We start from the raw sequence: 70,644 nt of genomic DNA on the forward strand, positions 1-70,644 counted from the left end.
TTTCAGGAAAGAAATCATCAGCTGGAGCAGGATTGCGCCCGACTGACAGAAGCGCTTCGGGTTCATGAAGTCGGAGCGAAGTCCTTTGCCGTGGAACGCGCGGATCACGCCGTTCTGCAGGAGAAACTGGAGAGTCGCTACAAGTCCTTGAACAAGAAGTATCAAGGTAAGCATTGCGACTTCGTTGGGTGTGTCCAACTGTAGTTGGTTGTGGCCTGAGTTCTTTTGCTTTGTAGAGCTCAAGAAGCAGGAGGCGTCTGCAAGGAACCAAGTTACTGATCGGAGGAACGCCCATGACCGAGTGGAAGATGAAGCCGAGCATCTTCGGGCCGCGCTCTTTGAAGCACAAGCTGCGTGCGAGCATCAGCGGGACCGAAAGATGCAGAATGGCGTGATGCTCGCCATGGCCATGGTGGCATGTAGAGATCATGCCCAGACCTTGGGAAGACTTTGGGGCGAACTCCGAGAGGTGTCTGGAGCGGCCGAAGACTTGGTGAATGCCATAGCCCCCGTGGAGGAAAGCGCAGGACCGCAATCGCTAGTAGAGTGACTAAGAGCTGCCCCGAGTAAAGTAGCGGGAGTTTGCAAGACTGTTTGCAAACAGGTGCTTGCGGTTGTGAAGTCCTACTACCCGAGGGCAGACTTGGCGGCAGCTGGTGATGGCGTGGCTCGCAACTGCACAGAGGAGGCCTATGCGCAGTACCTTGAGGAGGCAGAGCCCATTGCAGCCAAGATGTCGGAGTTCGTCTCCTTAGAAGAACTTTGAATTGTTTGTGTACTCTTATATTTGAATACATTGATATTTTGAAATGTCGAGCCTTTTGGATTTGTTGTCGTTGTCTTGCAAAGAGTAGTTGTTGTTTACTCCATTTTGTCTAAACTTGATGTATTGCAACTCTGCTGTGCCCGACCCCCTGGGGAGGGGATTTATCTCACTTGACCTTGAGGTTTGGGGTCGGCTGCGCCCGACCTTGAATTCTGGGGTCGGCTGAGCCTGACCCTCTGGAAGGGCAGTTCCACCTCGCCCGACCTCGAGTGAAGCTCCGCCTCACCCGACCCCGAGGCCTGGGGTCGGCGGAGCCCGACCCTATGGAAGGGTAGCTCTGCCTCGCCCGACCCCGAGGGAGGCTCCGCTTCGCCCGATCCTGAGTCCTGGGGTTGGAGTAGTCGAAACCCCCGATATGTAGGCTAAGCTTGGCTTGTAGTAGTCCCGAGTGTCGAGTAGTCGTAATGCTGTTTGAGTACTCGTCTTCAGAGGGACACGGGTGTACTGTACTCGGCTGTCCTTTGATGTACGAGTGTATTGTGCTCTGTTGTCCTTTGCGGAGGCACGAGTGTACTGTGCTCCTTTGTCTGTTGCAGCATGAGTGCAGTCACATGGGCAGAGTCAGGAGTTGTCAGACTCATTGATCACAGGTGCACAGTAACTCTTGGGCTGGTGGTAGTTGTGGCTTTCGGCTATAAATAGGGCCATCTACTGGTCGAACCAACTCAAGCTCCTGAGTAGCTATGGATTGCCTGCGGTTGCTTCTGTTTGAGTGTAGAGAGCCAGCAAAGAGCGCACCGGTGCTAGAAGATTCCTCGTAGATTAAGGCCACCTTGCCTCCACAGACTCTTGCGCTCGTAGGGATAGCCGCGATGCTAGAATAATCCTCGTAGGAGGGTTCATCAATTACCTCATCTTGCAGCTACTGATCCAGCGGAGTACGCGCTGGAGCTCGCAGCGAGTGATGGGTGATGAGTGCCGCAGTCTTCATCTCGCTCTAAAAGATGGTGGAGGTGCGGCCGTAGAGTAGATAGGCTTCGCAAGGCTAGCAAAAGAGCAGCCTTGGTTCCCTCTAGGCGCGTCTTGCTGGATTTGACGTTGCCGCTGTCCTGGTGATGGCGGTAATGGAGTACCTGGACGTGCCTTGGGTAGGATACCTGGGTGTGGCTGCGTTTTGCGCAGCTTCCTTGCATGTAGGCCCTTCCTGCGGTTGGCAGACCTGAGTGGCGTTGTGATATAGTAAAAGCCTAAGGCTTAAATGCAGCCCGCCAGTAGGCAGTTGCTTGTAGTCTTTGTTGAGCCGAGTCCTTGTACTCGTATGTAACTTGATGTACTCTTGTTTCAGTAAAGATTGATATGAAGAGTTTGTATCAGGGCAAGTTTCCTTGTTGTATTGATAGCGCGTTGAGGCGAACACCCCTTGAAGTCGGTAGTCGAGTAGTTGTCCCGAGTAGTTGCCTTGAAGTGAGTACTCGAGTGTTGTTATGGGTAATAGCGACAAAGGTGTTCTATATTCCAGGATTTTGGCACCTGTTCTCCTGAAAGCTCTTGGAGTCTGTAAGATCCGGGTCCTGTAACCTTTGATATGATGTAAGGACCTTCCCATGGTGAATTGAATTTATGTAATCCAGATGTGTCTTAAATACGCTTAAGGACCATATCGCCTGAGTTGAAAGATCTTTCCTTGATGTTGCGGTCGTGATAACGCCTTAAACCGTCAAGGTATCTGGTAGATTGCACGAGTGCTGCGCATCTTGTTTCTTCCAAATTGTCGATATCCGTTCGCCGCGTTTCTATTGCAAGCTCTTCGTCGTATTGTTCAACGGATGGTGATTGCCACATGATGTCGGCGGGTAGTATGGCTTCTGAGCCATATACCAGAAAATAAGGTGATAGTCCCGTAGTCTTGCACGGTTGGGTACGCAGGCCCCACAAGGCATTAGGTAACTCTTTGAGCCATCGGCCGCCTTTGGTATTGCCGACGTCATGTAGTCGTTTCTTCAAAGCATCGAGTATCATGCCATTAGCACGCTCGACTTGACCGTTGGCTCGCGGATGAGCAACCGAGACATAGCGGACGTCGATGTCGCTGTTCTCGCAATATTCCCAGAAGTCGTGATTGTTGAAGTTTGACCCGAGATCTGTGATAATCCTGTTGGGAAAACCATAGCGATGTACGATTTCATCCAAGAAGTCGAGGACTCGGTCCGCTTTTAGGCAAGTGACTGGTTTGACCTCGATCCAGTTGGTGAACTTGTCAATTGCTACGAGTACTCTGTTGAATCCTCCTGCCACAGTTGGTAATGGGCCAATCATGTCGAGCCCCCAGCAGGCAAATGGCCATGTTGGAGGTATTGTGACTAGCTTGTAAGCCGACACATGTTGCTGTTTTGTGAAGAATTGACAACCTTTGCATTTCTGGACTAGTTGCTTGGCGTCGGCCAGAGCCATTGGCCAGTAGAACCCTGCTCTAAAAGCCTTGCCAACTAGAGTCCTCAAAGAGGCGTGGTTGCCGCAGATTCCTCTGTGAATCTCTTCTAGGATTTCTTGGCCATCTTCTCTGGTGACGCACTTCATGAGTACTCCAGATGATGCACCTTTCTTGTAGAGCTTGTCTCCGACTAGAACATAATTCTGTACTAGTCGGGAGATTTGCTCAGCTTGATTCTTGTCGGATGGTAGCTGGTGATCTTCGATGTAGTCGATGAAGGGTGTCCTCCAGTCGACTTCCATCATCATGATCTCTCGAGAGGCATCAGTAGTCGGGACTACTGGTGGTGTGACCTGTTCAGGTATGGATGGCTTGCGTAGTTCGTGTACGAAAATTCAGTTGGAACTTCTGCACGAGTTGAGCCCATTTTGGATAAGATGTCGGTGGCAACGTTGTTGTCGCAGACGATGTGATGGAACTCCAAGCTGGAGAATTTGTTTTCGAGTTTACAGACTTCTTTGCAGTAAGCGTCCATGTTGTCCTTGTTTCGGTCCCACTCGTCATTGACTTGGTTTATGACAACTAGGGAGTCGCCGTACACCAGTAGTCGTTTGATGCCGAGGGAGATCGCAAGGTGAAGGCCGTGTAGTAGTGCTTCGTACTCGGCTTCGTTATTGGATGCTTCCCAGAATATCTGCAGCACGTACTTGAGCTGGTCTCCCTTGGGGGAGATGAGTAAGATGCCTGCGCCGACCCCTTCAAGTTTGAGGGATCCGTCGAAGTACATTACCCAATGCTCGGGTCGTTCGACTGGAGTAGGAACTTGATTTTCCGTCCACTCGGCTATGAAGTCGACCAAAGCCTGAGACTTGATGGCTGTCCTTGACATGAAGCTCAAAGTAAGAGCTCTGAGTTCGACTGCCCATTTGGAGATTCTACCCGTGGCATCTCTGTTATGGAGAATTTCGCCAAGCGGGAAGTCGGAGATGACTGTGATGTTGTGCTCTTGGAAGTAATGGCGCAGCTTCCGGGAGGTGAGCAGAATAGCATATAATAGCTTTTGTATCAGTGAATACCGAGTTTTGGAGTCTGAGAGTACTTCACTGACGAAGTAGACAAGTTGTTGGACCTTGTAAGCGTGGCCCAGTTCAGACCGTTTGACTACTATTGCCGTGCTGACGACATGAGTAGTAGTGGAGATGTATAGGAGCAAGTTCTCGTTCGGCGAGGGAGCGGTGAGTACAGGAGGCTTTGATAGAAAGTCTTTGAGTTGTGTGAAAGCCTTATCTGCCTCTTCCGTCCATTTAAACTTGTCCTGGCGTTTGAGAAGCTTGAAGAAGGGTAGACCCCGTTCTCCAAGTCTCGAGATGAACCGGTTGAGAGCGGCCATGCAGCCGGTGAGTTTCTGCACATCCTTAATGCTGGCTGGTGCCTGCATGTTTGTGATGGCAGATATCTTCTCCGGGTTGGCCTCAATGCCGCGATGGCTAATGATGAACCCGAGTAATTTGCCGGAGGGTACTCCGAAGATGCACTTAGTGGGATTGAGTTTCCATCGGAAAGTGCGGAGACTGGAGAAAGTTTCATCCAAGTCGGCAATGAGTTCCTCCCGGTGTCTTGTTTTGACGACGACGTCGTCAACATAAGCTTCGACATTGCGATGAAGTTATTTTTCAAAGCACATTTGTATGGCCCTTTGGTAAGTTGCTCCTGCGTTCTTGAGTCCGAAGGACATTGTTTTGTAGCAGAAAGCTCCAAAGGGCATGATGAACGTTGTTTTGGCTTGATCTTCCTCTTTGAGGCTTATCTGATGATAGCCGGAGTAGCAATCGAGGAAGCATAGCAAGGCGCACCCAGCGGTGGAGTCGACCACTTGATCGATCCTGGGTAGCCCAAAAGGATCTTTCGGGCAGTGTTTGTTGAGGTCGGTGTAGTCGACGCACATTCTCCATTCGTTGTTTTTCTTATGAACGAGCACAGGATTGGCGAGCCAGTCAGGATGGAAGACTTCCTTGATGAATCCTGCCGCGAGTAGCTTGGCTAACTCTTTTTTGATGGCTTCGCGTCTGTCCTGAGCCAACCAGCATAGTCGTTGCCGTTTTGGAGTAGCTTTGGGATCAACGTTGAGGGAATGCTCGATCAGTTCCTTGGGCACACCTGGCATGTCGGCCGGCTTCCAAGCGAAGATATCGTGGTTAGCCCGAAGGAAACTGACGAGCACGAGTTCCTATTTAGGATCCAGCCCCATTCCGATCAGGGCTGTCTTGGAAGGATCACCGGTCTGGAGGTCGATCGATTTGAAGTCTTGCTCACTGGCGGGTTTCACCTTTGTGGATCCCGACTTGTTTTCCAGGATCTCGAGTTCAGTTGGATGGAGTTTCTTTGAAGCTTTGAAGACTTGCTGCATGGGACTGGGAGATTGAGTAGTCGCAGCAATTTACACGGCTTCGGTGTCGCACTCGTAGGATCTCCGGAGATCTCCTCGTAGCGTGAGCTCTCCTTTGGGACCTGGCATCTTGAGTACCAGGTAGACATAATGTGGTCTGGCCATAAACTTGGCTAGTGCTGGCCGTCCGAGTATGGCGTGATAAGAAGTCTCAAAATCAGCGACCTCGAATCTGATGTACTCGGTGCGGTAATGTTCCTTAGTTCCGAAGGTGACGGGAAGGACCACTTGCCCCAATGGTATGGCCGCGTTTCCGGGCACAATGCCGTAGAAAGGTGAATCTATTAGAGTAAGCATGTCCGTGACGTCGAGGCACATTTTCCTTAATGTTTTGGCGAAGATAACGTTGAGGCCGCTCCCGCCATTGATGAGTACTTTGGTTAACTTTGATCCTGCCACGACTGGATCCAAGACTAGTGGAAAACGGCCGGGTTCTGAAAATTTCGTCCATTGATCTTTTCTGCTGAAAGAAATTGGAACTTCTGACCACTTTAGTGGTGTGGGGTCCGTCGGCTCGATGGCCATGATCTTCCTGAGTACGAGTTTGTTGGCTCGCTTGGATGCCGTGCTAGGGATGCCACCAAAAATGACGTTGACGGATTTTGAGGCTGGTTGGAAATCGCCGTCTTCATCTTCGTCGTTGCGGGCTTTGTTTTTGCCCTTGTCTCTATTTTTGGCGTACTCTTCAGGAGTTGGTGGTGCTGGCAAGTCTTGCATGACTCGGCGCATGCTGTAACAGTCCAATGCGGAGTGCTTGCTAGTCGGGTGCCATGGACACTGCTGTTTGAGTAGCTCCATGAAGGTTGGTCCGTCGTTGTTTCTGCGCTGTCCCTTTTTCCCGGAGCTGGTCATGGCAGCAACAGTGTTATCGGGCTTCCTTTTGCGGTTGTGATTACCTGGATAGGAGTTCCGAGCATCGTTATGACGATTTTTATCTGTGTCATTATTGTGGGTGTTGTCGCGTCCGCGGTTACGGTGGGAACCGAACCGTTTGCGTTCTTTGTCTTCTTCATCGGCCCACTGTTGCACCATAAGTTTGAGTTCTTTGACATCGGCTGGCCGTCGGCGACCGAAGTCTTGGTATGTTCGTCGATCATAGAGTCCGTTTTGGAAACACTCGATGACATCTGCTTCGGAGATGTCTACTATGGTAGCCTTCTTTTCGAAGAACCGTCGTAGATAGTCGCGCAGGGTTTCGCCCTCTTTCTGCTTAATCTGTTGTAAGTCGATCTTGTTGCCTGGTCTAGCCATGGAACTAGCGAAGTTGTTGGTAAAAGTCTTTGTCAAGTCCGCCCAGGAGTCGATGGACTTGGGTTTGAGTGACTCGAGCCAGGTCAGTGGTGCGGGTTCCATGCATATGGGGAAATGAATGACTTTCGTGTCGTTGTTGCCTCCGGTTGCTTGGACGGCTAGCGAGTAACAGCGGAGCCATTGAACTGGGTCTCGCTTGCCATCGTACTTGGTAATGCCGGTCGGTTTGAACTTTTTGGGTAATTTTGTTTTCATTACCCGATTTGTTAAAGCAGAAAAGTGGTTGTAGCTGTCAACTTCCCATTCGCGCCGATTGTTGAGGATTTCTCGTAGATCACTGATGTTAGATAAATTGCGGTTCTTTCGAGTAGGACGAACACTTTTAACCGAGTTGGTGCAGCTGGCTTCTCCCACATCCTTCTATTGAGTAGGAGCTTTATGCTTGCTTGGACCTTGGCTATGTTGCCGGGGTTGGTTGACTGCATCATCGTTTCGTGGGGTGACATTTTTATCTACAGCCCCCCTGCTTCCGTCTGTAATGCGAGGAACGGACGGGATTGGTGATTCTTTGTCGAGCAGCTTGTAAGCTTGCTCCGCGAGTTGTGCGATTAGTCCGTTGCCCCGCTGCACGAGTTGAGCTGTGGCTGGATTATCCTTATCTTGAGGCATCAGTGTCGTCAAAATGTTGATTGAAGCAATAGCCGCGAGTGGAGTATTATGCTCCTGAGCCTGAACTGTGTTGAAAGCCCGTTCAAGATTTGTAATAGGGATATTTGTAGCCATCGATTGTCGACGCTCAGCTCGAGTAGCATTGCGCGCCCTTCGTTGGTTGCACTGTTCAAGAGTTTCATTGTCGACTGTAGACTCATCGTCAGAAATGTTGTCGACTTGTGCTAGTCACCTGGGGGTTCTATTCTGGCTGGTACCCGGGTTGTTAACCGAAGTAATAACAAGTATCTCCCTGTCTGGGTAGTAGCTTCCGGAACTTGATGTAGCAATCTCTCTGTAGCTTCCTTTGTGGTTGGATGTAAGTGGAATGCCTTCTTGGTACGGCAGGTTGTCTATATGGGCGACGAGACGCAAGTCATAGTCGCGGTCGAGGAAAGATGGTCGCAATCCCGGCCAGTGGACGAATCTGCCTTGTGGTGTCGAAGTTATTACCAACCCTTGGGCTGGGCCAGATAATGGTATTTCTGGAGAGTAGGATGAGTCGGAGTCAACGTCCTCGTCATGCCCGAGTTCAACTCGGGTTCGAGCAAGAAAATCTTGGTAGACTTTTGCCGCGTTGCGAAGTCCGTGCGGGAACCGCCTTGAAGTCGAGACTGATTTGGATGCTGACTGGGGGCGCTGAATCCGAAGGAAGTCCGACCCTGAGTCCAGGGGTCGGCTGAGCCCGACCCTTTGAGGGAGTAGCTCCGCCTCGCCCGACTCTGAGTGGAAATCTGCCTCGCCCGACCCCGAGTCCTGAGGTTGGGAGCGCCGGACCCTTTGGAGGAGTAGCTCCGCCTCGCCCGACCCCGAGTTTTGGGGTCGGGAGAGCCTGACCCCTGAGCGAGACTCCGCCTCGCCTGACCCCGAGGCCTGGGGTCGGGAGAGCCCGACCCTGTGGGAGGGTAGCTCCGCCTCGCCCGACCCCGAGGCCTGGGGTCGGCGAAGCCCGACCCTGTGGAAGGGTAGCTCTGCCTCGCCCAACCCCGAGGGAGGCTCCGCCTCGCCCGACCCTGAGTGCTGGGGTCGGCAGAGCCCGACCCTTGAGCGAGATGTTGGCGTAGTCCGAGGCGAAGTCGAATCCGATGCGTAGTCGAACTTGAGCTTGTTGACTTTGAAATCTTGATTTTTTCCGGTCACTTCTTCTGGTTTCGTCTCCTAAGTGTCGACGATCTGGCGCCGGAACGATCCCGAGCCTTCGGCGACGCAGAGCCAGGATCCGAAGACGAAGGTGGTGCCGGCTTCGATGAAGAAGACGGGCCTGATGATGACTTTCGCCATTGAGTTTGCGCTAAGAAACTTGACGAGTTCCCCTACCTGGCGCGCCAGCTGTCGGTGTTTTAGACCGGCAACCCGCCTAGGGGTACCCTAGGTGGTCTTTTATGCGGTAAGGGTCATCGAGAATCAAGGAATCAATGGTGACACAAGGAACACGATTTAGACAGGTTCGGGCCGCTAGATCGCGTAATACCCTACGTCCTGTGTGTTGGTTTGTATTGATGTATGTTCTGGTCGTGAGGATTGTTCTTTGAGGGGGGTCCCTGCCCGGCCTTATATACACGGGAGGGCAGGGTTACAAGTCTGAGTCCTAGTCGGGTACTATTACAGAGTTCTACTCGGTATCGGTCCGAGTAGTTTTCCATAAACATACAAGACTAGTCCGAGTAGGATACGCCCATCCTTGTTCTGATCAAGTCCGAGTACATCCCTTAGTGGGCCGTCCAAGGTCTACTCGTAGGTCTGGGGAGTAGTCCCGACATGTGGTACCTCTGGAAAGCAAGAAATGATTCCAGGTTCAATAATATTAGATGGACTGTGAGTAGAGTAAATCATGAAGTTCAAGCTGATATTGCTACTTCCACTCTTTTTACCTCAAATGCAAGTCAAAACAGAAATAGTGCTTCTAGAATTAACATTGCAATATTGCAACTAATACCAGCAGTACCTCTTTCCCTGCGCCTGTTCCTTCTTTATTGGTGGTTCAGGAACCACATTGCAGCCATTCTTGGCAGCCTTTTGTTTTTGCTTATGCTATGCAGCTCTTCAACCTGATGGACAAAGGTGTAACTCCAGAACTGCAGGCCTGGGAGCATTGATTGAACTTAGATCCACTACTTTTTCATGTCGTTTGCAGGTGCTTGGTTCTGTCAAGGAAGACTCGGTGGTTATGGCAGAGCTGGCTGCTCTCCTTTTGGCTGCAAAAATGATTTCTATGTTGCAGATTCCATCTGGTGGTTTAGGTTCTGACTGTCTTTTGGCAGTTAGATTTCTACATGATGCACTTCAGAATGTTCCATGGAGGCTTCGCGCATGGATTTCTCAATTTCAGGAAATTGGTTTGCAAGAAGCTTTGAAAGTGATCAAAATCTCAAGAACCCAAAACCAGGCGGCTCATCTTGTGGTTGTTAGAGCTCGAAATGTAGTTTCTGATGGACTACCTATTCATGTTTGTACCAATCCTCTACATATTCATGGTTGTGCAGTTCTTTCAGCACTCCATTATGTAATAAATTGGGGTCTTCTGACCCTTCTCCATGTACACTGTTTTTAATATAGAAGGAAGTCCTTTATAAAAAAAAAGGCATCCAAATTAACCGTGTGGTTTTGTCTTTGTTTGTGTTTGTTAGATGTCCTGGAATGACCGGTTCAAAGTTGCTCCCTGTGTTATTATAATGACGTTGGTAGCCATTTTTATCTGATGCTTGAAATTATTTTCGAGGAAACCATGCTTTATCTCAAGAAAACCTCATTCTTCTTTTCACGACCGTGCCTCAGCACATTTTTTATTAAGAGAAAGAGAAAACCTCATCCTTGTTGTCGAATTTAGTGACCGGCTGTCCACCAAGGGGTACCCAGGTGGTAGATTTGTAGCCGGGGGAGATCGCAAGACTAAGAACTCGAATGATAACACATAGACACAAGGTTTTGACAGGTTCAAGCCTCCGAAGAGTAATACCCTACATCCTGTGTTCTGGTGGATTGTATTGCTAGTATGCGAGCGCTGGGAAGAGTCAAAGTCCCCTCGGGGGTGCCCCTAGCCATCTTATACAGGATGACGACCTAGGGTTGCAAGTGGATAGGATCTAATCCTAGTCGATTGTTACATGATCGGACTACAACATCTATCTCACAGTATCCGGGCAGAATCCGTTCGCCCAGCCTCCAAGCTTGCGCTCCATGTATCTTCATACCTTACCCTGCACGTCATGGTTGGGCGGGGCCCACTTGTTAGGCCGACCAGTATCCTAGTCAGTGGGGATCCGTGGGTACCCTTATCCCTCAAGCTCCCGAACAATGTGGAGTCAAACATGAGCCTGACTGATGCACAACGAAGCTTATAATGTACTCGGTTGAAGTTGCGGTTTCGTCATGGTGACAAAGAGGCTGTGCAGTGCTCAAAAAAGAAAGAAAAAATTTAGAGTTGAGCAAGCGTGTGACCAAGTGCGTGTGGCGCGAGCGACTACTGAGCTACAAGATGTCAGGCATCCTGCAGATCGAAGGGAAACACGTAGAGGGCATCATAAGACGCACTCCGTATGGAGTAGCCCCCGAGCCTTGAAGCGATTAATATAATTGGTCCAAGGATCTAAAAGTTTTGTCGGCCGTGTGATTGTTGTATCATTAATGATAATGAAGCGCCCTGCACGAGGACTGGCGGAGCTGGAGCCATGAAGGCACGCCAATGGAATGCTGAGCCACCTCCCGCCTCAAGCCTGAGAGGTCAGCCAAGCAGCAGGAGGCACGCCGAATCATCTGTGGCGCCCATCCCCTAAGCTTGGGAGCCGGCCGAGCCACAGAAGCACATCGAGTCGCCACCCACCAAGCCTAGGTCGGTTGAGCAGAGGAAGGCACGCCGAGTCATCTATGGCACTCAGCCCCTGAGCCTGGGAGCCAGCCGAGCCACAGAAGCACGTCGAGTTGCTGCCCGCCCACCCTAGGTCAGCTGAGCAGCGGGACGCACACCGAGTTGTTTGTGACGCCCAGCCCCCAAGCCTAGGAGCTGGCTGAGCCTCGGAAGCACGCCAAGTCACCACCCACCCAGCCTAGGTCGGCCGAGCAGTGGGAGGCATGCCGAGTCATCTGTGGAGTCCAGCCCCCGAGCCTGGAAGCCGACCGAACCACAGAAGCACATTGAGTCACCACCCGCCTAGCCTAGGTCAGTCGAGCAACGGGAGTCACACCAAGTCGTTTGTGGCGCCCAGCCCCCGAGCCTGGGAGGTCGGCCAGGTGGCAAGAAGTTGGCCGGGTGGCAGGAGGCACGCCGACTAGTTTCGGAGCTGTACAAGGACAACACAAAGATTATGTAGCATAATGTCGAACATTTAATAATTGAATAACTCAGAGTTGTTATTCGGCGTAAAAGTAAGTTCTTGCGCGTGCTCCCGTAGGTCATGTTATTTCCCACAAGTAGTTAGCCCGTTATGTTTAAGCACCTGACCCTGCTGAGGTGTTGCCAAAAGCGGGCTCGAGAGTGCTTAGCAGGAAGCAACACATGAGGGCCAAGCTTCACGGATTAAGACGTGTGCTACCTGAGTACTTTAGCAACAGTTAAGAGAGACGAACAGCCGCAAAGCAGTCCGAATTGTGGGGAAAAGCGAGAACGTGCGCTGGTCACTCGTAGGTCGTAGCCCCAACTGCCCGTGTAGTGGATGAACCAAGTTGTGTAAGCAGAGTAGGTTTGACAAGGTGGTCGACGAAAGTCACGGAGAAATAAGAGAATTGAGGCGTGTGGAGATATACAGAAGTCGTAAAATATTTAATTGAATATATGACTTAGCTTGGTTCGTGGTCGAGTCGAAGAATCTGCGTGTCGTCTTCACGTTTAAGCTTAAGAAGCCCGTGGACGTCATTTTAGTTTGTCGTGATCGGCTGCTGTTGTCGGTGAAGCAAACTAGTCGGGCTCCATGCCCAACTAATTCGTGTCGAGTCCGAGTTATTGGAGTTGTTAGCGACGAAGATGTTTAGGCTTAAGGAGTCCCTGGACGTCATCTTAGTTTGTCGTGGTTAGCTGCTGTTGTCAGTGAAGCAAACTAGTTGGGCTCCATGCCTAACTAATTCATGTCGAGTTCGAGTTGTTGGAGTTATCAGCGGCGCGTCTGGCGTCGCCCACGCCAGTGGTTGCGGTCGTGGTATACTGCAGCCGAGTCGATGCGGCCATCGGGTCGTGGCCGGCTGGCGCCACGCTCGCAGTACAGCGTGCATGGGTTGCGCTGCCGATGCTGCGCAAACCGGGTGAATCTTTGCGAACCTCGTAAGGAAGCCCTCATGTAGTAAGGAAATAATATAAGAAAAAAATTGTTAGCTGCCGTATTAAGCAACAAGCAAAGTAGGAGATTGGATGGAATAGGTTAAATAATAAAGGGAAGGGGGAATTGTTCCATGTTGTTTGCGTGGCAGATCCGACATGTCTGCATGCAAGGATCCCATCCAGAAGCGCCTACTTTTTAGGGGCTGTTTGGAAGGAGGAGGCTAAACTTTAGCCCTGTCACATCGGATGTTCGGATACTAATTAAGAGGACTAAACATAAGCTAATTACAAAACTAATTGCAGAACCCCTAGGCTAAATCGCGAGACGAATCTATTGAGCCTAATTAATCCATCATTAGTGAATGGTTACTGTAGCACCACATTGTCAAATCATGCACTAATTAGGCTTAATAGATTCGTCTCGCGATTTAGCCTAGGGGTTGTGTAATTAGTTTTGTAATTAATCTAAGTTTAATACTCCTAATTAGTGTCCAAACATTCGATGTGACGGGGGCTAAAATTTAGCCCCCTCCTCCCAAACACCCCCTTATTCGGCCAGGAGTCCAAAAACGCATCGAATCTCCAACAGGCTTTGATTCCACCACGCATGATGATTGCACTCGATCAAATCCCGGCGATAGCATCTTCGCTTCGCATGACGTCGAGCATCCCGCGGCGGCGGCACGGCGTACGGCAGAGGCACGTACGCGCCGAAACCCATAATGATGAAGCAATCGGCGGATGATGAAGACGACTCGGCATACGTGAAAAATAAGTTCATAAGTAGAAAATTGAGTAGATCGATTTGAGAGCGATGACAAGAACAATTCACCCGGTTGATGATTACTGCCATCGAGCTCACTGGGATCTCGCGATCACCCCTACCTGACGCGTCAACTGTCGAATTTAATGATCGGCGGTCCACCAAGGGGTACCTAGGTGGTAGATTTGTAAGCGGAGAAGATCACAAGACCAAGAACTCGAATAGTAACACAGAGACGCAAGGTTTAGATAGGTTTGGATCTCCGGAGAGTAATACCATATGTCTTATGTACTAGTGGATTATATTGTTGGTATGCGATGCGCTGGGAAGAGTCAAGGTCCTTATCTTATATAGGCTGACAACTTAGGGTTACAAGTTAATAGAATTTAATCCTAATCAGTTGTTACATGGAAACCAATCTTAATCGGAGTATCTGGGCAGAATCCATTCGTCCGGCCTCCAAGCTTGCGTTCTACGTATCTTCATGCCTTGCTCCGCACGCTATGGTCAGGTGGGACTCACTTGTAAGGCCGACCAGGATAGTTGGGAGTTATCTCTCACTTGTGGAGTTTAAATTGGCGAGGATTTCTCGCATTGCTGTAGGATTTAACATGGTTGTAAAAAATCTGTACACTAGTATTCGCCTCACTCGTTGATCTTCCTGAACTGCTTCCAACCAAAAACAAAACGGCCTTCGTGGGCCCTAACATTGTGCCCCAAAATCTCAAATTGAATTGCAATTGCCGATTACTGCCCGTCATCTATTGAACTAAACAAAAACGACTGTGGTCACTGGTCACATACTTGCACAGACATTTCGAAAGGTAGTGGCTTCAGCCAGCAATCAAAAAACAGTGTACTTTCGATGCATCAGTAATTCTAATGACCATTTATTTTTTTAAAAATAACGCAAATGCTAAACTGAGTGGCTCTCGGTTTAAGCTTACCGCGAGAACCCTCTCGATTTAGCAATCCGAGGAAAGGGAGAAAGATGTCGGATGCTAGAAAAGGAAAAAAAATTGAAAAGTAACAAATCAAATAAAAGCAAGTAACAAGCACTCATCTCCGATAATCTCCTCCATCTCCGGCAGCTTGTGGGCGGAGCGACCAGCGGTAGAGATCGTCGGGTTAGGGTTAAGGTTAGGGTTTGGGAGTTCAGGATGGGAGGAGCTTCCATGGCCAGCGGCCATAGAGGGATGTCCGTGGGCCGCGGCTGGATTGGCGGCAGAGGCGAGCCAGCGAGGACGTCGGGCGGTGCAGGATGGTGGTTGGGATGGGTCAGGTGGTGGGGGTGAGGCATGGAGTGGTTAGGAAGGGTAGGAGGCGTGGTGGGGGTGGGAGGTGGGCAATGCGGCATGGCGGCGCATGACCGGCCGTGGCCAGTGGGAGAGGGATGTTCGAGAAAGAGGGTGAAAGGGGGATAGGGATTAGGAGGGGGAGGGGGAGGAGGAGTGGAGGGCGGACCTTGCCAGCTTTGGAGGTGAGGTGGCGGTCGGCCGCGGAGGTATCCGTCGGCCGCGGGGGCGGCGGCACTAGCGAAAGCGCGCAGGTTCGCGAACAGATAAGCATAGGACTACGGGTTGGGGGCTCTCCACCATTGCTTATTGGGAGAGCCATCTCTCGTTGTGTTCAATAAATAATAATAAGAGATGTGCTTGCCCATTGATAATTCATTTATGGCCTCCTCAACCGCTTGTGGAGGGAATCGTGCATGGCTTGGGGCTAATCACTGCGGCGTCGCGTGTGTTGTGCATCTCTGAAAGTTACATGGGAAGCCAAGATGCACCAGTGAGTCTAGCAAGGTTGAGGTGGTCATGTGGATATACAACGGTTGATTGACCGAGGTCGGAGAATTTGGAATAGGAAGATCGACTCTGATATGGCAGGGGTTGTTCCCAATCTTTCGATGACAGCAGTAACTTCGATTTGGGGGTGGAATCAACGTTGGTTGTCCGACTACAACAATCACAGGATGCTGCGCCTTAGCAACAGGTACACCGATTCCGACGTTGGCTGTTCTTGCTGAGCCAAGAACACCCTTGAACCTGCTAGCAATTGAGAACAAGCAAGAACAAGATGAACAAGCAAATAAACCCACGGATCTCAACCAAATGAAACCTGAATCATGAGTTGGGGTCTTGAATCAAGCAAATCGGGTGGTCTAGTCGACACAAAACCCAAGTTCATCCTGGTGGCTGCTAGATGTATTTATACATGGGCAACAGCAAGGAGGTGTGGGAGGGTGTAAACCCTAAGCTGGAAAGGGCCCCTAGTAGGCTGCACAAGATATAAGGGTTTCAACCCAAGACTGGAAGGCCGAACATCTCTTCGTCAATTCTGCTCAGCTCCGGTGGAATTTCGTCATGAGGTTGGATCCTGAAGAAAGTAGACTTCAAGATCTTTCCAATGAGTACTCATATGCCCCAAACAACATCCGGAGTTGAGAAATATTGCCACATCAATTTGATGTTGCCTGGCTGTACGAACTTGAAGTCTGAACTTGATGTCTGATCTTGTACTTTCTTATTGTGTGATCTTGATGCCCAAACTGATTGGTTGATCCATTAGGCTCCTCTCCATCATTCCTAATAATAATAAAATCATCACAATGACTTAGTAGCATCCAATTATGAGATGAGGGTTTATGGACAGCGAGGAACGAGTTAACCTGATAATTTAGCTCTCGTGCACGGGCTCTTGTCATTGGTCCTTGCTGCGTAGTAGGCGTGGTTGTATCATTGGAAGGAATGTCCTCATCATCCTCCCCTTCTTGCATGTGAGTCGTCCTCGACTCAAGTTCATCTTCCTAGCCCAAATATGGTTTCAAATCTGCAATGTTAAATGTGGGGCTGACCCCAAAATCTGCAGGCAACTCAAGTTTGTATGCATTATCATTGATCTTAGCTACAACTTTAAAAGGACCAGTAGCTCTCGGAAGCAACTTTGACTTTCTCAAATCAGGAAACCGATCCTTTCTCAAGTGCAGCCAAACCAAATCACCCGGTTCGAAAGTAACATGCTTCTTTCCTAAGCTACCAGCAAGTTTATATTTAGCATTCATGTTCTCTATGTTCTCTTTTGTGGTCTCATGCATTTTTAACATCAACTCAGCACGTTGTTTAGCATCAAAATTCAATCTCTCAGAAGTTGGTAAAGGCAGCAAATCAATAGGGGCACGAGGCACAAAACCATAAACAATCTCAAAAGGGCTCTTTTTAGTAGTAGAGTGTTGTGAACAATTGTAAGCAAACTCAACATGAGGCAAACATTCTTCCTACATTTTTATGTTCTTTTTCAAAACTGCCCTAAGCATGGTAGATAAAGTTCTATTCACAACCTCGGTTTGTCCATCAGTTTAGGGATGACAAGTAGTGGAAAAAAGCAACTTAATACCCAATTTAGCCCACAAAGTTCTCCAAAAATGACTAAGAAATTTTGCATCCCGATCTGAAACAATTGTGTTTGGTACACCATGCAAACGAACAATCTCATGAAAGAACAATTCAGCAACATGAGTAGCGTCATCGGTCTTATGACATGGTATAAAATGTGCCATCTTAGAAAATCTATCCACAATCACAAAGACACTATCCCTCCCCTTCCCAATTTTTCGATGAGAGGAGTAACTTCGATTTTGGGGGTGGAATCAACATTGGCTGTCCGACTACAACAATCACAGGAGGCTGCGCCTTAGCAACAGGTACACCGATTCCGACGTTGGCTGTTCTTGCCGAGCCAAGAACACCCTTGAACCTACTAGCAATTGAGAACAAACAAGAACAAGATGAACAATCAAATAAACCCACGGATCTGAACCAAATGAAACCTGAATCACGAGTTGGGGTCTTGAATCAAGCAAATCGGGTGGTCTAGTCGACACACGCGTTCACTAGGAAGTAGCAGTAGCTAAACTTGCATCTAAACAAAACCCAAGTTCATCCTGGTAGCTGCTAGATGTATTTATACATGGGCAACAGCAAGGAGGCGTGGGAAGGTGTAAACCCTAAGCTGGAAGGGCCCCTAGTGGGCTGCACAAGATATAAGGGTTTCATCCCAAGACTGGAAGGTCGAACGTCTCTTCGTCAATTCTGCTCAGCTCTGGTGGAATTTCGTCATGAGGTTGGATCCATCTGAAAGTAGACTTCAAGATCTTTCCAATGGGTACTCATATGCCCCAAACAACATCCGGAGTTGAGAAATATTGCCACGTTAATTTGATGTTGCCTGGCTGTACGAACTTGAAGTCTGAACTTGATGTCCGATCTTGTGCTTTCTTATTGTGTGATCTTGATGCCCAAACTGATTGGTTGATCCATTAGGCTCCTCTCCATCATTCCTAATAATAATAAAATCATCACAATGACTTAGTAGCATCCAACTATGAGATGAGGGTTTATGGACAGCGAGGAACGAGTTAACCTGATAATTTAGCTCTCGTGCACGGGCTCTTGTCATTGGTCCTTGCTGCATAGTAGGCGTGGTTGTATCATTGGAAGAGATGTCCTCATCAGACTCTTCTGGGGTGGCTCTCCCTTGAACCTGACTGCGAGGAAATTTCGACTATGAGGTTTACAGCAAGACCGAGCTACTAACGATAAACAGGTGAGGTCTTTTTTTTATCTTCTCCTTTCTTTTTTTCTAGCTACACGAGGCCTTTGGAGATGGCCGGCTACGCCTTGAGCCAACCAGGCAGACGTCGGGCAAGCTCATCTTCTTCGGTAGCTTTACTGCAGTAGTCTCATTTACATTTTCTCATAAATGATTATACTGAAAGAATTTATCAAGATGAAACAACAAAACAAATAAAAAATAGTTTCATTTACATTTCCCATAAATGAACAATAGTTTCATTTACTATTAGGTAGTGATAGAGGAAGGGGGCAGGACCAGACCCCATGGCTTTTTTTGAAGAAACAGGAGGGGGGTCCTACTGAAAGGCCCCCAATGGCTTGACAATTTTCAATGATATTTTTAAATTTTCAACCAAATTTTGAAGAAAATTGGTAGTAGCTTCTGACACTCAAACCGATCCTATGATGGTGGAGTAAATAGTTACTCTTTCTATTTTAAATTGTAGATCGTTTTAGTTTTTCTAATAATTTGGAACGGAGGAACGGAGGGAGGGAGTATTTGGGTCGAAGGTACCCATCGTTGTTTTCTAACTGGCCCCACAAAGGTTTGGAAAATTGTTGTTTTTTATTGAGGAAATTTGGAGTTGAAAAATGAACCAGAACCTGCAGAGTTCTTTCCGAGCGTACGTGGGCACGTGGCCACGAGGGTTCACCGTAACCGACTCGACCGCGGATTCGAGCCTCTTTCGCAGGCCGCCCGAATCGGAGGACGCCCAGTCGCCCACGCGTGAGTGACGCGCCGCACCGATCCGTATATCTGCGGCCGCCCTCGTGGCTTTGACGCCCCCCACCGCCTTCCTCTCACCGTTCCGTTTCATTCCATCTCCACTCCCGTTCGACACGACACCAACGCGCACCCAGACCGCCCGGCACCCCGCCGCCGCGCGCGCGGTCATGGCGGCGGCGACCAGCGCCGGTGCGGTGGGCGAGGGTATGCGGCGGCTCACGCAGCTCTCGCTCGTCTCGAAGGTCTGCTCGGAGCTCGAGGCCCATCTGGGCGTCGCCGACCGCGTCCTCGCCGAGTTCGTCGTCGACCTCGGCCGCGCCTCCGCTTCCGCCGCCGACTTCGCCGCCGCGCTCAGGGATCACGGCGCGGAGCTCCCGGACTACCTCGTCCGCTCCCTTCACGCCGTCATCACCGCCATCCCCGACCACGCCCCCGCCCCGGCGCCCGCCGCCCAGAACCCCACCTCCCGTGGCGCCGGTAAGGGGAGACGCGGGGACAAGGAGGCGGAGAGTGATGGGGACCCGGAGCTGTACCAGGTGCACCGCGGGAGGGTCACCCGCGTTGCGGACGCTGGGTGCTTCGTCCGCCTCGACGGCGCGCGCGGCCGCGAGGGGCTCGTGCACGTCTCCCAGATTCCCGGCCGCCGCGTATCCGCCACGCGCGGTCAGGAGGTGTTCGTCAAGGTCGTCTCGGTGGACGGCAGCAAGCTGGGGCTGTCGATGCGAGACGTCGATCAGGATTCGGGTAGGGATCTCCTCCCACTCCGTCGGGGTTCTGGGGAGGACGATGCGCCGAGAGCCAATCCACCAGCTGATCGCGCCAGGGCCGCCGGGAAGAGGAAGGGGGTTTCGGGGATTTTTGTTCCCGATGATGATGAGGCCGGCCCTGTGCCACGCCGGCCAACTAGGCGGATGAGCTCGCCAGAGAGGTGGGAGATGAAGCAGCTGATTGCGTCGGGGGTGTTGGATGCCAAGGACTATCCAGGGATTGATGAGGATGACGATGGGATGCTTTACCAGGAGGAACCAGAGGAGGAGCTGGAGATCGAACTCAATGAGGATGAGCCTGCATTCTTGCAGGGAAAGGGGCGCTCCACGGCTGACTTGTCTCCAGTGAGGATTTCCAAGAATCCTGGGGGGTCGATGAGCCGTGCGGCGGCACTGCAGTCTGCACTTGTTAAGGAGAGGCGTGATATTCACACCCAGGAGCAAAGAGGAATGGTTGATGCAATACCTAAGGATCTTAATCGGTCGTGGGAGGACCCCATGTCAGGTGGACGGTACCTGATGCAGGAGTTGATGGGCATGGGACTAACAGCACAGAGTGTGCCAGAATGGAAGGTGACATGTGGGAAGGCTGGAACATATGGGCAGAGGTCAAGGCTTTCAATTCAGGAGCAAAGAGAGAGCCTTCCAATATTCAGACTCAAGAAGGAGCTGATTAATGCTGTTCATGACAACCAAGTTTTGGTTGTTATCGGTGAGACTGGCTCTGGGAAAACAACCCAGGTTACGCAATACCTTGCTGAGTCAGGGTATACTGCAACGGGTAAAATTGCTTGTACTCAGCCACGCAGGGTTGCTGCAGAGTCAATCGCAAAGCGTGTAGCAGAGGAGTTTGGATGTCGATTAGGTGAAGAAGTTGGTTACTCTATTCGCTTTGACGACCGCACTGGGCCTGAAACTGTCATCAAGTATATGACAGATGGTATGCTCCTACGAGAGATTTTGGTGGACAGAGATTTGTCGTCTTATTCGGTGGTTATGCTTGATGAGGCACATGAGAGAACTATCTACACAGACATTCTCTTCGGCTTGCTAAAGCAGCTAATTAGGCGGAGAAGTGACCTCAAGTTAATAGTCACTTCAGCCACTCTTGATGCTGAGAAGTTCTCTGGTTATTTTTTTGATTGCAATATTTTCACGATTCCTGGAAGAACTTTTCCAGTTGAGATACTGCATACAAAACAGCCAGAGAGTGACTACATGGATGCTGCGCTGATCACAGTATTACAAATTCATTTGACTCAGCCCGAAGGGGATATCCTCTTGTTCCTGACTGGCCAGGAAGAGATTGAACATGCTTGTGAGCGTCTCCATGAGAGGATGAAGGCATTTGGTGGGGACATACCAGAGCTGATAATTTGTCCTGTGTACAGTGCTCTTCCTACTGAAGTTCAGTCAAAGATCTTCGAACCTGCTCCTCCTGGTAAGAGGAAGGTAGTCGTCGCCACCAACATTGCAGAAGCATCTATTACCATAGATGGGATTTACTATGTTGTTGATCCAGGCTTTGCAAAGCTTAATGTCTATAACCCAAAACTAGGGCTGGATTCACTGGTTATCACTCCGATCTCTCAGGCGTCAGCTAAGCAAAGAGCAGGGCGTGCTGGACGTACAGGCCCAGGCAAGTGTTATCGTCTATACACTGAGAGTGCATATCGCAATGAAATGGTCCCCACAACAACTCCGGAAATCCAGATGGCCAACTTGGGGTGGACGGTTATTAATATGAAGGCAATGGGAATTAATGACCTATTGACATTTGACTTCATGGATCCACCAGCATCTCAAGCACTCGTGTCAGCTATGGAGCAATTGTACAGTCTTGGCGCCTTGGATGAAGAGGGTCTTCTTACTAGGCTAGGGAGAAAGATGGCTGAATTTCCACAGGAGCCACCCCTTTCAAAGATGCTCCTTGCTAGTGTAGACCTTGGATGCAGTGATGAAATACTGACAATCATTGCCATGATACAAACTGGGAACATATTCTATCGGCCAAGAGAGAAGCAAGCTCAAGCAGATCGGAAGAGATCAAATTTTTTCCAGCCAGAAGGTGATCATCTCACCCTACTCACTGTGTATGAGGCATGGAAGGCAAAGGGGTTTTCAGGACCATGGTGCTTTGAGAATTTTATCCAGGTAAACTCCCTAAGGAGGGCTCAGGACGTGCGGAAACAGCTCCTCGAGATCATGGATAAGTATAAGCTTGATGTTGTCTCAGCAGGGAACAATCCCACCAAGATAGGGAAAGCCCTTGCCGCTGGATTCTTCTTCCACGCGGCAAGGAAGGATCCCAGTGGAGGATACCGGACCCTCTCTGATCATCAGCAAGTATATATCCACCCAAGCAGTGCCCTCTTTCACCAGCAGCCGCAGTGGGTGATCTACCATGAAATCGTCATGACGACGAAGGAGTACATGAGGGAGGTCACAGCCGTTGACCCGAGATGGCTAGTAGAGTTGGCACCAAGGTTCTACAGATCGGTGGACCCGACGAAGATCAGTAAGCGGAAGCGCCAGGAGAGGATCGAACCCCTGTATGATAGACACAGTGAGCCGAACTCATGGCGCCTAAGCAAGCGCCGTTGGTGATTTGTATTTCCTTTCTTGTAGCTCTGCCATGTAATGTTACTCTAGTTGTAGATATTAAGCTGCTCTGTTAATCCATGTGCTCAGATGATTGCAGTGCGGTGTTGCATGTATAGTTTTTGTTCCTTAAAGTTGGAAGCCCTGTGAGGCAAAAAGCATGTTACCACAACAATTTGTTTCAACTGTTGCATGGATTGAAACTAGTTCAATTTTTACACATCAAATCTGGGTATTGTTGCATCTAAGCAAGGTATCATTTTCTTTTCTTGATATATCTTGTCACTGGATCAGTGATAGCACATCTTACTCAAGGAGGCTACCTTGCCACGGCCCACCGGAATTGTGGAGGCCTGGAAGGCCTGGAAACCTTGGTATTTGGGTCGTTTGTGGGGTTCGGTCCTTGTATGAGCTTTTTACTGTTTGAGCTTTGTTTTGTAGGAAACTTTTTTTTTTCTTTTGATCCATGCCAATATGTATTTCCACCGGCTGGATTGTTGAACTATTCATCGACAATGAAATGCTACATTTATGTAAAACTTAGAAAGTGAAAGTACGTGGGTGTTTAGCTATTCTTAATATATTTTTAGCCTTAAAATAAAGACTTAACCACTTCATTTTGGCCTACGAATTCTAAAATATGTATAGCAGTCTGTACATACTTCTGTTTTCATTTCGTTTTTTGTCTAGCCAGCTGTAACTATCCATCAAATAGGCAATAGGCACACTTTTGTACCCGTTCGTTCAGAAGAACGAATTCTAAAACAAACGTGTTGCTAGAGGCTACGAATTCTAAAACAAACGTGTTGCTAGGGGCTGAGGCCTGAGGCCGTTATCAGATGGACCAGTTATATGGCTCAGCTCTCTTGCACAAATACTCTTATTTCTTTTTTCTCGTGTCATTTCATTTAAGTTCAAAAAAGGAGTACACGAATCCAAAATGGACCTAACCTGACTACAAAGAACACACCACCCGCACACCAGGACATTGGACTACAGACGCGCCACAAAGACAAAAAGAAAACCGACCAGACGCGTCTAACAATTGGTGGATACAACTTTCAGTACCGTATAGGCAAATTTTCAGTCTAACATCTCAGAACCTACAGGCATACAGATCTGGTTTCTGTATAAGTTCGTTTAAAAAAATTCTTCTTCATGCTTATCAGCAACATCACAATTATCGTTATAAAAAACTATACTGCACTGAAAGATTTAGCAACCAGAAAAGGAGGGGGAAAATATTTGACTAGCCAATCAGCTATGCAATTCTATAAAAAGAATGAACTCAGCATGCGGGTGCGTTCGGTTTGTGCCCATGCCCTGCCCTGCCAAAACCGTTGGATTGCCAAATAATTGGGAGGAATCAGCCACCGCCTGGGCGTGAGAGCAAGCATGTGGGCACGTCTTAGGTTGGCGCCCATCCGAACGAGAGGAGCAATCACAGTCAAGAACCAAAAAATCAATCAGCAGGCATGGGCATAAAACCAAACACACCCTCAGCCTTCCACTTTAATGTATATGCTTCCCTATATGCAGTTCCTATTATGTCTCTGTTTTCGGGTTATCGATCGACCCAGACGAACCCGTCGAGTGGTGAGAGCATCCAGCAAGATATCTAATGAGCACTCCACTGCCTCAGCTTGCTTTTCAAACTCTAATGTGCTGAGCTCAGGCCGCAAATTCAACTCCCAGAGGAGTCCAGCTGCAGCTGCTGCAGTGCAGGTGCGATCCCATGCTGGCTGCGGTCTGTTCATATGAAAAGGCATAACATACTTAAAATAAGCATTTGACAAGGGGGGAAGTAACTAGAAATGGAGTAACTGATAAGAACAAGTAAAGCTTTTTGCTCACCGCAGTTTATGCATCACTGAGGCACTAAGCGTAGATAGTGAGATACAAGGAATATCTTCATCTCCCCATATTGCAGTCCATCTCTCCTGTATCAAAATAATAGATGTTAGGTCATATAGCTACTTGTATCTCACATAGGGACTTCAAGTTCAAACCTTGAAACTAGACAATGGCAAGTAGCTTGCAACCCAACCCTATTCTGGTCTGCTCTCGGTTTTTGTGAATGGTCTTGGGTTGAGGATTTGGAAGTATAGATTTGTATGATCTAATCAAGAATCATCTGAGAAAATATACAATCTATAGGTACATGATTTCAAGTAACACTTTAGATATGAAACCTACTACAAGACTACCATGCCACCCTTCAGGTAAGAATTGAAGTATTTGGCATAATAGTCAAGAAACTACACCTTTCAAATTGAATTTCATGAAGCTATAGTAAACAAAGCACGATCCAGTAATTTGGTTAGATGTGAAGTCGACAGGTATTCATGTGCCCGAAGCCTGATTTGTGGCTCTTGTTGGGTTTCAACTCTAGCCTACCCCAACTTGCTTGGGGCTGAAAGGCTATGTTGTTGTTGTTGTTGTTGTTGTGAAGTCGACAGGTGGGAACAGCCTGTTTGTGTAATTGACATGTTGAAAACACCAGCCAGCAGAAAAAACATGAGCACTTTTGTGTTTACTGGTAGTCTAGACAGCCTAAGAATGGAATGCATGTGTCAGATGAGAAACGCATTGAACTGTACCTTCAACCTTCTGTACAGTGCAGCAGAATTACTCCAGGTACCATCAAGCAAAATGAAGTTGAAAGGTTCATCCTGTGAACTCTGCATTGCAGAAATTAAATCATTACCATGTATCAAAATGTTGAAAGTTGATATGACGTGTTAGTTCCAAAACCAGAACGCACTCAACAAACTAAATCACTCAATACTTAACATAATGAACAAAAGGTGCTCATTAAAAAAATCCACATGGAATATATGTATATAAGGGAGTACTACTTACTGTCATCTGTGCTACAGTATAAATCATGGAATGCCAGCTAAAAGAACATAATACATACCATGTCATGAAGGTCAGAACTCAAGGACAAACCATCGAATTTGAGGTCTTTGACTGACTTGGGAATGGTACTCTTGTTTGGATATAGAAATGAGATCTTCCCCTTTCCTGGAGGAACACCACATCAGAATGGAAACTGAGATATTTAAGTTTAACAACGAAAAGCACTGAAAAACACATGTTCTAGCTAAAGATACCAATGACTCAGTATATGGGCATACTAAATGATTGATTAATTCAGCAATCTTCTGCAGATCATAAAGTAAATGTAGTCCACTCAGCATTTCATTTGTAGTGATCAGTTCAGATATAGATGCATTCTGCTTTTGTTCATGCGAAATATCAGCTCATACCATAGACAATCAATGCATCAAAGGATGCAATTTAATGCTATTAGATCCAGGTCAAGCACACAATGCATCAGTAGAACCATTCACGATGATCAAAATAAAAGGAACCAAATGCAAACAGAAAAGAAAACCCAACTATGCACAGAATTTGAACCATAAAGTCCTGGATGTCAGTAAACATGGACGGTTACAGGCTCTATTTCTCTTAAACATGTTAACACTCAACACTCATTTAAACTATGATCAATATCACAAATTAGCATCTTATTTTTTGCTTCCATGAAACTATGACATTACCATGTCATAGATCAACAATTGAACCTCGCTGCAGTGGTAACTGGTAAGCAACCTCGGAAGCAGGTTAAGTAAACATAAATATTTATATGTACAATATGAGGTAGGAAGAAAAGTCGACAAGTAAACAACTGAGCTCGGAGAATACATCATCTATTGGCTTTAGTCTTTAAATGAGGACATTTGCTCGTCGTCACTAATGCAACTTCGGAAAATGAAGTGAATTTAAGAGACTAAGTGTTATGTGACCAAAACAGCACAAGAGAACCTCCAATGTCCAAAATTGCAACCCCTTTTCTTCTTTTCGGAATTCAAAATATATAATATGCATGCATCATACAAAGATGGGGCAATGGCCCCATAAGAAGTCTATACTCTATCAAATCCACTAAATGCATTAATAACAAGGCTCAAGATGTATCATAACACGGTGATCTGTTATTGACCTCTTACACTAAAACTGATTTCTGGATTCACAATAGGGCAATGCCATCAGAGTCATCAACACCTCCCCATTCCACTGGAAGCCACATTCTTATTCTTTCAGCACCAAGCAATCACAACATAAACAGCAACATCACAAATCTAAAAGTATGTCATGTATTTGTATCCTAAGTAGGATTAAGCATATCAGTTGAGCTTAGTTGACAAAAGAATGCTTTACACACCTAACAAGAAATTTACAACTCTACAAAGGATCAATTGCAGCAAGTGAAAGTTAATCTAAACTACCAAGCAGAAATGATTAAATCAAGGCAAGTACTTGCAATACTATTCAACAATTGAGAAACCAAAGATGGTTTTAAGGTCACCTGAACGCTGAAATGCATCCCACATTATATCTTCATGCTCCTGGATACCAAAGAGGCATAGCTGTGCAGCTTGGATGCCAAATACTTGCCAGAGTAACTTTCCAGTGTTGTTTTGGCGTAGAAAGTCCTGCAAAAACAGAGATGCTTATACGCAATAGGAAGGTAGTACATAAGTAAAAACTGCACGATGCTCTACAGAAAAACCTTTGGATGCATATATAACCAGAATTTCATCCCCCTCCAAAGATTGCAAGGAAAAACATTTGCGCACATACAATCTTCAGCTGGTAGCCAGCACTGCAATTTCAGAAGTAAATGGATCAGTTAGACAGACTGTTTGAAGGTTCAGTCCTATGACCATCAAACCCCAAGATGCTGCGTTGCTGTATCAGTGCTCAAGTGCTTAATGAACAGAGATCAGGCATCACATTACCTTCTGGCACAGGTACCCTCTGCTCCCTAGCAAACGGCAACCAATCTGCCGCGCCGAGAAATACTGCAGCTTCTGGTCGGAGTCGGCAAGCGTCTCATAGACAGCCCTGTGCTTCTTGTCCTCCACGTCCTTGAAATCACCCTGCGAAGACCAGATAAAATCAGACCGCGTAGCCATCAGCGCTGCCATGAGTTCAACTCCTGCATTGATCTCCCAGAACCTTCACGAACCCACAAAATGGAAGGTGATGACGTCACCTTCAGCTTGGAGCCGACGCCGCCAAAGCGCATCTTCTCGCCGGCGGCGGCCTCCATCTCGAGCAGCTCGCGGACGACGGCGGCCACCGCGCCCGGGAGCGGCGAGGATGTGCCCCATCGCCGCCACTCCTCGTGGCTCAACTCGCCCGCGTCACCGGCGCCGCCGCCGGCCGCGGCGGTGGCGGGGAAGGGTTCCTCCTCCGATTCCGCCTTCTCTTCCCCCGGTGCCGGCTCGGCGGAGAAGGCCATGAAGGAGCGCGCGGGGGCCGGGCCGAGGCGGGGAAGCGTCCGCGGCGGGGGGAGGAGGAGGGGAACTGGGAGGCGGCGGTGGAAGGCGAGGGCACGGATGGAGGAGGCGGGAGGAAGCAGAGCCAGCATTTTTTTTCTCCGCTAGTCTGCTGTTTTTTATTGCTTGTCAGCAGGCAGGGAGCGCCGCCTCGGTGCGCCGGTAGCCCGGTACCGTGGGGATTGGGGAACGCACTTCTGTGAGAGGAGTGAATTTGCAGGGTTGCCGGCGCGGAGGCAAAGCCAAGCGACCTGCCACGTCGCCACGTACCGCTAGCCGCCCGCCGGCGAATCCTCTGCTGCCTCGCCACAGCGTTGCTGTGCCTCAGCAATCTTTCAGGCAAGTCCCCATACATTGTTTCATTACACAAGGACTATTCCGAATAAAAGTTTGATGGTTTTCCAACTTGAGACAAAACTCCTCTCACATCTGATAAAATTTCTCCTTCTCCCTCCTCATAATAACCTTGTCAAGTCAGCAAAATTGCTGAGGCGACATACAGTTTAATGTTCATGAAATTATTATGAAACCTTCCATTGGGACTAGTCTGAGTAGCGCTTCTTTAAAAATTAAGCTGCGATGAAAAATTAATGCTCACAGAATCTGCTGGTAAGAGAGAATCTGATGGTGAGAGAAGCAGCCAAGGAGTGTAGAGGTGGCGGATGAATGAGAGCGGAGGGACATGCTGAGTTACCCCTTGCGGCGCTGCGCGATGCAGTAGGGTGGGAGGATGGGGTGAAACAACTAAAGACATATTTATATGAGGGCTGGAGGCAGGTAGTTTATTGTCAATTCTAAGGGTAATCTTGATACTATCATTTATTGATTCTAGATGAATCCCCAATAAGTGATAAATATTTTAAGGCAGTGTTTTGATTGATGTCTCAAGGCATGTAGTCGAGTCGTGCTTGCCCGCTTCTGCTCTTGCCATCCTCCAGTCATGAATCTTTAGTTGTACACTTGAACATAGTTAAGCAAAGCACAGGGCTCAGAGATCGAGTATTAGGCACGACTCTCCTTTCGAGCTTATTGACCTTTATTCCCATAATGGAGAGCATTGTTTGCCGCCAATGTTACAGGACTCGTATACATGAGAAGAAAAGGAGAAAAAATATATATCGAAGAAAATTGAACTTTGAGAGCCTCGGAGAATCAGTTTCAAACAGGCCCTAGTCTCCTGCGACTCTCGAGATTTTATTGAGTGCATTGCGACTCTGGTTGGTACCGCTTGCTAATTATCAGGATAATATCATATACAAATGTTAAAGTTGAACAACAATAACTGTAGTAGAAATAATTTATGCCGTGCATGGTCATTTTGCAAACTTAATGTGACTTACAACGGTGCTCATCTAGAGTTCGCATCGAAATATGAAAGAACACATTGTACCTCAATTTTATTGTTACACATGGAGTACCATAAATTGATGGCATCCGGTCTTCGATAACATTGCCTTGCCGGATCCTAACCTGCCACGTAATAACATGGCACTCACACGGGCACATCTCAGGGCACGCTCCTCGACCCGACCCGACCGGACCAGACCCAATCCCGTTCCACCAGCGAGACGGCCTCCGCTGCCATGGCGCCTCCCCTTCCTCCCCCGGTTCCCTCCCCTCTGTAAACCCTACCAAATCAATCCCGAGCTCTCCGTATCGGTCGCTCCGCGGCTCAAAATCCGAATCAAATCGAACGAGCAGAACGAAAAACGAAGCAGCCGCTCCCGGATCCGGCAGGATGGATCGCTCCCGCTCCAAGCGCGGCTACCACTACGACCAGGACTCGCCGCCGCCCCGCTCCAAGCAGCGCTTCGACCGCCGCAGCGGCGGCGGCGGCGGCGGCGGCCAGAACCCTAACTCCGGCTACCATCGCCGCGGGCCACCCGGCGGCGGCTCCGACCGCCGCGGGTTCCTCCCCCCTGACGCCGCGCCGCCCCCGCCCCCGCCACCGCCTCCCCCACCGTCGGCGGCCGCGGGGCCGCCGGGCGCCGCGTCCAACACCACCTCCTTCCGCATCCTGTGCCCCGAATGCAAGGCCTACGGCTTCCCGTCCGGCTTCATCGCCAAGGTCCGCGACGACAGCGGCGCGCTCGTCACCGTGCACCCGCCCTTCGCGGGCGACTACGTCCGGATCATCGAGACGGTCGACGGCGTGCGGCGCGAGGCCGACGGCCGCCCGCCCATGTACTCCCCGGCGCAGGAGGCGCTCCTCATGGTGCACCGCCGGATCCTTGAGACGGAAGCCGAGGATGGCGACGAGGACGGCGAGTACGGGCCCAGGGGGAAGGATCCGCGGGACAGGGGGAAGACCACAACGCGCCTCATCGTGCCCAAACTGCACGTTGGATGCCTGCTCGGCAAGGGTGGCAAGATCATCGAGCAGATGAGGATGGAGACCAAGACACACATCAGGATTCTGCCGCGCGACCAGAACACTCCACGCTGTGTGTCCTTGTCCGAGGAGGTTGTACAGGTATGACAATTGCTTGCTACAATAATGTGCTAGTGATTTTTCCAATTTGGTTCGTGCAAGAGGATGGTAAGAACACACATGAATGTTCAAAGATGCAAGCAATAGGCATGAGAACAGAGATTAATTGAGGTAAACTATTATCAGTGAACAATAAGATTAGAAGTCAAAACCAAATGGAGATTGGAAATAGTTCCCTACTCTTCAAGCTCCATAAATGCATCATCTGCCAACATAGGTAAGGCTGCAAGCGTCATGAAATAAAAATGCATTATCTCTAACTCAAGATTGAGGATTCTGTAGATGACCACTTCCTACTGGCTTTCACATTATGTCTATTGAACACGTTGATTCCCAAGATCTACCGCATTAGTGGCTGTGCATTGTAATGAAGCACCAAAGTACTGGTGGTTATGCTGCGCATTTGCTGCTTGCCCAGTTCTTGGGACATAGGTTTGATTTGACTAATTTTGGGTAATCTATATTCTGATGAAAGTTGAGGTCAGTGCTAACAGTGGTCACTTCTCTGAAAGCAGAGGTCAGTGGTAACACTGATAACCTTCTTGATGTGGAAATGCATGCCGTGGCCAGAGAATCCCTTCTGACCTGAGTGCCAGTGCCTTGCGCCTACTATTAACTGAGCAGATGAAGAAAGTTTGCCCCCTTCTGCACCTTTCTTGAGATGCTTGGAATTTGGATGCTCCACAGTAGCCCATGAAGCTAACATGATTGAGAGAAAAAGGGACATTTTTGGTGTGTTTATTTGTTTGCTGGGAGAAGGGTGGACCTGGCGCAGTGGTAAAACTCTCCACTTGTGGCCCAGAGGTTCTGGGTTCGAACCAGCCTCTTTGCAGAATTTTAAAAGAATTTTGCAAGGGTAAGACTATCTAGGAATTCCCTTCCCCAGACCCCACCTTGTGTGGGAGCTTTCGCACTGGGTACACCATTTATTTGTTTGCTGGGTCAACTACGTGTCTGCATCATGCCTAGTAAATGCCATGTCCATGGTGGGAAAACCACCTTTGAGATCAGGCTAGGAGATTATTTGCTCTTGTATTAGAAGTGGGTAGAACGCCGGTTGCACAAGTGAGTACTAAATAAAATGATCAGGCTTGTGCTCTATACTTAGCCATATCACTGCGAATATATATGCATAAAAAAGGATAAACAACATTCTTTATTTGAAAAATCTCTTTTACTATAACTCTCTTCTCATTCTATGGTGTACCTCATGATATTTCAGGTTGTTGGAGATGGAAATTGTGTTAGGAAGGCTGTAGCAATAATCACTGATCGCCTAAAGGAAAGCTTACACCGTGATCGTGGTCCTTTCCGAGGGCGAATGAATTCACCAGAGCCTCGAATTTCTCAGGAAGATGAATACTTGGGTGGTGTTCAGCAGATGCCTGTATATGAAGAAACTTACGGGCGACCTGATCAGATTAGGAACAACATTAGCCTGGAGCCACCAGGATATGAGTTTGATTCAAATGGTGGCAAGGTCATTGAACATCCAGATATTCTATACGATGATATCGTATTTCGAATTCTTTGCCCAAATGACAAGGCTAGCAGTTTAGTTTCAACACGTGATGGAATAATAGAGATGCTACAGGCAGACGTTGGTGTTGATGTTAGGCTTACTGATATTATTGCTGGTTCTGACGAAAGGGTAGTAATCATCACATCCAGAGAGGTAAATCGCATAATTTTGTGTCTCTCTGTTTTTGTTATTTTGGCTTGAGTGTGAATACCAGTTGAGCTCTGATACGTATATCATGGTATTGCTACCTGAGTGATACAAAGGTGACATGATAGAATTTGGGAACATTCTCACATTACATTCCTGATATTAGTTATATTGCTCCTATAAAGTCATATGTTCTTGGCACTGTAAAATGCAATTATTCTAGGTAAAAATGAGGCCTATATTTAAATTTAGTACTAAGTGACGTGGATCACAACTCGGTGTTACGGGTTTATGCCCCACTACCTAGGTTCCAGTCGTCTTCGACTCGAATAAGGATGCATATTTTCAATGTACTGATTATCAATGTAGTGATTGTTTTCACTGATGATAAGTAGAATTCTTGGCCCGCTAACACAGATTTACAGTGGGCTGTTAGCTAAAATTGCCCCTTTTTAAACCAAATCTTTCCGACATCGATTGATGACAGTCAGATAGTGCTTTGTACTTGTTAATGAATTAATAGGGCTTTATACTATTTGTTATTCTAGGATGTTCTCCAGTTTCAGATATGATTTTATACAAGGGACAACATTCCCTAGGATATTTTTGAGTTAACTACTACTAAGGCCCTGTTTGGGAGGAAGGGGCTAAATTTTAGCCCTGACTACTACTCAAATAAAGGGCTAAATTTTAGCAGGTGGGATGTTTGGATGGAGGGCTAAACTTTAGCACCTAGTGTGCAAAATGACCAGACTGTCCTCATTCCCCTCCTCCCCACGCCCCTAGTCTCAGACTGTCTGCTTGATCACGCCCCGTCGAGTCCCTCATCCCCACGCCCGCCGCGGTGATGAAGGCGGCGACGGCACGGCCGCCCCGCCCCCAAGCTTCTCGCGCCGCAGCCGGAGGAGGCGGCGGCTTCGCGCCCGGACGCCGTTGCCGAGCTCCGCTTCCTCGCCGGAGGAGGAGCTGCCAAGGCCCGTCCGGTGCAGCGGGGGGGCCAGTGGAGACTGCGGGTGCGGGCGGAGGCGTCAGGGCTCGCCGGAGGCCGCGGGTACGGCCGTAGGAGGTGGGGGCGAGTCGGAGGCCACGGGGGCGGGCGGAGGCAGCGTGTACGGCCGGAGGTGGCGGGGTCACAGGAGGCCGCGGGGGTGGCAACAGCGGCGGCAGCCAGGACCTCCCCAAGGCACCATCGCGAGGCTCACCTTCAAGGAGGCTTGGATTCGGCGGCGGCGGCGGTGACGACCCGACAACGAGGAGGCCGGCGGAGGTGGAGGTGGAGGCGGAGGCGGCGGGACCTGGCGAAGAGGAGGCCAGTGGAGGGGAGCCTGGCGGTAGCGGCGAGACCCGGCGGAAGGGAAGCCCGGCGGAGGGAAGCCCGGCGGAGGTGGCGGGGCCCGACGGAAGGGAGCCCGGCGGTGGCGGCAAGACCCGGCGGAGGGGAGCCCGGCGGAGGTAGATGGGAGCCCGGCGGAGGGAAGGCGGCGGGGGCGGGACCGGCGAGGCGAGGCGGAGGCGGAGGCGGCGGAGGCGGCGGCGGCGGAGGCGGCGGCGGGCGGCGGAGGCTGGGCGGCGGCGCAGCGGGCGGGCGGCGCGGGGCACAGAGGCCAGGCGCGGAGGAGAGAGAGGAGCGCGGGGGAGGAAAGAGGAGAAGGGTACCGGTGGAAAAATGGAGGAGGGGGACCACTTTTAGCACTTTTAGTCAATTTTAGCACCTCTTGGAGAGCTAATGAATTATGGGGGGCTAAAATTTAGCCCCTCCATTTTAGCCTAGGTGTTTGGGAGGAGGAGGGGCTAAAAGTGACTAAAATGGGGGTGCTAAAATTTAGCACCCCCTCCCAAACACCCCCTAATTGAGAAAGTTTACAGCAGTGCTTGCACGTAAAGTTAGTTTGGCCTTTTGTCACAATTCATCGCTTTGCTATCTGCATTTCAAATATTCTAGTCTGTTTTTGGTTTTAATATCCTGTTATTCTTTACTTTGGGAATGTTTGTCTATTTGTACCTTATCTTAATTATCATCTTAACTGATTTGTAAGATTGCTTTTCCATCCTGAAGGATCCATTTTTATATGGTTTTGTGTGTGCTTTTGATATAGGGCCCAGACCATGAGCTTTTTCCAGCTCAGGAAGCACTGCTGCACATCCAAACTCATGTTGTAGACCTTGGCCCTGATAAGGATAACATTATCACAACAAGACTACTTGTACCTTCAAGTGAAATTGCTTGCTTTGATGGAAGGGAGGGGTCATTATCTGATATACAGAGACAGACTAGTGCAAATGTGCAGATATTACCAAGAGAAGATCTTCCATTGTGCGCCCTAGAGTCTGATGAACTCATACAGGTTTGTCCTCATCCCAGGAAAAGACTTTTCCATTTTCAATGTTTAGCAAGATAAGTACATGTTAATTTAGGCAGTTTGTTCCGGTAGCAATGCGTTGGCAATTAGGAGGATTGCGAATTGGGGTTTCTTGAATAGCGGCTATTTTGTTTTTCTAAACCAACCAAAAGTTTTATTTATGTACCTTGTACCAGGACATGAGCTCAGAGGCTCAGATCAGTAGCTTGTTTATTTGCAGAGAACTTTTGATTATACATGCCATCACAGATTTTGCATGCATGGATATAATTTTTATATCTTTTTGAGTTTTAAGTTCATTAGCCTTTTTATCTAGTGGCTGATCCATTATATTCTTGCAGATTGTTGGAGAGATTAGAGCTGCTCGGAATGCTCTTATGCAAGTAACCACAAAATTAAGGAGTTATCTATACCGTGAGATGTCTGGTCCTATTCAAGTCGGCAACATTAATGTACATGGAGCCATTTCTCCAGCAACAGGCTCACCTCGAGGACCATACCAGGGAAATGATATTCCAATGGGTGCTTACCACCAAGCACCACAACTGGCAGCTTCGTGGCACTCAAAGGTAGATCTGATGTACAAATGTTCCTTGATGTCAGTAGAGGAAGAGATTTTTATACATTATTGGACTGTTGTTTAAAAGACGCTTATATAAACTTTATTTTTCTTTGATGTATCTTTTGCACTGGTCTCCTTTTTTGCTGCATGTTCTGTTATATTTTGTTTTGTTTATTTCTTTCCAAATGTGCTCGCTCTATTTCTTTAAATTTTGGTTAATTATCATCAGCAACCTTGCATTCTGCATTTCTACTTGAAAAAACAATACTAGAAATAATAAATGATCCATAATGTTCGTTCTATGTTATAGTCACTTTTGTGTTCATGTTACCTCTAGCGATTGCTTGAACTGTGCAATATGTTATTTTCAATTGCAGGATAGTGGAGGCAGTGCAAGTGGATCATATGAGCAAGGTAGCAACATTAATGATGATATCAGGCAAAATGCTACAAAAAGGTAATGCTTTATCCTTCCTCTTGTTTCTTATGTTAGGTTGTTCCTTAACCACATCCTTTTGTCCTCCATCAGATTTGCCGTTCCTCTAGTGACTAGAAGCACATTAGAAGTTGTCATACCGAACAGTGCTGTTGCAAGCCTCACCATGAGGGCTGGTAGCAAGCTTGCCCAAATAAGCGAGGTGCAGTATAACATTCTGGGTTTTCTTTAGTACCAAAGGGAGGACAGTTACATCTACTATTGCCTTCTAACTGTTCGTTGGAAACAGATGTCTGGTGCTACTGTAAAGCTCGCTGATGATAGACCTGACGTCTTAGAGAAAGTTGTACAAATATCTGGTACCCCTGAGCAGACTGAAAAAGCTAAGAGTTTGCTGCAGGGATTTATTCTTAGCAGTGAGTATCATTTCCTTTAGTTTTTTGTTTCCTTTTCAGCAATATATAACTATTTCCCCTTTCTTTTTTTAAAATTTCAGTCCAAGATGACAGCTGAAGACTTAAGTGGACTCTGCTGCATGTCGTAGGTGTTATATCGTCAAATTTTCCAGTTAATGGCCTTTAGGTAGAATACCTCTGTGTCCATGTGATTATTTGTAATTTGTCTAATGGAGGGTCATGTTTCCGTGTGCGAAGTGTTAGGATAAGTTCACATTTATCTTTTCCCTAGGTGTAATGCTAAGTAGCCAAAATGTGTTTTGTTTCTAGTTTATCGTTGTAAGATAGTAGACGTTTTATCGATTGATTCAATTTCCATATTCATAGATGGCTGCTGGCCTAATTGGTCAGGTAGTTTGGTTAGAACTTGAATATATCTTCCTAGTCATTTGAGTGCTCAAGCTCAACTATGCGGTTTGTTGACCTTCCAAGGTAACACAGTACAAAGCATTGATGCATGCATGATGGTCGCCGTACTGGATTCCTCTGTTCTCCTTTTTAATTGCAAATTTGTGATCCCTGCGTGTATTGCATCCGACATCCGTGTCGGCCTGCTGGATTTATAAGCCGGCTGAAAAACTGAAACGGCTGATTTGCTGTGAGAGGAAAACATTGTTCGGTGGCTGGTAAGTCGACTGATAAGCTGAAGCGAACAGTGTGTATATCTGAGCTATTCATGCTTGTGAGTTGTGGCAAAAGAATTTAACGAGTACTGACTGATGAGTGAGATGTATTTCGGTGGTCAAGCAGCCAAACTGTTAGTGGCTTAGAGCAACTTTAAAAGACTGTTAATCTTACCCCTAATATCCTTTTTAGGAAAAAAATGAAAAAAAAAAGAACTCCAACAGTTCCCCCACACCTTTCCCAATCTTTTCGCGATAAAAAAAACAGCCACCCACCGTGTATATTTTAGTGTTTGGATTCCTCCTCGAATCGCGATTCCCGCGCGCCAGCCCGACCTTTCCCGCACGCGCGAGCACCACCCTTCCCCCGCGGCCTCTTCCCGCGCGCGCCGCGGCAGCGGCGGGGCGAGGGCTGGCGGCGGCGGGGTTACGGCTGCAGCGGTGGGGTGGTGCCGGCAGAGCGAGAGGCGACGGCTGTGGCGAGGTCCGGCTTCCAGCGCATGTTCTCCATATCAGCCTTCGTGCCGCCGAAGCCACCCGTCCCGCGACCCCAGGCCGACCCCTCCGTGAACCTCTTCGTCTCCGGTACTGTCCCTCCTCCCCGTTCCTCTTCGCTCCCTTTTTCTAGTGAGACCTATGGAGGCAATCTGCTCTGTTGATTTAGCTCGAATGTTGAATCAGTGATGCCGGTGGGTGGTCATGTGGTCTTGATTTTACCTGTCGATTAGGCCTGGTAGCTCTGGATCTCGTCGTGGCCTAACCACAATTTTATGTACATCTTGCCTTTCCATCAGACTGGCTTTAGTGTCAGTTTGGCTCACAGGAATACGGTGCTCAATGTTCCTGTGTGAAAGTTAGCAACTACTGTTTCTGCTTAATCTTGCATGACCTGACATATAAATGAAACTATGCTATGATTATACTATTAAAAAGCGATGTAAAATTTGTAGAACTTGGTTCCTCCAGTTCTATGCATCTCAGTATGGTTATCTAGTTATTTAGCGTAAGGAGTCTATACAGCTAGAAAAGGAGCTCTTTTATCGTGCTCTTGAATCTGTCAGTCTGCAGAGTAGCATCTTCTACAAGTAGCATCTTTTATCGCTCTTCAAATTCTCATTGTAGTTTCTGATGTTGCCTTGTTCTGTCATTTTGTGGATCACTCTTCTTATGTTGCCTTGTTGCCCAGATGATATGCAACTTTGCTTATCAGCTTATGTATTTGGCTTTTTATTATGTTTGAACTATCAGCCTACAGAAGCTTTTGCATATCAACCAAGAAAAAAAATTTAAATTGCTTTGGTTTCTTTTTGGGTTCTGTCTTACTAGCATTTCTTTTCATCCCTATTTGAAAGATATTGATGAGCAGCAGCCGTCCAAGGTTTTTCTTTCAGTTTTTTTTGCAATCATGCTGCATTGCGTATAGATATGCAATTATTTTCTCCCCCTGACAGCTCCATTTTTGGTGCAGTTACTTGATGGATGAGTTATTTTTGCCGAATACGCTAAACCTAGGCCGCCGCCCCAGCAAGCAGAGATGATTTCACAGCCACAGCAATTATGGGGCCCTCCATCAGGTTTCTGGAGTTCACAGAAGATGAAGAGCTAGGCCTTGTTTAGTTGGCCAATTTGGGAGATGCAAAATCACTGTGCCAGCACTGTAGCACACTGTAGCGTTTCGTTTGTATTTGTGAATTATTGTCCAAATATTGACTAATTAGGCTCAAAAGATTCGTCTCGCAAAGTACAACAAAACTGTGCAATTAATTTTTAATTTCGTCTACATTTAGTACTCCATGCATGTACCGCAAGTTTGATGTGATGGGGAATCTTCTTTTTGCATAGTGTCAAAGTTGGGAGTTGGGGGTAACTAAACATGGCCCTAGATATTGTGTGTGCTGTCCCAGGTGTGAATGCCCTTGGTGTTCCGATATTCTTACCGTGTTGGATTGGTCGTTTCCTTGCGTCCATGGTATCCACACGAAGAAGTAGTTGTCAATTCAAATACGGACCAAAACATATGAGCAGCAGCCTAACTAAAAAGATTCAATATGATGACGTGACCTAATTTAAAATATTAGGAGGTTAGTTTTTAACGTTATGCTATAGCTGATATGTTTTGGGGGAAAAAATTTAACATAACCCTCAAAACGAGGTTTTGAGGAAGAATTTTTTGAAAACTCTTGGAGTTGCTCTTAGGGCTGCTCGTTTTCCCTCGTATTTTTATGGAGAATCAAAAGAGGGCATAACAGTCTATCGAGCAATTACAGCTTTCTAAATTTCTCCGACTTTTCGAGAACAATTTTCCAATGTAGTTCCATACAGTCTGATTCACCAAATATTGTGTCAAAATATAACATTTCAGCTAGGCGTGCAAAGATTCATTAGGGCTGAATTACTTCTCTGTGTTTCTAGAAAGTAATGACCTCTGGATCAGTAACACGCTTGTAGTTCTGGCTAACATGATTCTACAAGATTGCGTTCTGGCTATTCATTCGAGACATGATTGTACAAGATAGCATCTAAAAAGTTCCCCTCAGCAAGAGAGACGACAGAGAACACAGCAGATGAGACACGCTCTGATAGTCTGATGGAACTAAGATACTGTCAGCTAAAACCAAACAGCAATCAGCAAAGTCTTTGGATCCCCGGACTAAATTTTAGCCCCTGTCACATCGAATGTTTGGACACTAATTAGGAGTATTAAACATAGGCTAATTACAAAACCAATTTCACAACCCCTAGGCTAAATCGCGAGACGAATCTATTAAGCCTAATTAGTCCATAATTTGACACTATAATGCTACAGTAACTATTCGCTAATGATGGATTAATTAGGCTTAATAGATTCGTCTCGCGATTTAGCCTAGGGGTTGTGAAATTGGTTTTGTAATTAGCTCATGTTTAGTCCTCCTAATTAGTATTTGAATGTCCGATGTGACACGGACTAAACTTTAGCTCCAGGATCCAAACACCCCCTAAACATTCCATCACAAGGCTATAAATTCTGCATGCAACAACAAACATCACCATGTCTTGATAAACAAAAATAATTTGAACAAAATAATAAGCCTTCCAAGAGTCAAGAATTGTTTGCAATATTGTTATAAAATAAAAAAAATACAAATCAACACATAGATGGCACCAAAGAAAAACCCAACGACAAGTATCATAAGGGAAACAACAGAGAAAATAAAAACAAGCAACAAATACAAATTGTTGAACAACAGTAGCCAGGAATAAAGCAAGAGCAACAAGGAAAAGACAAATGTTACTACTTAAATTAACAATTCAGTGTTGATGTACAAAGAAAGCCCTGATTTGTAACACCTAATGCAATGAATCAAACTAAAAATCAACATACCACCAAAGTACCACCCAGTAAATGTGCATAGGATCTCAATCTTAGATGAATTTTTAAACCAGACTAGAATGTCTCGAAATCTCTCAAAATGTCTCACATGCCTAGAAAGCCTTTGAACAAGAAAGCACAGACCAATATTTCGAATAAAAGAAACAATTTCTGATGTACATACTACATAGTCAACTCAAAACATTTAATCTGAAGAGCTATGATTGATATGAACAGAGTGGCAAGTGTCAAACCACAAATCATTAACCCTTCTAGTAACAAACTATAATTGGCTCTACACTTCAACCCGGATCATAGAAAGGGGCAAAGGAACCCTTTTTCTAACATTACTCAAACATTTAATCTGAAGAGCTATGATTGATATGAACAGAGTTGTGTAGACAAGCATCAAACCACAAATCTCCCTATACCAAATTAAAATTAGCTCTACACTGCAACCGGATCATAGAAAGGGGCAAAGGAATCCTTTTCTAACATTGATTCACCGGCAGGAGGATCCGGTGAATTGGAATTTAGGTTTGAAATTCCCCCAGGAAGCCATCACATCCCCAAATTATTATAGACCGAAACCAGAATTGCTGCCAATCGGCCAAATAAACCAACCAGAGAACACGATCGAGAACAACAATAGCAAACCACCAGTATAGCATTTGTAATAACAGCATGTACCAGATTCAAACGAAATTAATCCGCGATTATTTAACCACCTCAGACCCTAACCACATCTCTCGTCGCATCACAAGATTATGCTGGCAAAAGTGCAAATCCATAACAGCCAGCCTAAACCATATCACCACATGCTACTAGAACATAACAATAAGAAGTCACATATAAGAAAGTAACCGCGAGGAACAGAAATCTTAGATCTTGTCGATGTCCTCGTCCTCGAACTGGATGTAGTCGCTGCCCTCCTCGCCGTCCTCGGGCCCGTCGACGTCGACACCCTCGTTGAGCCTGAGCGTCTCGGGGAGCTCCCCGTAGGCCTTGAGCAGGCGCGCCTCGTCGTTCATGTACTTGAGAATGACGTCGGCCTTATCGTCCTGGTAGTCGCGGAGGCCAACGAGGACGATGTCGCCCGCCGCGATCCAGACCTTCTTGTGCATCTTGCCCCGGATGTGGCAGAGGCGGCGCGTGCCATCGACGCAGATGGCCTCGCAGCGGCCGTTGCCGAGCATGCGGGTCACCTGCGCGTACTCCTGCCCATCCTCCTTGAAGACGAGCTCGCGCTTGTCGTCGTCGGCCTCGTTCTTTCCCCTCTTCCGGTTCTTGCCTCCCTTACCCTTGTTCTTCGGCATCTTGGCGGTGGGGAGCGGCGAGACGAAACCCTAGGCGCGCGAGATGGAGGTGGGGAAAGGGGTGTTGTGCGGCTTGCGGTCGTGGGGTGGTTGTTCGGGAGGTGCGGCGGCGAGAGTTTATAGCGGGGAAGCGGGGGACGGGGGGAGGAGGGGCCTGAGACGTTGGATCTAGGGTTGGGGGTCGTCGACGGCTGGGATCGAGAGAGCGGGGTCGGTTTCTGGATAAGCGGGGGGAGTGGTGGACACACACGGAGTCGTGGCAAAGATAAAGAGTTCGTATCCGATACGCGATTGTGCTTCGAGGAAGAGTCCTTTGCGATTTTTTTATTTGTTTTCCCCAAAAGTATTGCATACGTCGTGGATTGGGAATCCTTTCTACTTTTGATTTTTGCCGCATCACGCACGGAATCGATTGGAAACCTAATCGGAGGGGATGGTCAATCGTTAGCAATTTCCGCTACGATTTGGGTTTGGTTTCTCCGGAGACGGTATTAAAAAGGTATTAAAAAGATAGATTAAACTTTATTTTAGTAATTCAACTATTGTCTCAGTTTGGTTTCGACCATGAAATTCTAAAACCAGAAATATTTGACCACCAAACTCTGACCGTTGGGCTATTTTGATGGATAATTTTGCTGGTGGATGCAACGTGACGATTGGGCTCACATGTCAGCACCTCATCTTCCTTCCCCCTCTCCACCTCGCTGATGCTTGAGCCCCACACGTCATCCCATTTCGCTTCCTTGTTTCTTCCCAGTCTTCTCTCCTTTTCTTCGCATTACCGCCCTGTGTGGTGGTTGTTAGCGTGCCAGTTCATGAACCGCAAAACACATGCATCAGTTGTAGTTCTTCCCTCAAAGCCCCTACCCCATGGATCCCCATGGAGCCCCCAAAGCCCCCTGCAAATTTTAACCATAGACGAAGAGGAGGAAAACAAAAGGAGGAAGAAGAAGGAAAAGAGAGTGATGAGAAAGAAGAAGGAGAAAAAGAGCCTCCTAATTTGTGGAGCTGTATCCACCCCTGCATTAGAGTATTCCCCTAAGGTTTAACAATTCATAGAACATATAATGAAAAACTATTTTAACTAGGATTGCCAACATGATTCAGGTTTATGAAGAATTCAGGTCTAATCTAGCATATACACATAGATAGTAGATATGAGCAAGAGATAACTAATTTAGAGAAATCTAAACTATGCATATGTTGTAATTCTGAGCAAGATAGCAAAGTTGAGATTCTCATTCAAAGCCTCTTTAAATCTACACCTCCGGTTTGACTCCCGAAAATCCTCACCTTACACGAAAGTAGACCCTGTCACGATACCACTATCGACACAGGCAGTTTAAGAGCATGAGCATAAATAACATGTAATACTCACCGGTAGATCAGGTATGTAAATCTAGCCACCACTACCACATGAACAACCCAGGCAATCTATCATTAATCATAGATTGAAAGCAAGTAAACCCGATAAAGCATGAAATCATAGAAGGAGGCACTTTGATCGCTCAAGAATCGGAACATATTTACTACTTCACCATGAATGATTGTACATCACCAGATCTCCACCAGGATCCTACTTGATATGTTGATTCTAGTTCCAGAACTCCGGCGTGGATCTACCTCGCAGAATTACCACGTCGGCTAGGGCTTAGCTTGGCTAATCCCTAGACAACAGCACGGCCATCGGCTCTCCAGAATGGTAGCCCTCAGGCTCCTCTGTTTCTCTGTTGCTTGGCGATGAATGCGTTGAATGGATTCCTCATGTCAATGGAGAATGGGGGTATTTATAATCTTGGGAAGTCGTGGTTGAAATGGGAAATCGAGGAATAGCCCAGACCGATCAGTTTGGGAGGGTCCAGGCCGATCGGCTTGGTCCTTTCTTTTAGCATTTAGCGCCTCCCTTCGTTCCCAAGTCTTCTTAACCTGGCTCGATAATAATCTCGGGATAAGAATGGTTCTTTGATAACCTCCAAAATCTTCACTTGCTTCGCTTTGATTTCAAGATCAACTTGCCATATCCTCATAAACTTAGCCCTTAAATCTTCCTGGAGGATTGCTCGCCAAAAATAAGCACGAATGGGCATCTTGGGCACCTAGGCCGATTGGCTTGGGCTCCATAGGAGATCGGCCTAGGTCCTTTTTGGGTACTCTGGCCTTTGTCTTTCTCTAGGCTGTCGCTGGTTCTAGGCCTCATCCAATTATGCTCCATTATAATCCAAATTCCTGCGAAAATAGAATGTCCTTCAAAATACAATGCATATGTGAAAACAACACGATTATTAGGTATGATCAATGGTTATGATACTAGATTCATGTCAACAGGGATAAACTGTATCATTAATGAGCACCAACAACCTGTGCCCGTCACCTGGCACTACCGCGGTCCTTGGTGTCCTTCGTAGGCATCATGGATTTGACAATGCCAATTTTGGGATACAATCAGACTTGGGGAAGATGACTTGAAAGGGGCAACGTCCACCATGGATTCGATAATACCAAGCATGGGGAAGGTTTAATCCCACATGATAGAGACGAGATTACAACATGATTTGGCTGGACGGGGAGTCTGATTCAGTGGCTTACAGTTTGATTTGGCCAAAAGAGACGAGATGGGGCCGCGTAGTAGGGGCGGCATGAGCAGAAGCCGGAGGAGCACGCGATGAAGGTAATGGGTGGAGGGGAAGGGAAACGATGGTATCTAGCTCAAAGATTATTTATTTCCTTGTGGGCCCATCGCTATGCGGCATCCATATCAGCAAAACAATCCATCAAAACAGCTCGATGGCCAACCGTGAACGGTTTTAATAGTTTGGTGGTCAAAGATTCCTGATTTTGGGGTTTCATTGTCAAAACCAAGCTGACACGATAATTGGATGGTCAAAAATAGACTTTACTTTAAAAATAGCTTGCTCCAAAAAATTAGCTTGCGACGTTTTGGTTGTATTAGATACTTGAAAAGATATAAATATTTTTTTTGGTATATTGTTTTATATAAGTATAATTTTGCTATATTTATAAATAGCTTTGAGTAAATTGCACCTACCATATAATAACTTGGTAGTTGGGTGCGAATTGGTCTAATAACTTGTAAAATTCTCAATTTAGTCCAATAATTTAGCAATTAATGCATATTGGTTCAACAACTTGTAAAATGCTCAATTTAGTGCAATATAACTTAGCAAATTTGTGCATCCATAGCCCAAACATTACAGTGGTAATACACCGGGTCACAGTCAAGGTTATATTCATGTCGGTAGCATTATTTGGCATGGATATTCACATCGCCGTGGTAATGTATTTTGCCAAGACAAGTACCTTACGTGTTTAGAAAATTAGTTTTGTGTGTTTATATTAATTTTTTATATGATGATTTAATTTTAATTTAAGAATGTTTAATTTCATATTCAATTTTGATAAATTCGCATTCATTGATTCTACATGTTTAATTATATGCATTGTTCAGTTACACAAAAAAGAAACAAATATGTGGATACTTACTAATAATATGTTTTAGGGGTTTGGTATAAACATTTTAAAAATCTTTTTGTACTTGTTTAGAAAGGGAAATGAGCGAAAAGAATATAAACAAAATGCTTCTGTACCGTTGTTAAATACATGAGTAGAAGTGTAGAACAAATCTAAAGTCCATGGGTCTCTTATGGACTTCAGCGTTTAATATCATGGCGTACATCTAGAATTTGATTGAATTTTAAGAAATGAACAAATAAGTTCGGTACATAGTTGATGACAAAAAATTAAGAATTATTGGCCGGAAGGAGATCCACGGATCCATCTGCTTAATACGTTACCATTATAAATTTTGGACTGTTCAGTTCCACACTTCCATGTGCATGCATTTTGTGTTTTTTCTCCGCCTTACTTAGGGGGTGTTTGGATACGAGGTGTTAAACTTTAATAGTGTCACATCGGATGTTCGGATGCTAATTAGAAAAAACTAAATATGAGCTAATTATAAAATTAATTGCAGAACCCTGTGCTAATTCGCGAGACGAATCTATTAAGCCTAATTAATCCATCATTAGCAAATGGTTACTGTAGCACCACATTATCAAATCATGGACTAATTAGGCTCAATAGATTCGTCTCGCGAATTACACTCCATATATGCAATTAGTTTTATAATTAGCCTATGTTTAATACTCTTAATTAGCATCCAAACATCCGATGTGACGGGTGTTAAACTTTAACACTTGGTTGCCAAACAGGCCCTTAATAGCGTGATTTACAACTGAGTCAAGATGGTTGCTTTGGCAATCTAGCCGGTAGCCACGCATACCTAGCTGTTGTTCTTCGATGCTCCAAACCAGATGATTCTTTCGTCTTAATTTCTCTTGATTTATCTGAACAAGGGAACACAATTGCTACTTAGCTACTCCTTCATTCCAAAATGTAGGTCGTTTTACCTTTTTAAGATATATAAATTTTGCTATGCATCTAAATGTAAGGTTATGTCAAGATACGCATTTTGAAATGGAGGGAGCAGTCAATTAGCCAGGCCACAACTCATAGTCCATGACAAATCCAAAATTCACTTACACCCTACAAAGTATGTTTTAAAACAAACCAATTTTCATATAATTTAATAAATGTTGCACGCCTATTTTAGCCAAATTTCACAACGATATCTCACACCATGGGCATGGCTGCATGGGTATCACTAGCACCACATGGGTAGTAGGAAGACCGGCGTAGTGCATTAAAAGGGCGGCAAGTCTCTCCCTACTCATACGTTTGAATTTTTAGCAGGTTTGAACTGAATTAAAAGGGCGCACAGTGCGAAAATGGGTCTATGTAATTACCTAATTAGGACATTTAAAAATTGGCATAGTGGAAAACTCTCTTAGATTTAACAACCATAGACTAAAAAGTGCAGATCAAATGAAATGATCATTAATTCATTATATTACGCTATGCAGGTGAAGCTATATGGTAAATGTGTGGCCTGCGGGAGGCACAATAAGTAAGTGATCATTAGTTCATTACATTAAACGAACGAACTATACATGTAAATAAATAAATATGTAAAGTTACATGGTAAATGTGTGGCCCACCACTACTGCAGAGCACCTCATTCTTGCCGGCACGAAAATCTCATTCATGCCAGTAAACAAACTGGCACCACAAAGCCAATGCAAATACGAACGATTATACATGCCGACATCATTATTCGTACCGTGGACAATTGCACCAGCATGAATAACGGATTATACCAACATGTAGAAAATTACACTGACACAAATAGTAAAAATAGAAGTTTACAAATTAAGATAGCAAAAATATTTTTTTTAGACATGAAGGCCACTCTATAGTCACAAGTCACACGTATTTCACGCAAGATATGCGTGTGTGAGGTGCCTAGCCTTCAAATTCACAACCTTGCCTCTCGCACGATACCTCATTACCATCCCACGTATACCACATATCAGCACACAAAGGGAATTTTTTCGCATGTTGTCTAGTATTTTGATTAAATATTTGAGCATCTAAATGACTTCAATAAAAAACTATTCAACTAAGTTGTAGACCTGGTGAAACTGTACAATTTTCATATAAAATTTGTCTCTATCTGAATTCGAATGCAAAAGTTACGATTTTTTTGAATATAAGCTGAAATTCCAATTGCATAGACAGGGATGCAATTTCGAGCCGACACGAAAATGGATTATCCATACTAACTCAAAATTACACCAGGAATAAGAGAGCCGACACAGACAATTGAATATTTCTGCTAGCTCATTTTCAACCGGTACGGATGACTTATCTGTACGGGGTCTGTTTGGTTCCAACATGTTAAAGTTTAACACCCGTCACATCGAATGTTTGGATACTAATTAGAAGTATTAAATATAGATTAATTATAAAATTAATTGCACAGTTGGAGTATAATTCGCGAGGAAGACGAATCCTATTAAGCCTAATTAATGGATTAATTAGGCTTAATAGATTTGTCTCGCGAATTAGCATAGGGTTCTGCAATTAATTTTATAATTAGCTCATGTTTAGTTCTCCTAATTAGCATCCGAACATCCGATATGACATTGTTAAAGTTTAGCACCTCGTATCCAAACACCCCAGATGATTCGATATGAACGAGTGTTTCTCTATCGGTGTGCATGGAAGTTAAACATGAGCCACAATAAATCATTTATTTTGCAGCTACATAATATGTCTTACATGTAAAAAATGATACACATGTGTCCATACAGACATACATCTCACGGCAAAATGGTAGGAGGCCAAAAACAGTGGCGACGCATTGACGACGCGTAACTCGGCCTAAGCTCAACATGCGGATATTTATGATAGGTATGGAACGGCCCATGGACTGTAAAAAAGAACACACAAAAGAAGATGTACAGATGTTAGCAGGTGAGAACGGTAAAAGTGCGTCACTCTCGATCCTCCCTTTTCTTCCTATATACGAGGTTACTAAGCAGGATTTCACCGGCTAAACTTTAGCAGTGTTACATCAGATTTTCGGATGCTATGAGGATTAAACATGAGCTAATTATAAAACTAATTGCAGAACTCTGTGCTAATTTGCGAGACAAATCTATTAAGTCTAATTAATCCGTCATTAGCAAATGGTAATTAGAAGTATTAAATATAAACTATTTACAAAACCCATTGCACAAATGGAGGCTAATTTGCGAGATGAATCTATTAAGCCTAATTAGTCCATGATTTGACAATGTGCTGCTACAGTAACCATTTGCTAATGATGGATTAATTAGGCTTAACAGATTCGTCTCGCGAATTAGCCTTCATCTGTGTAATTAGTTTTATAATTAACTCATGTTTAGTCCTCCTAATTAGCCTCCGAAGATTCGATGTGACACAAACTAAACTTTAGCTCAAGGAACCAAACACTCCCTTTGGTTCCAGGACTAAAGTTTAGTCCATGTCACATCAAATGTTTAGATACTAATTAAGAGTATTAAATATAGGTAATTACAAACCAATTGCATAAATGAAGACTAATTCGCAAGACGAATCCATTAAACCTAATTAGTCCATGATTTGATCACGTGGTGCTATAGTAAATATGTGCTAATAATGGATTAATTAGGCTTAATAGATTCGTGTCGCGAATTAGCCACGACTTATGCAATTAGTTTTATAATTAGTTCACGTTTAGTCCTTCTAATTGGTATTCAATATGATTTCAACTAAAAATTACAAAAACACCCCCTTTACTTATGTTCCTTGAAGAATAAAGTGGCAAATTCATTCTACGCCACTTAACACATTTTAATCATAAAACATTACTTGTGCTAATTGCATCATCCTTGGAACGTATTTTCCAGAAATCATTACTACGCCACTTAAATGTTTTTTATAAAAAACCAGCTCAAAAATCTGTACAGTAGTTGCTGCAAAATCACTTGGCATAGCTTTTTCTGCGCGAAAAGCATTTCTTTTTAATTCATTGACGCCGTACCCTGTGTTTCTTCCTGTCGACTGCTCCGTCAAAACCCACCGGATCTCCATCTCTTCTCCTACGGTAAGGTCTCCTTCGGTCCCTCCCAGCTCCCTCGGCTTCCTTACCCTCTGCTGCCGAAGGATCTCTCGAAACATTCAGGCCCGCATCAACCTCGCTCCTCCTGCGGTTCTTGTGCCAGGATCTGTGCCGTGGTGGCGTCGAACGGCGCGCAGATGGACGGCGGCGGGGGCGACCTGCGGAGCACCATCAAGAAGTGGAACGTCATCTACCCGGTCTACCTCAACTCCAAGAAGACGGTCGCCGAGGGCCGCCGCATCGCCGCCAGCAAGGCCTGCCCCGACCCCACCTGCATCGAGATCGCCGACTGCTGCTCGCACCTCAAGATCCCCTACGCCATCGAGGTACCCACCCTGATTCCTTCTTCGATTATTTCTTTTTGCAGTCTAGCCGTTCTTGCTTAATTTGCACATCTGATGGGCGTTCTTGTGTGGATTGTTTTCTATGCGTAGCTGGATAAGGCGTACCCTCGGGATTTCTTCCAGGTGGGGAGGGTCAGGGTGCAGCTCAAGAAGGATGACGGCTCCCCCGTCAATCCTGCTATTAAAACGAGTGAGTGCCGAAGTACTGACATAATTCTAATCCTGGTGGCAACTTGCTTTCACCTATGCTTTATTTGGAATGGGACTGCAAGCATTTCCTATCGATTAAGCTAAGAAGAACAAGTGTGCAGTATTCAGTGTTTCCCCTAATCCTAGTCTTGTTGATCACATCAAGGAAGGGAATGGCACACTGATGTTGATATTAGTTAGATAATAAAGTGGTACATGCTAATATCTTTGATAAATATGATTTTCATGAATTGCTTCTTACTGTCAAGTAATCTCACTTTTGTTGATTTACTCGCTTTATTGTTATGTCCATGCCTTGATGCTGTTGTTTATGAATGCATACATAAGTGTACCTTTTATTTTAAAACCAAGATTTGTTCTGCTCTTGGATTGGTTTGATGTATGCCAAACTCTCATTATGCATACTTTGACAGTATCAGGAAAACTTATGTTGCTGCTTTGTCTTGATGCCTCAATGTTTATGTATATTGACTATTAACACCAACATGCATGTCTTCATGTTATAGTTATAGATATTTATACATATTTTTCTAAATCAATTTCTTTCTGCTCTTTGTTTGGTTTGGTATTTGCTAGACTCATGTTTAAATCACTTCACAAAATCAAGGAAAACCTATGTGTCTGGTTCTACTTGACATGGTTCAGTGTCTATTCCTGTCTATTAACCTCAATGTCACAATAGTTGCATGAAACGCTTTGTGGTTTTATTCCCCATCACAGAGCTAGTCATCCACATTCAAATGTTTGGTAACATGGGCCTATTTTTTTCTAAAAAAATACTAGGTTTTTCGGATGTGCGGTACCTCCTCAATTAGCTGGCTCTTGTTTGTGCTTTGAATTGATGCTAAATGATTTCTCTAATTGACTAAGTCTTGGTGACGTAGTGCATCTATGTTCCAGTCATTCAGAAGCATGTCCAGCTGAATGTTTCGCTTTGGTTTAGCTCTACGATTCTTTTTGACTACTCTTCTTTTTTTTTTTGCTAGATTTTCTTTTATTACTAAAATCCAAGTTTATATGAATGGAGTTGTTTTACCACTAATTCACTAGGTTTAGCAGTAATAATTTCAGAGATTGTGGCAATTAGCTCATCACTTTCCACCTTGTTGGGTGAACTCCTTGAATCTGGGTCACTTGGTAACAATACTAATTTCAGAGATTGGGGGCAATTGGCTTTGGCTCATCACTTTCCATCTTGTTGTTTGAACTCCTTGAATCTGGGTTACTGGAATTTTTCAGCTGTGAACCTTCCCTTAGCTGGGTCGACTTTCAATTACTACAATCTTCACGTCTTTGTTGGGCTCTTCTCGTTTCCATTTGGATTAAGTAATTGAGGGTCTTCATATTTTTGTCACCTACTTTTACTGAATTTCCTTTCTCTGTGCCCTGCATATGTCTTTTCTTTTGTATAACTGTTGATATTCTAGGATCATAGTTAGTGAATATCCAATGAAGTTCAGGGCATTGCTGTTACTGTTAGTCATGGTAAAGTCTTCAATACATTTAACCCACTGGTATACCATTTAGGGAAAAGAAATGGTTGAGAAATGGTTGATTGGCGCAATGCTTATTTCTAATGTGATTAAATTGCCAAACATTTTGGGTTGTCTGGAGAAGCAGTTGTTGCAGTATTATGAGGGCAAGCATATATGTTTAAGAAAAGCATATTTTATATTAGTAAATTTTTTCTTATTGAAACAAGTAATATGTGTCTTATTTGAAGTCAGTGGCTAGTTATTTGCACCTTATTTGTCTTATATGGACTTACTGTCATGCCTAATATTCTAGTTTGAGTTAATAGCCAGTTTTTCCCCTCATGTTCTATTTGACCTTTGACATTAGCTACTAGGGAAAAAAACACATGTATATGGATCTAAAGAAACTAGATTCAGAGGCAAGTTTCCTTGTTGACATGGATCTTTTGTGTCATCTATCATGTTGACAAAGATGCTCTGGGAACTTCCGTTATTGTTAGTTCGAGGTGCCATGATTCTTATCCTGACTTGCTAGGAAAAAATTTTTGCCTTACAAGAGTCCCAGGTGGTACTTGCATTAAATTGTTCAGTAAACATAACATGCCTCTGTTGTTCATATGTTGGGTTTATGGGAAAGTGTCTTAACTATCTCATCAATTGTTCTTTTTATTTATTTCATCTTGTTTGATGTGATATATTGTGCTTCTTTTCAAATTCAGCTTCTTCTTTCATTAATTAGCTAGTGTCTTAGTGAAATTTTCCACCATGTGTAGCTTTTCTGTTGGCCAAATGCATCTTTCAAATATGCACAGCTGAATGAGTTATCTCTGAACTCGTTTTGGATGCTGCATGATCTGATAAAGATCTTGATATGAATTTCCGGTATATTATTACTTGCAGTACTACTGCGGAACAATCAGTAGATCAGCACAATTGTGTGAATGGATGGTGGAATAGTTGTTTTACATGTTTCTTTAGTGTTGGATTGGTTATACCTGATTTTGTAGCATCTTGGCTACAACTATCACCTGGAGGAGGTTTTCATTAAGCTGAATAGAGGTTTTAAGGACTGTCCAGAAAGACTTTAAAGGCTGATTGCAACGATATGATGCTGTATTCTAATTAATCTTGAAATTCGATGCTATATTTTGCTAGCATGCACTGCCAAGGTTTGGTCTTTGTAAGAGATATTTTTAGACTTGTATCTTATTGACATGCTTTAACATGTTACAGAGAAGCAGCTGATGATCCAAATAGCAGAGCTAGTTCCCAAGCATCATGGAAGGACAAAGAAGCAGGAATCAGCACCCAGTTCTTCAGCCAGCGGCAGTTCGAAGAACACAAAAGGCGGGAAAAAGAAAAAGTGATGGCAGTATCATCCTGTTGTTTTTTCTATTCAACCTCATGTTAAGTTTCTGTGGAAGTTGTCTTTCTGAGGCCTGAAAAATCATTGCGACTTTTGGTGGGATTTTGATCCATTTGAAAATTACCATACCCATATTTCTTGTAGTCTCCAGATTCAGATGGTACACCTAAAAATGTGGCAGCCATGACCATGGGATCCAATTTACAGATGCTGCTGTTTGATAGAACTTTTACTAATCCAGCTGAGATGCTTCACTAAATTTCATGAATACAATAGAGCAGGTTTTGCATCCGGGACCCATAGATGATATTTATTCTTCATACATAACTTCTAGAGGTGACGCCTGGACGTCGTCATCTTTTTACGATAACAAAGTTTTTGTGCGTTTACTTTTCTATATGTTTCTAACATCGCAGCAAAGAGCTGCCTTTTGAGGCTGTTCATTCCGTGGGTTAAATTAATTACTGTAACTAATGTAATGTGCACAAGGTGAGGTTGTTTACATGCTTTTGCTTTTCTTACCTTAGTGTCCCCTCAGAAACTCAGACTGATCTTGTGCATTACGTGTCGCCCTAGTACTCATTTTGGATGCTACCATTCAAGTTAGCTCATTCGTCATATCCTCCACAGACTGTTGAAAAGCATTGGTCCTTATATTCTTGAACCTTGCATAGTAATTTTGTTTTGACATTACAATGCGGTTGTACATGTAGGCCTGAACTAGGAGTTTGCAACCTATTCCCTATTTTCTTTGGTTTAAGCCAGGTAGGACTCTTTTGGAGAGTCCAGTTTTACAATAGTCCCCTTTTAGCATTTTTTCGGAGAGGCCCGTTTTACATGTCTCCCTTGGGGAAATATTGTGATTTGTTAAAAATTCGCTCTATCCAAAAGCCTAAAGGAAGCTTCTTGGAGAAAAATAGTACATACACCGCTATTTCATTGCATATGTTAGGCTTGTTAAAATCTATGTGAGAAAAAGGTCCCAAGTAAAAAATCACATAGGAAAAAAGTGTATAACACATTAAGCTTTTTGGTCATATGGTATTCTCTGCACATCATTCTCCATGAACAACTATTTAATCTTCATGATTTTTACAATAATGATCTACTTATCTAAGTGATATACCTTTATGTAGGTTTAATTATCAATAGATGAGTTCATTCCATCTAGGTTGAACAACATAAATATTTCAAATCTACAATACTTTTTAGATCAACCTAGAAGGAGATAAGCAATTTTTCAAGGAAGAAATAGGCATCTAAATTTGAGCTAGAGGGGGACTCGAATCTGGATGGTTAGAGTACATGACCACACCTCCCACCCTAACCAGTTGAGCTAGGTTTAAAACTCGTGAATTTTTTTTTATCCCCGTTACCTATTTTTAGTCCACTCAATATATATTTGCTGAAAATCAATACACATTTCTTTCTATTCCAATACTCATTATTCCTTCTCCATTTAAGCAAGGCCGCTAGACAAAACAGGTACAATTCTAATCTCTATCCAAGTCAGCAATAATTATATTTCACACATGGTCCAACCTAAGTAGCATCGAGAGGGTAGCAAGCGTACATGTATTAAGTAGGCGTGGGCCTGTTTCTAAGCACAAACCAGCCTGCACCGACGCTGATGAGCGTGCAACGTTGCCATGTGTAAGTGAACTCCCCACACGTTCCCTTTTCTTTTAAGGTGATAAACAAATACAACTTAAAAAAAATACTTGACTGTTACGTGTGCATGCATATACGTTTTTATGCAAGGAAAAGAATTTTTGTACTACCAAGGAACAGATAGCTGTACGATCCAAGTTTTTGGACAGCCGTTTGCACCGGTTAAAAAATGTCACACTGTGCTTTAGAATTAAATCAAAACTTAGTTCAAGTGGTTGTATCTTTTGACGGGGAGACGGAGGGTTGTGGGTTCGATTCCCCAACTCACTTTTTTACTCCGGTTTAGCGTACAAATAAGAGGTTTTACTCCGGTTTTTGACCGTGTTCTCTACTGTTTCAGATGACGTAAAAAATAAAATAAGTGTTACTTGCTTTATTAAAAACCGTGTTCTCTACTGTTTCAGATGACGTAAAAAATAAAATAAGTGTTACTTGCTTTATTAATAGGCGAAGCCTATACATATATATTATGGTAAACATGATTTTAATAAAGTTCGTACATTATTAGGGTTGAAATTCTAGTTACCTTATTTTTCTAGAACTCACTAAATTTTTTGCCATCATTTTTTTTATTGCTCATAATAGATCATCTGTGCATGTATGCCAGAAACCCATAGAACTATTTGTTTTATATTATAGGGCCATTTTCAATGCAAGCTTCACGAGGCTTTCAAACTCATCAAATGACATGCCACATAGGCAAAAATGGTGACATGGCATAAAATTTATGAAGGGAGAGAAGAGTTGGGTTTCATAAGGATGAAACCCTATGTACACGGTTACCTAAACTTTGAAATTATGGTAAAACCCCCATTGAGAGCAATTTATTTTATCTCCATAACTTTTGTCGATCTTATGTCGCCATATGGTTAGCGTGCCACTATTTAATTTAGGTACAATTACAATTTAGGTACGATTACAAGTGGTTACATATTTATATGGCATATTTGATCTCAACACCATACAATAATTAAATACTATGAATAGCCTATGAAATCATGACATGATACTATGCATTGTGAGGGGCTATTTCATTCACCAACTTAAATCTTTGAAGATGATGTGGCACTCTTCAAAACGGTGAAGTGAAACTCCACTAAGAATGGCCTAACAGTAGAGATTAAGTCTGAAAATTGAGTCCACTTATCCCCATTCATTAATTTTGGTCTATTACTGTTGGGCCCAGCATGAAAATCGCCCAAATCTTAATTGGAGCCTGCATACCTGCAAAGGCTTGGGCCACTTATCTCAAATTGGCTCGCTCACCTGCAAGCCCACTTAACCGCATGTGAGCCCAGCCATGCATTGCATGCCTAGAACCCTAGCCTCGTTCCTTCTCTTCCTAGATACGAAGAAACATCTCCTCATCCTTGAATGCTTGTCCTTGTTGATTGGTTCAACATAATGCATTATTTAAGTCTTGGTTGCTCTATTTCTGTAAGAAATTTTGATACATAAGCTTGATGTGGTGATGTTTTGTTAATTTTTTGGTGATTTGGACTGTGGATCCTTAATCTTTTGTTGTTTTGTAAATGAGGTTCGCTTGTTCAGGGTCTGACGGGGTCGAGGATAAATGCGTTCTTGGCTCCGGTGTATCGACAAAAACAAATATAAATAAGCGAATAAGCTACGTACCACAAATGAGGAACATGCAAGTAAAGCGAGTAAGTATTCAAGTACGCGAGTAAGTATTCAAGTACTACTAAAGTAAAATGGAAAGGATAAGGGTTACCAAAAGAATGATGAAGAAATCATTCTAACTTGACCTTCGTTCCTCCAAGGTACAAAGTTGGAGAGGCACCAAAACCTTCGGCTCCTCTTCAGCACTCTCACCTTGCTTCCTATCGGGACTACTCCCCGGACTCACGAGTAGGTCTTGGGCGGCCCACTAAGGGACGTACTCGGATGTGATCAGAACAAGAATGGGCGTATCCTACTCGGACTAGTCTTGTATGTTTATGGAAAACTACTCGGACGATACCGAGTAGAACTCTGTAACAGTACCTGACTAGGACTCAGACTTGTAACCCTGCCCTCCCGGGTATATAAGGCCGGGCAGGGACCCCCCTCAAAACAGATCCCTTAGGACCAGAACATACATCAATACAAACCAACACACAGGACGTAGGGTATTACGCGATCTAGCGGCCCGAACCTGTCTAAATCGTGTTCCTTGCGTCACCATTGATTCCTTGATTCTCGACGACCCTTACCGCATAAAAGACCACCTAGGGTACCCCCTAGGTGGGTTGCCGGTCTAAAACACCGACAGCTAGCGCGCCAGGTAGGCGGACTCGTCGAGTTTCTCAGCGCGAACTCAATGACGAAAGTCATCATCGGGCCTGTCTTCTTCATCGAAGCCGGCGCCACCTTCGTTTTCGGATCCTGGCTCTGCGTCGCCGAAGGCTCGGGATCGTTCCGGCGCCAGATCGTCGACACTCAGGAGAGGAAACCAGAAAACTTGACCAGAAAAAATCAAGATTTCAAAGTCAACAAGTTCGAGTTCGGCTACACGTCGGATTCGACTTCGCCTCGGACTACCCCAGCGTCTCGCTCCGGGGTCAGGCACTCCCGACCCCAGGACTCGAGGTTGGGCGAGGCGGAGTCTCGCTCAGGGGTCAGGCACTCCCGACCCCAGGCCTCGGGGTCGGGCGAGGTGGAGCTACCCTCCCACAGGGTCAGGCTCTCCCGACCCTAGGACTTGGGGTCGGGCGAGGCGGCGCTCCACTCAGGGTCGGGCTCGGCTGACCCCTGGACTCAGGGTCGGACTCGCTTCGGATTCGGCGACCCCAGTCAGCATCCAAATCAGTTTCAACTTCAAAGCGGTTCCCGCACGGACTTCGCAACACGACAAAAGTTTATCAAGATTTTCTTGCTCGAACCCGAGTTGAACTCGGGCATGACGAGGACGTTGACTCCAACTTATCCTACTCACCAGAAATACCATTATCCGGTCCAGCCCAAGGGTTGGTAATAACTTCGACACCGCAAGGCAGATTCGTCCACTGGCCGGGACTGCGACCATCTTTCTTCGACCGTGACTACGACTCGCGCCTCATCGCCCATATAGACAACTTGCCATATCAAGAAGGCGTTCCACTTACATCCAACCACGAAGGAAGCTACACAGAGATTGCTACATCAAGTTCCGAAAGCTACTACCCGGACAGGGAGATACCTGTTATTACTCCAGTTAACAACCCGGGAACTAGCCAGAATAGAACCCCCGGGCGACTAGCACAAGTCAACAACATCTCTGATGATGAGTCTACAGCCGACAATGAAACTCCTGAACAGCGCAAGCAACGAAGGGCGCGCAATACTACTCGAGCTGAGCGTCGACAGTCAATGGCTACTAATATCCCTATTACAAATCTCGAATGGGCTTTCAACGCAGTTCAGGCTCAGGAGCACAATACTCCACTCGCGGCTATCGCTTCAATCAACCTTTTGACGACACTGATGCCTCAAGACAAGGATAACGCAGCCACAACTCAACTCGTACAACGTGGCAACGGACTAATCGCACAACTCGCGGAGCAAGCTTACAAACTGCTTGACAAAGAATCACCAATCCCGTCCGTTCCTCGCATTACAGACGGAAGCAGGGGGGCTGCAGATAAAAATGTCGCTCCGCGAAATGATGATGTTGTCAACCAGCCCCGGCAACACAGCCAAGGTCCAAGCAAGCATAAAACTCCTACTCAACAGAAGGATGTAGGTGAAGCCAGCTGCACCAACTCGGTTAAAAGTGTTCGCCCTACTCGGAAGAACCGCGAGATGTCCAACATCAGCGATCTACGAGAAATCCTCAACAGTCGGCGTGAACGGGAAGTCGACAGCTAAAATCACTTTCCTGCTTTCACAAACCGGGTAATGAAAACAAAATTACCTGAAAAGTTCAAGCCAATCGGCATTACCAAGTACGATGGCAAGCAAGATCCAATTCAATGGCTACGCTGTTACTCGCTAGCCGTCCAAGCAGCCGGCGGCAACAACGACACCAAAGTCATTCATTTTCCCATATGCATGGAGCCCGCACCACTGACCTGGCTCGAGTCACTTAAACCCAAGTCCATCGACTCCTGAGCAGACTTGACAAAGGCTTTTACCAACAACTTCGCCGACTCCATGGCTAGACCAGGCAACAAGATTGACTTACAACAAATTAAGCAGAGAGAGGGCGAAACCCTGCGCGACTATCTACGACGGTTCTTCGAAAAGAAGGCTACCATAGTAGACATCTCCGAAGCAGACGTCATCGAGTGTTTCCAAAACGGACTCTACGATCGACGAACATACCAAGACTTCGGTCGCCGACGGCCAGCCGATGTCAAAGAACTCAAGCTCATGGTGCAACAGTGGGCCGATGAAGAAGACAAAGAACGTGAGCGGTTCGGTTCCCACCGTAACCGCGGACGTGACAACACCCACAACAATGACACAGATAAAACTCATCATAACGATGCTCGGAATTCCTATCCGGGTAATCATAATCGCAAAAGGAAGCCCGACAACACTGTTGCTGCCATGAGCAGCTCCGGGAAAAAGGGACAGTGCAGAAACGACGACGGACCAACCTTCACAGAGCTACTCAAAAAGCAGTGCCCATGGCACCCGACCAACAAGCACTCCGCATTGGACTGTTACAGCATGCGTCGCGTCATGCAAGACTTGCCAGCACCACCAACTCCTGAAGAGTACGCCAAAAACAGAGACAAGGGTAAAAACAAAGCCCGCAACGACGAAGATGAAGATGGCGATTTCCAACCAGCCTCGAAAACCGTCAACGTCATTTTTGGTGGCATCCCTGGCACAACATCCAAGCGAGCCAACAAACTCGTACTCAGGGAGATCATGGCCATCGAGCCAATGGACCCCACACCGCTAAAATGGTCAGAAGTTCCAATTTCTTTCAGCAGAAAGGATCAATGGACAATTTTTTCAGAACCCGGCCGTTTCCCACTAGTCTTGGATCCAGTGGTGGCAGGTTCAAAGTTAACCAAAGTACTCATCGATGGCGGGAGCGGTCTCAACGTTATCTTCGCCAAAACATTAAGGAAAATGTGCCTCGACGTCACGGACATGCTTACTCCAACAGATTCACCTTTCTACGGCATTGTGCCCGAAAACGCGGCCATACCATTGGGGCAAGTGGTCCTTCCCGTCACCTTCGGAACTAAGGAACATTACCGCACCGAGTACATCAGATTCGAGGTCGCTGATTTCGAGACTTCTTATCACGCCATACTCGGACGGCCAACACTAGCCAAGTTTATGGCCAGATCACATTATGTCTACCTGGTACTCAAGATGCCAGGTCCCAAAGGAGAGCTCACGCTACGAGGAGATCTCCGGAGATCCTACGAGTGCGACACCGAAGCCGTGTAAATTGCTGCGACTACTCAATCTCCCAGTCCCATGCAGCAAGTCTTCACAGCTTCAAAGAAACTCCATCCAACTGAACTCGAGATCCCGGAAAACAAGCCAGGCTCCACAAAGGTGAAACCTGCCAGCGAGCAAGACTTCAAATCGATCGACCTTCAGACCGGAGATCCTTCCAAGACAGCCCTCATCGGAACAGGGCTGGATCCTAAATAGGAACTCGCGCTCATCAGTTTCCTTCGGGCTAACCACGATATCTTCGCTTGGAAGCCGACCGACATGCCAGGCGTGCCCAAGGAACTGATCGAGCATTCCCTCAACGTCGACCCCAAAGCTACTCCAAAACGGCAGCGACTACGCCGTTTCGCTCAAGACAGACGCAACGCCATCAAAAAAGAGTTAGCCACGCTACTCGCAGTAGGATTCATCAAGGAAGTTTTCCATTCTGACTGGCTTGCCAATCCTGTACTTGTTCGCAAGAAAAACAACGAATGGAGAATATGTGTCGACTACACCGACCTCAACAAACACTGCCCGAAAGATCCTTTTGGGCTACCCAGGATCGATCAAGTGGTCGACTCCACCGCTGGGTGCGCCTTGCTATGCTTCCTTGATTGCTACTCTGGCTATCATCAGATAAGCCTAAAAGAGGAAGATCAAGCCAAAACAGCATTCATCACGCCCTTTGGAGCTTTCTGCTACAAAACAATATCCTTCGGACTCAAGAACGCAGGAGCAACTTACCAAAGGGCTATACAGATGTGCTTCGAGAAGCAGCTTCATCGCAATGTCGAAGCTTATGTCGACGACGTCGTCATCAAAACAAGACAACGGGAGGAACTCATCGCCGACTTGGAGGAAACTTTCTCCAGTCTCTGCACTTTCCGATGGAAACTAAATCCTACTAAGTGCGTCTTTGGAGTACCTTCCGGTAAACTACTCGGGTTCATCATTAGCCATCGCGGTATTGAGGCCAACCCAGAGAAGATATCTGCCATCACAAACATGCAGGCACCAGCCAGCATTAAGGATGTGCAGAAACTCACAGGTTGCATGGCCGCTCTCAACCGGTTCATCTCGAGACTGGGAGAACGGGGACTACCCTTCTTCAAGCTTCTCAAACGCCAGGACAAGTTCAAGTGGACGAAAGAGGCAGATCAGGCTTTTACACAAGTCAAAGACTTTCTGTCAAAGCCCCCTGTACTGACCGCTCCCTCGCCGAACGAGGACTTGCTCCTATACATCTCCGCTACTACTCATGTCGTCAGCACGGCAATAGTAGTCGAACGGTCTGAACCGGGCCACGCCTACAAGGTCCAACGACCTGTCTACTTCGTCAGCGAAGTACTCTCGGACTCCAAAACTCGGTATCCACCGATACAAAAGCTATTATATGCTATGTTGCTCACCTCCCGGAAGCTGCGCCATTACTTCCAAGAGCACAGCATCACTGATGAGGACATCACATGCTCGGATACAACCATATTGGCATCTTTTGACTTCGAGGTGAAACAATTCTTTATCATAATTATATGTGATACATTTGATGAATTGATGCTGCACCATGATGTGTATTCGTTGTCAATTTTAGAAATACATACATGGATCAAAAATAGTGTTAAACACACATGGAAGGCATGGAGGACCAAAGAAGTAGATTGGGGGCCAAGTCCAAGTATTCCTAACGTCCTCCACCAGGCCACAAGTCACTTTTGGCCCAAGAAAAGAAAGAGATCCAATCCAACACGTTTTGATGCTGGATTCGGACTACAGTTCTGGCCCAACTTGCAACGACCGCCACGACCTCATCCGGACTCCGTTTTGGGCTTTCAAGTACTTCTTGGAATCCTTATGAAGTCTATTTTCATATGGATCCGGACTCATGTCCATATCTGTTCTGAGGCGGCCGCAATCATCGAAATACTACCGAGAGGTTTTCTGTCCACAGGTGCTGCATCGCCCTATTTTGGCCCGATGGGCCGTGTATCAAGTTGGGTCCATTATGGACGTGTCCTAGGGTTGGAGCACGACCCCAACACCCCCCTGGTCGTCCTCCTAGGTATTAATAAGGATTAGAGCCACCACGAACAGATTGGGTTTTGTTTTGATGTAAGTTTAGCCATTGCTACTTCCTTGTAGACGCGTGTGTCGACTAGACCATCCGTTCTACTCGATTCGGAACCCCAACTTTGTGATTTCAGATTTGTTTTCATCTCCATATTTGCAATTGAGTTGCTTGTTCTACTTGTTCTTGCTTGTTCTTCGATTGCTTGCAGGACAAGTGCCCTAGTGGCCGGGTGACGCGCTCCACAAGATCGCGGCAGCCATTGGAGGTGGTGTATTGGTTGCTAAGGCGCAGCTTGGAAGGCTGTAGTCGGGCCGTGAACGTCGTCTCCATCCACCAATCGAGTTATCCATGCCTCTCTCATCGAAAGATCGGGAATCAACCCTAGCGGGTTCATATCAGTTGGTAATCAGGGCAAGGTTTATCGGTGAGAGACTTCTAGTTCGTTGCTGTTTTTAATTTCCTATAGTCCAGAAAAAGCCAAAAAATTAGTAGATTAGTTTACTCGCAATCCTATAAACCCTTTGAGCCTTTGCTAGCACTGCTTAGTTAGGGCTTGTTGAGTTTTTGGTTGCATCGGTTGTGTCGAGTTGCTGGTCTTAGTTTTAGTCTTTTAGAGTTTCGAGTTCTTTTCACAGCCGTGTGCTACCATATAAAACCTTTTGTTGGCTGAATCTGAATACATATTTGTGCTCAAGTCCGAGTAGGACTCCGAGTTTGTTTAAGACCGAATCCCGCGTGGTGCTGAGTTCGAGTTGGAATCGGTTTGGAGTCTGAATTGATAGCTGCCTTGTTGCTATCTTGAGTCCAAATCTGATTTCTATCGTTTTGGCAAAAGTTTGTGTGGTGTGTGACTCTTGTGAAGTCCTTTTGTTCATATAATCAGATTTGAGGATCCCCTGAAAAAAAAGAAGAAAAAAAATAGAAGAAAAAAAAGAAGAAAAGAAAGACAAAAAAAAATAGGAAGAAAAGGGGCTGTTCGTTGTGCTTCCCTATTGTTTTCCGGTGGTGTGTTGTGACTTCCTTTGTGTCCAGGCTCGCGTCTCTAGCACGGTCTAGGCTAGGACCAGCACAGTACCACCGTTGAACTATTATTCAGCTTGCTTTTGTGACTAACGTGGTGCTAGTATATTTCCTTGCTTAAGCCCACCTACAGCTCCACATATTCGACTACAGCTTGACAGGTTTTTTTGTTGCTGCGGCACCGATACACTTCACTCCACGGTTGTAGACTTGTTGCTTGCCGTCACCTCCTGTTTGGCTTGGTAAGAACTTGTAAGGGCTTGTTTTTACAAGTTGAGTTTGAGAGAATTACAACCGACACATCCTAGTAGTTGACAGGAGGATACATATTATTTTTGTGTTTCTTGTTTTCTACTAATCATGGCAGGTGATACGGAGATTTTTGAGCTGTTGAAACTAGACTCTCATATTCAAGATGTCATTCAACAATTGCCGTTATATGATGGTAAGTTTGATCCTAAAGCTTACATTGATTGGGAACTAAAAGTAGATAATGAATTTGATGAGCATGACTTGTCCGAGAAACAAAAGATTTATATTGCCTCTAATGTTTTGACTGGATTTGCTTTGCTAGAATGGAAACACATTTGTAGGCACAACAAAGTTCTAGAATCTTGGGAAGACTTTAAATTTCTTTTTAGAGATGCATTCATTCCTGAATATTATGCTGATTATTTGCTTGCTAAATTAGACAACTTGAGGCAAGGTAGTAGGACTGTAAAAGAATACTTCCATGATTTTAAAATTTGTATCATGTATGGTGGATTAGATGAGTGCATGGAAGATGTTATGTGTAGGTTCATGAGAGGGCTCAATTCTGAAATTCAAACCTTGTTGCTAAGCAAATCATACATACATATTGGTCAATTGTTTTGCCTTGCTCTCAATGTTGAAAAGGAGATTCTATTATCTGTGAATACTTGCAAGAATGATGTGACCCATTATATCCAAAATTTGTCCACTCTCCATGCTAATGAAGAGCAACAAATAGTGGAACCCATTGCTGATTTTCCTTTGTCACAAAATGAATTACTTGCTGTTCCTTGTGATAAAGAGGACTTGTGTGCTGATGATTCTTTTACTCCTATACCACAAGTAGTGAATAAGTGTGATACTTTGGGTTTAGAATCATACAAATGTGCTGAAGATAAGCTTTTTCATCCTATTACTTGTGCACAAGATGAACTGAATTTGCTATCCTCTTTAAATACTTTGGGTTACATTGAATTTGATGTTTTGTGTAATCTAAATTGTCTAAAAGAGAAACTTCAATTTGGTTCTGGTTTGCCAAGTTTTAATCATTGTTCGCTTCATGCAATTGGCAAATATGATAGCAAAGGAGAATATTTGGTGCATAAAGTTTATGTTTGCTCCACTCTGAAATATCCTTTTAGGCTACAATACCATGATCAAATAGAGGGCTGCACTAACACTAATAATGTCTTGCAAAGTTTTTCTAGTTTTTCCCATATGCAACAGGGTAAGACCAAAGAAGGGGAGCATTACTGGTTGTGGCCATGCAGCATGGCCGTCGCTCCGTGCTCCAACATCAAAACAAGGACCTTAGAATGCCATTGGAGCAAGTCGAGGACGACTTGCAGCCAAGAAGGGGAGAATGATGAGGACATCACATGCTCGGATACAACCATATTGGCATCTTTTGACTCCGAGGTGAAACAATTCTTTATCATAATTATATGTGATACATTTGATGAATTGATGCTGCACCATGATGTGTATTCGTTGTCAATTTTAGAAATACATACATGGATCAAAAATAGTGTTAAACACACATGGAAGGCATGGAGGACCAAAGAAGTAGATTGGGGGCCAAGTCCAAGTATTCCTAACGTCCTCCACCAGGCCACAAGTCACTTTTGGCCCAAGAAAAGAAAGAGATCCAATCCAACACGTTTTGATGCTGGATTCGGACTACAGTTCTGGCCCAACTTGCAACGACCGCCACGACCTCATCCGGACTCCGTTTTGGGCGTTCAAGTACTCCTTGGAATCCTTATGAAGTCTATTTTCATATGGATCCGGACTTATGTCCATATCTGTTCTGAGGCGGCCGCAATCATCGAAATACTACCGAGAGGTTTTCTGTCCACAGGTGCTGCGTCGCCCTATTTTGGCCCGATGGGCCGTGTATCAAGTTGGGTCCATTATGGACGTGTCCTAGGGTTGGAGCACGACCCCAACACCCCCCTGGTCGTCCTCCTAGGTATTAATAAGGATTAGAGCCGCCACGAACAGATTGGGTTTTGTTTTGATGTAAGTTTAGCCATTGCTACTTCCTTGTAGACGCGTGTGTCGACTAGACCATCCGTTCTACTCGATTTGGAACCCCAACTTTGTGATTTCAGATTTGTTTTCATCTCCATATTTGCAATTGAGTTGCTTGTTCTACTTGTTCTTGCTTGTTCTTCGATTGCTTGCAGGACAAGTGCCCTAGTGGCCGGGTGACGCGCTCCACAAGATCGCGGCAGCCATTGGAGGTGGTGTATCGGTTGCTAAGGCGCAGCTTGGAAGGCTGTAGTCGGGCCGTGAACGTCGTCTCCATCCACCAATCGAGTTATCCACGCCTCTCTCATCGAAAGATCGGGAATCAACCCTAGCGGGTTCATATCAATCACAGTCATCTCCGACTTCCCGCTTGGCAAAATTCTCCATAACAGAGATGCCACGGGTAGAATCTCCAAATGGGCAGTCGAACTCGGAGCTCTTACTTTGAGCTTCAAGCCAAGGACAGCCATCAAGTCTCAGGCTTTGGTCGACTTCATAGCCGAGTGGACCGAAAATCAGGTTCCAACTCCAGTCGAGCGACCAGAGCATTGGGTAATGTACTTCGACGGATCCCTCAAACTTGAAGGGGCCGGCGCAGGTGTCTTACTCATCTCCCCCAAGGGAGACCAACTCAAGTACGTGCTGCAGGTATTCTGGGAAGCATCCAATAACGAAGCCGAGTACGAAGCATTGTTACACGGCCTTCGCCTCGCAATCTCCCTCGGCATCAAACAACTACTCGTGTACGGTGACTCTCTAGTCGTCATAAACCAAGTCAATGACGAGTGGGACCGCAACAAGGACAACATGGACGCTTACTACAAAGAAGTCCGTAAACTGGAAATCAAATTCTCCGGCTTGGAGTTCCATCACATCATCCGCGACAACAACGTTGCCGCTGATGTCTTATCCAAAATGGGCTCAACTCGTGCAGAAGTTTCAGCAGGAATTTTCGTACACGAGCTACGAAAGCCATCCATACCCGAGCAGGTCACACCACCAGTAGTCCCGACTACTGACACCTCCCGAGAGATCATGATGATAGAAGTCGACTGGAGGACACCCTTCATTGACTACATCAAAGATCACCAGCTACCATCTGACAAGAATAAAGCCGAGCAAATCTCCCGACGTGCAAAGAATTACGTTCTAGTCAGAGACAAGCCCTATAGGAAAGGTGCATCATCTGGAGTACTCATGAAGTGCGTCACCAGAGAAGATGGCCAAGACATCCTAGAAGAAATTCACAAAGGAATCTGTGGCAACCACGCCTCCTCAAGGACACTAGTCGGCAAGGCCTTCAGAGCAGGGTTCTACTGGCCAATGGCTCTGGCCGACGCCAAGCAACTTGTCCAGAAGTGCAAAGGTTGCCAATTCTTCACCAAACAGCAACATGTGCCGGCTTACAAGCTGGTCACAATACCTCCAACATGGCCATTTGCCTGCTGGGGGCTCGACATGATTGGCCCGTTACCAACTGCGCCAGGAAGATTCAACAGAGTACTCGTGGCAATTGACAAATTCACCAAGTGGATCAAGGTCAAACCAGTTACTTGCCCAAAGGCAGACCGAGTTCTCGACTTCTTGGATGAAATCGTACATCGTTATGGTCTTCCCAACATGATTATCACCGATCTCGGGTCAAACTTCAACAATCATGACTTCTGGGAATATTGCGAGAACAGCGGCATTGACGTCCGCTATGTCTCGGTTGCTCATCTGTGAGCCAATTGTCAAGTCAAGCGTGCCAATGGCATGATACTCGATGCTCTGAAGAAACGACTACATGATGTCGGCAACACCAAAGGTGGCCGATGGCTCAAAGAGTTACCCGATGCCTTGTGGGGCCTATGTACCCAACCATGCAAGACTACGGGGCTATCACCTTACTTCCTGGTGTATGGCTCAGAAGCCATACTACCCGCCGACATCATGTGGCAATCACCATCCGTCGAACAATATGACGAAGAGCTTGCCATAGAAACACGGCGAACGGATATCGACAGTTTGGAAGAAGCAAGATGCGCAGCACTGGTGCAATCTGCCAGATACCTTGACGGTTTAAGGCGTTACCACAATCGCAACGTCCAGGAAAGGTCTTTTAACTCGGGTGATATGGTCCTTAAGAGTATTCAAGACACATCAGAATTGCACAAACTCAATTCACCATGGGAAGGCCCTTACATCGTGTCAAAGGTTACAGGACCCGGATCTTATAGACTCCAAGAGCTCTCAGGAGAACAGGTTCCAAACTCTTGGAATGTAGAACACCTTTGTCGCTATTACCCGTAGCAGTACTCGAGTACTCACTTCCAGGCAACTACTCGGGATGACTACTCGGCTATCGGCTTCAAGGGGTGTTCGCTTCAGCGCGCTATCAATACAATAACTCTCCTTTATTGAAACAAGAGTACATCAAATTACATACGAGTACAGGGACTCAGCTCAACAAAGACTACAAGCAACTGCCTACTGGCGGGCTGCATTTAAGTCTCAGGCTTTTACTATATCACAAGGCCACTCAGGTCTGCCGACTGCAAGAGGGGCCTACACGCAAGGAAGCTGCGCAAAATGCTGCCTGGTGTCCTACCCAATGTTGGAGGTATGCCCTAGAGGCAATCATAGAGATGATGGTATTCCATTTGTATCCATGATTTGTATATTGTGTTCATTGAGTATCCATTAAAGGCTACTTGAATTGATTTGCAATTATGTGAATTGTATGTGAAACTCTTTACTTGTATGGTTATTCTAAAGTTGTCCCTAGTCGGAGTTCATGTGAGGACACACATGAATATTAGACTAGCACATGTATTAGTTGATGACTATGTTTCACAAGTCATGGACATGAAGATGTTGAACTAATAATGTGAACACATGTGGAGACATGTGTTAGGACTGACCCAACACGAGAAGTAGTTCTCTCTTTAAACAACATATACGCTTTGTCCTTAGACCTGAGATTGTCGCATGTATTCTAGATGTGGATCGACCTACTTAGGGGCTATCAAACGCTACGCCGTAACAGGGTAGTTATAAAGGTAGCTTTCGGGTTTGTCAAGAAGCATGCTATGAGATATGGTCAATCAAGATGGGATTTGCCCCTCTCTGATTGAGAGTGATATCTCTGGGCCCCTCGAGTGATCGGATCCGAAAATGCATGGCCATGCTACGTACGGTTAAGAGTTAACCTATAAAGGGATTCCGAATCACAGGATCGAGAAAGAGCGGTCGGCTTGAAGCTAGACCAAATATCGTGAGGCAAAGGGAATAGCATGTATATTATGTTGTGATGTTTCGTCTGATATGATCTTCGTGTGCGTATAGGAGTTGGCACGTCTTGCTAGAGGCTGCTACCGACTATTGGGCCGAGTAGGAGTACTCGGGCCATGTCTATACGTATCCGAACCCATAGGGTCACACACTTAAGGGGCTGGAAGCCCAATTCGGATCTGATCCGAGTTGGATTAGGTTTAGGAGTACTAATGGGCCTCAGATCTAGAGGCCCATCAGGAACCTCTATAAATAGAGGGGTGGGGGCGCCCTAGGGTTCACACCTTTTGGCGAAACACACCTGCCGCGCCTCCCACGCCCTCGCCTGTTGCAACTCACGGATCTAGCAGTCCGGCTTGCGACGCTTCCTTCCCGCACGTGTGGATACCTTGGAGGTGTTGTGCCTGCAGCACTTGGACGAGGCATCGACGAGCCGCCGACGAGCCACGACGAGCCGACGACGAGCCGCGGCACCGGAGGCGATCTTGCTGCTGAGGAGCTGCTGGACGTGATCGACTACGTACGACTACGTTGATCGACTACGTACGACTACGTGATCGTCTTCACTGCACCGACGCATATCTACATCTTCCGCACCAGTAGTGCGTCGAGTGGTAATCCCGTGATCCTTATACGACAGTTCTTCCTGGTTATACGCGGTAGAAATTTTGATTTGCGCTAGTGTAGCCTACCTCGTATCCCAACAGTGGTATCAAGAGCCGTAGCTGCTTAGTTTTGGATTCGGGATGTGTGCATATGGAGATATGCGAGTTCTCTGTTTGATCTATGTCCTGATTTCGTGCCCTTGCTGCAATGGTAGTGTAACGACATACTCCTACCGGTCGGTTTCCGCCATCGGAGTTAAGTGATACACGTAAATCCAGTTGCAGTGAGCGAAGATCAATATGATTGGTCGAATCGAGATCCAGGGTCATACGACAGGCGCATTAGATGTGCAATAGTAGATGGGATCTACTGCCGGGGTCGGGATTTTGCCGTATGCGTATGCTTCGGTAATTCATCCGTAACTTTTCGGTACGATCTCGGATCGGGGCGATTTTTATACGAAAATTGATCTACAGAAAAAGTTACACATGAATTTCAACATCTTTGCCGTTTTCGGCGAAATTAGATTTCCCAAATTCGGCTTGGAAGATGGAGTTTCGGGCCTCCGAAGTTTGGAACGTTAGGACGCCTAACTCTCTTTTGCAGGATGTATGTATGTATCTTGTGATCAGTATGGCCTCCTTGTGTATGTGATGCATGTGTGTAACTCATTCGTGACCTGCGTGTCGCGCGTACGGCAACACGGCAGGAGCCATATGTGTTGTCACTTTATTGTATTTAATGGTCTGCGTACCAATCTGTGATGATCCAAGCAACTATGTAATCTTCATTACTAGATTCTTTACTAGCTATTAGGCGTAATAGCATGCTCTAGTTCTTGGAGGACTCATCACCAGGAGGATGGCGCACATGGAACATGGAGATGGAGATCACCATGGTGAACAGGTTCTATGGAGATGGAGATCACCATATGAAAACGGGCCATACTGTGTCACAAGCTGTGTGAATGCTATTCTGTTTATGTTTTACTCTCTGCATGCTGTGATGTTAGAAGTAGAACGATCCCTCGCAAATTTTAAGTTAGTATGCCCTCCCAACTAAAACTTGCACCGTCCCATATCTTGTACAATTAGTGGTGGGTCTATGAAATTAGGGTGCCACTAGTTTTCCTTGACTAGACGGGTTTGTGTCGGACACTTACACGCATAAGGGTTGGTTTACTTAACAAGGTTATCTTAACGGTTAAGGACCTTGGGGCATAAAGGTTGGGCGCCGAGACATAGAGATATCACCCAACAACAGGAGTCATATGTGATATGATTAGCAAAAGTTGCTTACCGATCTACCTCGTTTGCTAGCGGTGATGCTAAAGCTCACTAGTGGACTTGTTAGTTGTGGATCCTGAATCACTAAGTTTCAATAGAGGGATATTGATTTTAGTGGGAGTAGATTCTGTTAAAATAGTTTAATGTAATTTGCTCTATCATGGACACGTTTGTCTTAGTGTATTTTGCATTACTTTTGTTGTAGATTAAATGGCACCTAGCAACACCACCGCATCGTTTGCTTTGCGTTCGGTCCTTGAGAAGGACAAGTTGAATGGAACAAACTACTCGGATTGGATCCGTAACCTGAGAATTGTTCTCAGGGCTGAGAAAAAGGAAGATGTTCTAGACACCCCACTACCACCAGTACCTGCTGATGATGCATCTGCTGCCGTTAAGGCTGCTTACAAGAAGGCATTTGATGCTAATCTTGAGGTAAGCTGCCTTATGCTTGCTTGCATGGAACCCGAGCTGCAGATGCAGTTCGAAACAAATCATGAGGCACATGATATGATCGTGGCGCTCAAGGACATGTTCCAGACACAGGCTAGGACAAGTTAGCAGAAGGCGCAGCAGTAGGACCACATGTAACCAAGATGGTTGGTTACACTCAGCGATTGGAGAAGCTGGGCTTCCCAATGGGCAAAGAGTTGGCCACTGACTTCATTCTTTCATCTCTTCCGCCTAGCTATGGGAACTTCATCTCGAACTACCATATGCATGGGACGGAGAAGGGTCTGAATGAACTGTGTGGTATGCTCAAGACAACAGAGGTAGACATTAAGAAAAGCGCTAGTACCAGCCATGTGATGGCTGTACAGAACAAGCCTACCTTTAAGAAGAAGGGCAATTCTTGGAAGAAGAAGGGCAAAGCTGGAGTGTCCAAGCCAAACCCAGCGCCCAAGGCTAAAGCTGGACCTGCTCCAGATAAAGAGTGCTTTTACTGTCATGAACTTGGTCACTGGAAGAGAAACTGCAAGCAGTACCTAGCTTCGTTGAAGAACGACGGAAGTAAGAGTACTTCTACCTCAGGTACGCTTGTTGTTAATGTTATAGACAACATATTTCTCGCTGATACAATTATTAATTCTTGGGTATTTGATACCGGATCGGTTGCTCATATTTGCAATTCGATGCAGGGAATGATAAGAAGTAGAAGC

At 45.9% G+C, this 70,644-nt stretch overlaps 5 protein-coding genes across 7 annotated transcripts; 3 read left to right on the top strand and 2 right to left on the bottom strand.

The window, feature by feature from the left end:
- The first annotated feature begins 19,024 nt into the window (after positions 1–19,024).
- LOC101763658 (probable pre-mRNA-splicing factor ATP-dependent RNA helicase DEAH5) lies at positions 19,025–22,587 on the top strand. The gene has a single exon (XM_004965385.4). The coding sequence runs from the start codon at positions 19,139–19,141 to the stop codon at positions 22,343–22,345; it is 3,207 nt and encodes a 1,068-aa protein (XP_004965442.1). The 5' UTR covers positions 19,025–19,138; the 3' UTR covers positions 22,346–22,587.
- Positions 22,588–23,474: 887 nt separating this feature from the next.
- Positions 23,475–27,887, bottom strand: LOC101764059. Of its 2 annotated transcripts, none has more exons than XM_004965386.2 (8): positions 27,405–27,882; positions 27,148–27,288; positions 26,919–27,011; positions 26,715–26,841; positions 25,260–25,366; positions 24,940–25,020; positions 24,194–24,279; positions 23,475–24,088 (listed from the first exon to the last, which is right to left on the bottom strand). In XM_004965386.2, the coding sequence occupies exons 1-8, from the start codon at positions 27,780–27,782 to the stop codon at positions 23,869–23,871; spliced, it is 1,233 nt and encodes a 410-aa protein (XP_004965443.1). In that variant the 5' UTR covers positions 27,783–27,882; the 3' UTR covers positions 23,475–23,868. The 2 variants fall into 2 exon arrangements, 1 of the variants encoding a protein (XP_004965443.1); XR_002677537.1 differs by lacking the exon at positions 23,475–24,088 and adding an exon at positions 24,604–24,809 and having other exon boundaries at positions 27,405–27,887.
- A 1,320-nt stretch (positions 27,888–29,207) lies between these two features.
- On the top strand, positions 29,208–36,121 carry LOC101764732 (RNA-binding KH domain-containing protein RCF3). Its single transcript, XM_004965389.2, has 8 exons — positions 29,208–30,163; positions 31,404–31,856; positions 33,947–34,195; positions 34,552–34,779; positions 35,150–35,229; positions 35,302–35,410; positions 35,498–35,624; positions 35,705–36,121. The coding sequence occupies exons 1-8, from the start codon at positions 29,429–29,431 to the stop codon at positions 35,719–35,721; spliced, it is 1,998 nt and encodes a 665-aa protein (XP_004965446.1). The 5' UTR covers positions 29,208–29,428; the 3' UTR covers positions 35,722–36,121.
- Positions 36,122–40,273: 4,152 nt separating this feature from the next.
- Positions 40,274–41,061, bottom strand: LOC101765402 (eukaryotic translation initiation factor 1A). Its single transcript, XM_004965390.3, has one exon. The coding sequence runs from the start codon at positions 40,949–40,951 to the stop codon at positions 40,517–40,519; it is 435 nt and encodes a 144-aa protein (XP_004965447.1). The 5' UTR covers positions 40,952–41,061; the 3' UTR covers positions 40,274–40,516.
- Positions 41,062–48,368: 7,307 nt separating this feature from the next.
- On the top strand, positions 48,369–52,157 carry LOC101765805 (signal recognition particle 19 kDa protein). 2 transcript variants are annotated; one of them, XM_004965391.3, is made up of 4 exons: positions 48,369–48,479; positions 48,598–48,820; positions 48,929–49,028; positions 51,757–52,157. In XM_004965391.3, the coding sequence occupies exons 2-4, from the start codon at positions 48,632–48,634 to the stop codon at positions 51,888–51,890; spliced, it is 423 nt and encodes a 140-aa protein (XP_004965448.1). In that variant the 5' UTR covers positions 48,369–48,479; positions 48,598–48,631; the 3' UTR covers positions 51,891–52,157. The 2 variants fall into 2 exon arrangements, with proteins under 2 accessions (XP_004965448.1, XP_012700572.1); XM_012845118.2 differs by lacking the exon at positions 48,369–48,479 and having other exon boundaries at positions 48,486–48,820.
- Positions 52,158–70,644: the final 18,487 nt, after the last annotated feature.

Source organism: Setaria italica, chromosome IV (assembly GCF_000263155.2).
Source record: "Setaria italica strain Yugu1 chromosome IV, Setaria_italica_v2.0, whole genome shotgun sequence".
NCBI classification, from domain to species: Eukaryota; Viridiplantae; Streptophyta; class Magnoliopsida; order Poales; family Poaceae; genus Setaria; species Setaria italica.

Coding starts and splice junctions, on each gene's coding strand:
- LOC101763658 (XM_004965385.4), top strand. CDS start 19,139: ATGGCGGCGGCGACCAGCGCCGGTGCGGTGGGCGAGGGTATGCGGCGG.
- LOC101764059 (XM_004965386.2), bottom strand. CDS start 27,782: ATGCTGGCTCTGCTTCCTCCCGCCTCCTCCATCCGTGCCCTCGCCTTC. Junction 27,289..27,404: donor GCGTCGGCTCCAAGCTGAAG/GTGACGTCATCA, acceptor TGGTCTTCGCAG/GGTGATTTCAAGGACGTGGA. Junction 25,021..25,259: donor GTTCTGACCTTCATGACATG/GTATGTATTATG, acceptor TCTGCAATGCAG/AGTTCACAGGATGAACCTTT.
- LOC101764732 (XM_004965389.2), top strand. CDS start 29,429: ATGGATCGCTCCCGCTCCAAGCGCGGCTACCACTACGACCAGGACTCG. Junction 30,164..31,403: donor TGTCCGAGGAGGTTGTACAG/GTATGACAATTG, acceptor ATGATATTTCAG/GTTGTTGGAGATGGAAATTG. Junction 31,857..33,946: donor TAATCATCACATCCAGAGAG/GTAAATCGCATA, acceptor CTTTTGATATAG/GGCCCAGACCATGAGCTTTT.
- LOC101765402 (XM_004965390.3), bottom strand. CDS start 40,951: ATGCCGAAGAACAAGGGTAAGGGAGGCAAGAACCGGAAGAGGGGAAAG.
- LOC101765805 (XM_004965391.3), top strand. CDS start 48,632: ATGGACGGCGGCGGGGGCGACCTGCGGAGCACCATCAAGAAGTGGAAC. Junction 48,821..48,928: donor AGATCCCCTACGCCATCGAG/GTACCCACCCTG, acceptor TTCTATGCGTAG/CTGGATAAGGCGTACCCTCG. Junction 49,029..51,756: donor CAATCCTGCTATTAAAACGA/GTGAGTGCCGAA, acceptor AACATGTTACAG/AGAAGCAGCTGATGATCCAA.